Source organism: Xyrauchen texanus, chromosome 1 (genome assembly GCF_025860055.1).
Source record: "Xyrauchen texanus isolate HMW12.3.18 chromosome 1, RBS_HiC_50CHRs, whole genome shotgun sequence".
NCBI lineage: Eukaryota > Metazoa > Chordata > Actinopteri > Cypriniformes > Catostomidae > Xyrauchen > Xyrauchen texanus.
Genome location: NC_068276.1, coordinates 12,916,468 through 12,988,556, shown reverse-complemented (window position 1 = coordinate 12,988,556; position 72,089 = coordinate 12,916,468). Strand labels below are relative to the sequence as shown.

At 38.7% G+C, this 72,089-nt stretch overlaps 3 protein-coding genes across 4 annotated transcripts in view; 1 reads left to right on the top strand and 2 right to left on the bottom strand.

Annotated features, from left to right (window-relative positions):
• The first annotated feature begins 9,949 nt into the window (after window positions 1-9,949).
• LOC127651467 (retinaldehyde-binding protein 1-like) lies at window positions 9,950-26,677 on the top strand. The gene is made up of 8 exons (XM_052137313.1): window positions 9,950-9,982; window positions 10,742-10,764; window positions 11,017-11,145; window positions 11,429-11,633; window positions 12,188-12,366; window positions 21,248-21,406; window positions 26,157-26,267; window positions 26,428-26,677. Exons 2-8 carry the CDS (start codon window positions 10,756-10,758, stop codon window positions 26,572-26,574), a joined length of 939 nt encoding a protein of 312 aa, XP_051993273.1. The 5' UTR covers window positions 9,950-9,982; window positions 10,742-10,755; the 3' UTR covers window positions 26,575-26,677.
• Window positions 26,678-31,084: 4,407 nt separating this feature from the next.
• LOC127650472 (monoacylglycerol lipase ABHD2-like) lies at window positions 31,085-57,163 on the bottom strand. 2 transcript variants are annotated; one of them, XM_052135923.1, is made up of 11 exons: window positions 57,009-57,163; window positions 53,652-53,732; window positions 51,610-51,825; window positions 44,088-44,263; window positions 43,307-43,474; window positions 42,594-42,777; window positions 38,262-38,354; window positions 37,875-37,976; window positions 36,048-36,117; window positions 35,848-35,932; window positions 31,085-34,038 (listed from the first exon to the last, which is right to left on the bottom strand). In XM_052135923.1, the coding sequence occupies exons 3-11, from the start codon at window positions 51,816-51,818 to the stop codon at window positions 33,824-33,826; spliced, it is 1,302 nt and encodes a 433-aa protein (XP_051991883.1). In that variant the 5' UTR covers window positions 51,819-51,825; window positions 53,652-53,732; window positions 57,009-57,163; the 3' UTR covers window positions 31,085-33,823. The 2 variants fall into 2 exon arrangements, with proteins under 2 accessions (XP_051991883.1, XP_051991887.1); XM_052135927.1 differs by lacking the exon at window positions 53,652-53,732.
• A 7,045-nt stretch (window positions 57,164-64,208) lies between these two features.
• The window catches only part of LOC127649486 (ras-like protein family member 12), a 9,368-nt gene continuing 1,487 nt past the window's right edge, over window positions 64,209-72,089 (bottom strand). The window contains exons 3-5 of the mRNA XM_052134637.1: window positions 71,515-71,588; window positions 71,127-71,317; window positions 64,209-69,039 (exon numbers count right to left, since the gene is read on the bottom strand). Coding sequence (XP_051990597.1) covers window positions 68,712-69,039; window positions 71,127-71,317; window positions 71,515-71,588 — 593 coding nt within the window. The 3' untranslated portion in view covers window positions 64,209-68,711. The remainder of the gene's footprint in view (window positions 69,040-71,126; window positions 71,318-71,514; window positions 71,589-72,089) is intronic.

The following is a 72,089-nucleotide window of genomic DNA, read 5'->3' as shown; positions in this document are numbered from 1 at the left end:
CAAAACCGTTATTGTACACCATGTGTTTTTAAAGTTCTTCAGATTACCTGTTTGTCACTGCTAGCTCGCATGCGGTAGGTTCACAGAGCTTTAATACTCAAAAACGTGAAATATTAATTCGTATTAAGCATTCCTCTCTGTAGATCAGTGAATCAGGCCACTACATAATGATTATGTCATCATCAATAAATAGCCAACACCTGATCACATTTTCTATCGGATTTTCATGCCATAACGAATGTGTTTTATAATCAGCCAGAGAAAATCTTTTGTAAATCTCACTGTTATTTTTTACTTTTTTTTTTTTTTTTTTTACAGTGTAGTAATAGCCCAAGCCCTAGCTGTGCTAATCCTGCTGCCACCGACCAAAGCACTGTAGGCTTGCTACGGGCCGTAGATTAGCTTTACCTGCCTATCCACCATTCAGTCTGTACATTTTTTTGGTGGGGGCATACATACCTTCGCCTTGGGCCCCCAATTTGCTAAATCCGCCACTGACACCACCTAGAGGATATCGATGACGATTCATCCATGTCATCGTCTCCCTCTCCAACTAAAAGGTCTCAGGGGAAGAGCAGAGGAAACTTTGTCCATCATTTCCCCCCAAGTGCACAAGCTTTGAGAACTCTTCATAAGCTCTTCTTCTGGGTGAACGGAGAGGCATAGATCCTGCTTCCCACTGCTGCCACTCGCAGTCTTTCTCTGTTTTTGAAAGAGAATAAAGCACAGTGAGAGCAACAGTTAAGGTTTGATATCGCAGCCTGAGCATGTTTATCACCCAGACATGTGAATTCTTTGCAGAAATCCACACAAAGTAAACATATGGGCAAGGAGGTTGGCCTCCTCCCCCAGGCAGTGGCGGCTCCAGGAATATATTTTGAGGGTGCTAAAGGGGGACTTAATGGTTCAGAGGGGATGTTAACAAAACAATAAAATTGTGCAGGTAATTGTGGTGGAGGGGGCGTGGTCGAGTTTTCATCCTGAGACAGAGAAAGTGGTAAGGGTGCACACACCTGAGCGCTATAATGTCTAAAACCTGTTTCTGATTGCAGTAAGCACTGGGGAGAGCAATAAAAAGGGACCACGACAGAAGAGAGGAGAGAGAGAGAGAGAGCTACCTGAGAGAAAAGACAGTATTAAGAGTGTGACCTGATCTGATGACTGAATTGCTGAAAAGTCCCTTTGAGTTTGTTTAATTAAAGTTCTACCTTTGAGTTGCAATCTCAAGTTTACCATTTCCTTCTTTTCCACCCTATGAACCTCTTACACTAGTGCCTAAACCCAGGAAAATTGGAGGAAATATGCTGGCATGGAGTCCTCACTTTTCCCTCGCCAGTATGCACCATGCACAATATCAGGCCCATCTTGAGCTACGCCAGGACCAGGATCGCCGATTCCAGGACGTGTTCCTAGCTCAAGCAGAGGACCGGCAAGCAATCCGGAGCCTACTGCACCATGAGAAATCCCGGCCGCGACCCTGGACCCAGCAGGCCCCATGCCTCTGGCTGCCCTCATGAATATGAGGGCTGAAGATGATCCCGAGGTTGATTTCAGGATTTTCTGAAAGGGATTTCCCTCTAGAGCAGTCTAGAGATGGAACCCTTAGGCATCCCCTTGACCAAGTGAAAGTTATCGATGGTCAACAACTCCAACCAAACATTGCACTTTCATATACAGATTTCGATATTATAAAATAGTGGTTGTATCGAGTGACGCAGGATGCTCATGTGGCGAAGCGAGCGGATCAAGGGAGTAAAGAAACAAATAAACCCAGAGAGAGTTCTCAGATGATACCTCTCTCAGGAGGTTTATTTGTACAGCAAGTAGCGACTACGCCACCCTGGTCTAATTACCCAGGGAAATACCCAATAAGGGCACACAGGTTTGATTTCTCTCACATAGACAATGAGATGTGGATATATTTATTACGAAAAATATATTTATTCGATCACAATAAAATTATTAAAAACACAGAAGAAAAGGGCATTCAATATGATATAACAACAATAAAGTGCCAATATAAAAGGCAAGCAGCACAAAGCTGCTGTAATAGAACGTCACAATACAAATTTACAACAATAACTCTGGAGCTGGGGCTTACCAGTAGCAAGGCAGGCTAGATACAGAGCTTTAATAATGCCCTCAATAATAAATACCCACACGTGCACCAGATCTCACACACACTCCAATGAGATTCACTGCAAAAATATGCACACAGCACTCAGTGAAAAGAGAAACACCACCAAATGGGGACGACTAGCCTGCCCACTCCAGACACCCAGCTCCTGGAAACACAAATTAAGCTCGAAAGCCAGCAGAAACAAAAAACCAAAACAAAACACTGAAACCCAAAACAGAAAAACAAAGCACTGAAACAAAAACAAAGCAAAGCAGTTAAACAAAACAAAGCAAAATTAAAGCACAACAATTAATCAAAGCAAAGCAAAACAATTAATCAAAGCAAAGCAATTAATCAAATCAAAGCAAAGCTAAGCAAAGCAATTAAACAAAACCCCCTAAAACAAAAGAGCAGCGTTGAAGCTGATTTATTCACCAAAATGCGAAGCCCATACAATCTATCCAGCAGCAGATACTTCAATGTTCACGAGCAGGAGAGCAACAGTCACCGAACAACACACAGCATAAGAGCATTCATCATTGCGGAACGATCCGACTCCAATGAGCAGCTATCAGCTGCACTATACGGCACAGCGAGCACACCCAAGCAGACACCAGCTTTCCCAGCTCTGAAACGGAGCAGCCGAAGCAGTGATCAGCCGCACTATGCGGCACAGAAAACACTCCCGAGCGGACACCAGCTCTAATGCAGAGCAGCAGAAACAGCGATCAGCCACACCATGCGGCACAGCAAACGCACCTGAGCAAACACCAGCTCTAACACAGAGCAGCAGAAATCCGGAAACAGCGATCAGCTGAACAAATGACGCACCCTCCAGCGGAATTGTGACGCCTTTATTTATACCCCCCCCTAAATGCGGCTCAATAATAGATAAATGCCAAAGGGGTGTGGGCAACAAACAGCCTTAAAGATAGATGCAAATAACTACATTTCACCACACTCAGACCTAAGAGGATACAACCAAATAGTTAATACAGTGGAGCCGTCAGAAAATGTTATTCCAGGCACCTCATTATAATCCAATGGCAGGTCACTTAGGGCAGGAAAAGACACTAACTCGACTAATGGCCCGTTTCTATTGGCCAGGCATTCACGGGGATGTTCGTATGTGGTGTGCGGCATGCCATTAATGTCAGTTGGTGAATCCGCTAGCTACCCCAAGAGCGCCATTGCGCCACCCTCCCGCTGATCGAGGTCCCCTTCGAAAGAATTGGCATGGACCTCGTCGGGCCATTAGAGCGGACCGCACACGGACTTCACTTTGTATTGGTTCTGGTGGACTATGCAATGCAATATCCGAAAGCAGTGCCTCTGCGCAACATCTCAGCATGTAGTGTTGTGGAGCTGCTCTTCAGAATAATCTCCCGAGTGGGAATTTCTAAGAAATCCTCACTGATAAAGGCACTACATTTATGTCATGAACACTATGCGAACTTAACTAATGATTGGGTATTAAATAGATTTGCACTAGTGTTTAACGTCCACAAACAATGATTGTGGAATGATTTAATAAAACCCTGAAAGATATTATTATTATTATTATTATGATAGATATGATTATTTGCAGTTCAAGAGGTCCCATAAGCCTCCACAGGGTTTTCCCCATTCGAGCTGCTGTATGGGTGGCGGCCGTGCGCCATGCTCGACATCATACAGGAAACCTTCAAACACTAAAAAAAATGTATTAATTACTTCTTGATCTTTGAGCAAAACTAACTAACACAAGAGAATTTGCTCCAAGCTCACGAACGTCAAAGCCAACTGTATAACAGGGATACTCGGCTACAGGAATTTGCACCAGGAGATAAAGTGGAGAAAATAGTTCAGGAAGAATTAGATGAAATGGTCGATATGGAAGTAAAAGAGGAATCCCACAGAGATTGGTCCAGCCCGGTTGTTCTAGTTCCTAAGAATGATGGGTCTGTACGTTTCTGTGTGGATTATAGGAAAGTAAATGTGGTGTTTAAATTTGACGCATACCCAATGCCTCGTATTGATGAGTTGCTCGATTGGTTGGGCACAGCTCGCTTTTACTCGACAATGTAATTGGCAGATCTCCTTTACACCAATGTCCCGTGAAAAAACAGCCTTCTCCACACCGTTTGGCTTACACCAAATTGTGACATATCCATTCGGTTTGTTTGAGGCCCTGGCTACATTTCAGCGCCTTATGGACAGAGTCCTCAGACTATATTCTTCTTATGCCTCTTCCTATCTGGATTACATCATTATTTACAGTAATGATTGGCAGCGGCACATGCAGAATTTGAGGGATGTTCTGAGGTCGCTGTGACTGGCGGGACTCATGGCAAACCCTAAGAAGTGCGCAGGTGGAGGTGTGATATCTGGGGTTCCACTTGGGCCACGGGCAGGTGCGTCCCCAAATAGATAAAACTGAGGTGATTGCGACCTGCCTGAGACCCAAGACCAAAAAGGAGGTGAGACAGTTTCTGGGTCTGGCTGGCTATTATAGAATGTTTGTGCCTAATTATTCAGACGTCACCAGCCCGCTGACTGATCTCACTAGAAAGGGTGACTCCCTTTCATTTTACAGACATACAGTATGCTTCAGACAGGGGGCTGGGGACAGTGCTCTCACAGGTGATGGAGGGGGAGGAATACCCTGTGCTGTACATTAGTCGCAAACTATAACTGAGGGAGACTAAGTATAGCACCATTGAAAAAGAGTATCTTACCATCAAGTGGGTTGTCCTCACTCTCTGGTATTGCCTGTTGGAGTGGGTCTTCACCTTCTGTTCACATCCCACTCCAATGGCTCCACTGCAAGAAAGATGTGGCCTGAGTCGGCGGTGGGGATATGTGTCAGCGGGGGCATGGTTGAGCGTTCGTCCGGAGAGAGAGAAAGCGGTAAGGGTGCACACACCTGAGCGCAATGTCTAACACCTGTTTCTGATTGCAGTAAGCACTGGGGAGAGCAATAAAAAGAGGCCATGGCAGAGACGAGGAGAGAGAGAGAGAGATATCTGAGAGAAAATACTGTGTACTGCTGTGTGTACACACTGTGACCTGATCTGATGAGTGTACTGCTGAAAAGCACCTTTGAGCTTGTTTAATTAAAGTACTACCCTTGAATTGCAATCCCAAGCTTCCCGTTTCCCCCATCCCACCCTACAAACCTCTTACAGTAATGAATGCATAAACTGCAGTTATAAACTTGTATCTATACAACATGCAGTTTCAGCAATCTACTGTTGACACAATGGATTACAGCTCCTAAAAAAAGACATGCTGAGCATTAATTTTTCTCAGTGGTATTCCAATTTGCCCAACTCAGGCCACAGCCTCAAATTGTTTACTGATGTTAGTAATATAGCTCATCATCTGCCAACAATGACACTCCAAAATTACATTTTTAAAAACACACATACAGGCATACATTTTCTGTCAACATTTTAACCATAAAGTGTATCCTTAAAACAATTACATATAGACAATTTTAAGATCATAAATAAAAACAAATTAGAATGCTACAGCATATGTCTGGTCCTGAAGCATGTCCTGTAGCGGCATTATTATAACTGTCAAAGCAAAAGTAACTAGTGCAAGTCTAGTTAAATAGAACAAATAAGATATATGCAAAAGCTGAAAATAAACAATGAGATGCTGGATGTTTTAAGTAAGACTCTTAAGTCAACACATTTTCTCAAAGAACTTAAAGGTTTAACCATAGTGTGTACCACACATTATCCTGAAGTGTACCATTATAGCAGCCATATCACTCTGCAGCTCTTGACTGGTTGCCCACTATAGCTATGCAGGGTTGAGCCTGGTCAGTACCTAGATGGGAGACCTTGTGGGGAAAAACTAAGGTTGCTGCTGGAAGAGGTATTAGGGAGGTCAGCAGGGGGTGCTCAATCTGTGGTTTGTGTGGGTCCTAATGCCCCAGTATAGTGATGGTATCACTATACTGTAAAAAGGCACTGACTTTTGGATGACACTTTAAACCAAGATCCTGACTGTCTATGGACATAAAAAAAAATCCCAGGACACTTCTTATAGAGAGTAAGGGTGTAACCCTGATGTCCTGGCCAAATTTCGCCTGTAGGCCATTCTCAATCATGGCTTCCTAATAATTCCCATCCATTGACTGGCTGTTTCACTCTACTCTCTCCTCTCCACCAATAGCTGGTGTGTGGTGAGTGTACTGGTGCACTATGGCTGCCGTAGCATCATCCAGGTGGATGCTGCACACTGGTGGTGGTTGAGGAGAGTCCCCCTATACTATGTAAAAGCACTATATAAATATAAGGAATTATTATTACCATTATCTTGTTGAAACTGAGTGTCAACATGAAAGAGGAGATGAAAGCGTATTGTAATTTAAATGCTTATAAATGTACCCCAGCACTAAGGGTCTGGAATACTTGATTGCTCCATATATAATCAATGAAGATGTTAACACTGCAAGAGTGTGACTTGCACTGCTTAATTCCTTATAATGGGAGTGATCTATAAGGTCACTTTTAGAGACTGTAAAGAAATACTCTGATATAACTAGCCACCTAGACTCTTCATATCAAACTAACAATTAGCTGGCAAAAATTCCATCCACCTAGCAGAGATGGAATGTGTGCTACATATCCTACAGTTGTTTGTACTCCACATATCCAGCTGTCTCACTTCACTGCTTCACTGCACGGGCTATTGTTGGACTACTCTCTTGAAATGGAATACATAGACTATCAATTGCCAACAAAAGCGCCTTCATCAGCCAATTAACAAGGACAATTGCATCTATGTGAACTTCTGCAGTTAATTCAGGATGGACTTCAAAGACATTGGTCATTAATCTTACAGTTCTTACAGTCAGTTTAAACACTGACCCTTAACACTTACTTAGTTTAATCATTTTAAACCATGACTTGCACTATACATAAGTAATATTGGCATTATATTCATGATGTTAGCCAGAGGGGAACTGGTCCCCAGAGTGAGTCTGGTTTCTCCCAATGTTATTTTTCTCCATTAACCAACATCTTATGGAGTTTTGTGTTCCTTGCCACAGTCGTCTTTGGCTTGCTCACTGGGGTTATTAATACAATTATTATTTAATTACTTTTTATACACGATTAACAATCTTATTTTATCTAATTACACAATGATGACTCATCGACATTATAGACATTGCAGTTTTATCTTCTGTTAATGCCTGATCTTCTGTAAAGCTGCTTTGAAATTATGTGTGTTGTGAAAGACAAAAAAAAAAAAACATCCAGTGAGTGGCAGTTCTGTGACCTTGATGAGAGAGGTCAAGAGAGAATTGCCAGACTAGTTCGAACTGACAAAATCTACGGTAACTCAGATAACCACTCTGTACAATTGTGGTGAGAAGAATATAATCTCAGAATGCTATTCTTAGATGCAGGTTGGTGCTGTTTTGGCAGCAGGAGGGAGACCTACACAATATTAGGCAGGTAGTTTTAATGTTGTGGCTGATCGGTGTAGTTACTATGAAGACCTGAATATATGTCATGCAACACAGGAGTACACAGCTGGTGGGCAGCAACAGAAAAATGTATTAGATGGGATGTTTAATCTCTCCCATCCTGTTCACAGATGCATTCGAGATCATCTTAATTAGTGCCAGATAGATGGCACGAGGAATACAAGCACAATCTAGGGTGAGATTTCCAGCACTGCATAATCAATTCAAGTCATTTTTATTTATATAGCACTTCTCACAACACACGTCATTTCAAAGCTGCTTTACAGAAAATCATGCTTTAACAGAAAATGAAACTGTAATATATAGAGATACTTGAATAAATCATTATTTATCTAAATAGCATCCATAAGTCACAAGCATCCTCCAGAGTGCTGCATGTACAAACAGACCTTTCTATTCATAAGGGAATTAGAAGCGACCAGGGGCCAGTTTAATAAAACACTTTTTGTTTAGTCTTATTATTTGGGTTAAAATCATTAAATTTGTTCATTAGAATCAATTTTGAAGCACTGTAGTCTGAAATGAAAACTGTATTGAACATCCACTCTCTGCCATTTTTTCCCACAATGCAATACAAACTAGACCGTCTTACTAAAGACAACAATGAGCTTGTTTTATGCAACAGGCTTTCTATGACATCTTTAGCTAGTCAAACTAATTGTTAGATGCCGTCTTAAGGTAATGGCTATGTTTATGCAACCGGCCCCAGATATTGTTTAAGGTGGATGGTGAAAGAATCCCGGTGCTGGCAGAGCACCCCATTCAATGTTTAGGGAGAGAATACACAGCAGATCTGTCAAATAAACACATGGCAGGGTTGGTTCTGAAACAGCTGAAAGTGGTCTTGGATAAGATAGACAATTGTCATATTCCACTCAAACACAAGGTCTGGTGTTACAAATTAACATTGTATCATTGACTGATGTGGCCACTAAAAATGTGTGAGGTTACTGCAGTGGCAAGTATGGACACCAAGGCCATCAGGAACTGGCTGGGCTTGCTGCGTTGTCTTTCAGACGTAGCATTATTTGGAAGAAATGCCTTACAACTGGCACTAAAGTCCATCAACCTGGGTTACAAACAAGAGAAGTCCAGGCTGTTATTAGAAAACAAGGGAATCAACAGACCAGTCTCTGAGGTCTTGTCAAGCCATGGTCAAAACATGCCACACATGGAAGGCAGAGGAGGTTGTAAACAGGGCGGTTTCATGACAGTAGCAACAAGAGATTGTTGAAAGAACCTAATCAGGAAGAGCAGGCCTTGTATGGGAGACGGTTCCCAAACTGTGGTCAACAGCATCTAAAAACCCTAGTAGTGACAGATGTATCTAGGATGGAAAAGGAAGGGTATATCATTCAAGCCAGAAGCAGCAAGGTCACTGGACAGTATTTTTAAGATGGGCTGACCTGTAGAAGATACTCCAGGCCAGGCTAAGTTTTGTAATAAGATCCACCTATGACACTCTTCCAAGCAGAAATTTAATTGTGTGGTATGTTAAAGAGGACAGTTGTGCCCTCTGCGAGACCCCAAGAGCAAATCAGCAGCACATGTTGGATGGGTACAAGACCACCTTGGCACAAGGATTGTACAGGTGGCGGCATGATCAGGTTCTGTGAAAGCTGGATGTAGAATAAAAGTAAACAAAAGGCATCATGCTCTTCAAAGGAAGTGCATTGAGTGTTTTTAAAATCGAGGAGCTGCACAAGGCACAGCACAGAGGGAGTCTAGGTCAATCTTGGCATATAAGTAATTGGTCAATGGTGGTCGACCGTGGCTAGCAGCTAAAATTTCCTTCTGAGATCGCCATTACCTCCTTGAAGCCGGACACAGTGTTATGGTCTGCATCAACTAGGAAAGTCATAATGATTGAACTTACTGTCCCATGGTAAGAGGGACGGGGGACGGGACGGGGGGGATGGTGGGGATGGTGGGGATGTTGCATGGAATATCTCAACTTATTATTACAGTAATTATAATGTCACCAAAATTTGCATAATATATTATTGATAACATGTTGTGAACTCAACATTATCATTAATGGAATATATATAAAACAAAGAAGATAATTACACTGAGACTGAGTTCTTAGGTGTTATTTAGACATGTCTTTCTCTTTCTCACACATACAAATACAAATTATTTCCAAACTGATGATGTTGTTGTTGATCCTCCTCAGCCCTGCCCCTCATGAATGTTTATTTTGTAGAGTAGATGAATCTGTTGTGAGTTATACAGTTTGACATGTTAATCTGACGTAAGCAGCACCTCACCTCATTCTGCCCGCCTGCACCCCCACATCGCGCCTCTTCTCTCCTCCAGAGAGATTTTGAGCTCTGTCTCTCCAGCACAGCACTTCTGAATCTCCCTCAGCTGAGGTAAGTCACAGTCTGAGTATTATTAAAGTAACACACTTGTTCTGTTTGGAAGATTACAACCTATGAGGATGCTGGGGTTGGATTTATGAATTGACTGGTACTTGCAATCAGCTTTATGTGCTTTAAGTTAGCAAATGTAGATTTTAAGTTTTTTTTATTGGTAGAAGATTCAGTTGTTGTCAACTGCAGTTATTTAGAAAGAAACCCACTGTTGCTCTTTAATAAAGCACAAGGCTTAACGGTATTTAAGCGATGTTCAGAAAAAAAAATCGAATTAAGTTTTATGTATTATGCAATATGCAATATATCATTATTGTGCTTTCTCAAAAATACATACATCCAATTTTTGCCTACATTTTTCATAGTAAGTGAATGTCACTCCAGGAACTACTCAATTAAAGTGTCTTTGATCATGCAAATTATTGTTCTCACATTTTGTTTGCCATTTTAATATTAAAAGCTAGTTTTTTATGCCTATATATATATATATATATATATATATATTAATTTTCCATCTATCTATCAATGCAATGAGCTCAGCAAAGATCTTCCTGGTCATGAGGAATCAGGATTTTTTCAAGCTTTTCCCATGACCCCTCTCACATTAATAGCTTGCTTTATTTTGACAAGAATGAAACTGCATGTAAAAGGGAGACAATTTTACAAATTATTATCATATTTTCGTCTAATTCAGTGAATATTATGATTACACTAAACACATACAATGAAACATATTTTCTCTTTTGTGTCCGCCAATAGAGGATCTGGGCATCATGGCTGCTGTAAGTATATTTATCATCTTCTAAAAACAGCAACTATTTCCATTGTAGGCAGTTAAAAGACTGCATTAACCTCTATTGTTAAATGCACTCAGTAGGATGACCTAATCTGTTGTTTCTCAAGGTGTTCTGGTGGGTCATGTGATAGGGATTATTAAATAATCAGTGGTTTACTGAGAGCTGGGGGTCTGTCTCCACAGTTGGACCATATAGACACAGGATTAGCCCAATATAATGCTTTGTTCCATCCATTAGACCGGAACATTCCGCATGGTGTCTGAGGAGGAGCAGGCATTACGTGCCAAGCTTGAGCATCTGACCGCTAAGGATCATGGGCCAGTCTACGGGCCTTGTAAGAAACTTCAGGACCACACAAAACAGAAGGTATCGCAAATCAATGTAGTTACTATTGGCTTCAATACAGCATAATAAACTGACAATGGCTCACCGCTGTTGGTAAAATTATTTTACTCCTCTGTAACACTTTTAATCATATTATTGTAATGTTACTCAGTTGATAGAAAATTAGCAATGCTAAGCTCATAAATGTCATTCCCCGGCCAATGAATACACTTTCAGATAAAATATAGGCCTATACCTTGAATGTGCTGGATAAAAGCGTTTGCCCGATATAAAAATGTCAATATTTCATCATCCTCCATCACAGGCTAAAGATAAATTGAATGAGACTGAGGAAAAGAAGGTGTCTTCTGTAAAAGAACTGAGGGTCATGATGAAAGACAAGGCAAGTGAAGGGGATGATCTCACCAGCGCTGTGCTGGAAAAATTTGGGGACAAACCAGACTCCCTCCTGCTGAGGCTCATACGTGCTCGCAAGTTTGACGTGACAAGAGCACATGAGCTCATGAAAGGTTAAGAGATTTAGCCACTATACCCTTTTAGTTATTTTGTATTTGTTATTATTTAAAAATGACACCTGCAAAGTTGTAGGATTTTTCCTATGAAAAATTGTCACCCCATCACTTCCCTGCAACCATGTAACAGATTGTGGCCATGCTTTGTATTCTTTTATGCATCCTCTGGTCCCTCTCATTGCTGGGAATGAGAAAAATGATCTTCTTTAATTGGGGCTTTCTATAAACTTTCAAAGAGACCCTTTGTGCACAAATAGGGCAGGTTATTTTTTCACAGGGCTGAGTGATTGCTGAGAACTGGGAGACTGTGCTTTTATGTTCTGCATATTTCACACAAATCGTAGACCTTGAAATTTCTTCTGGAAATGCACAGCCCACAGAAACATGCCAGCCACACTTGCACAACTTGACTGAACCTTTCAATGACATGAGAGCCAGGACCAAATCTGCAAAAGAGCAATTAATTGGCCAGGTGTTGTTAAAAAAAAGTTACAATTGTTGGGATAAGTGTTCTAAATGGTGAATAATATGTTTTTATTCATATCTGACAGGTTATGTGCGTTTTAGGCGAGACTACCCTGAGTTGTTCGAGAATTTAACCCCAGAGGCAGTACGCCGTACCATTGAAGCTGGTTACCCACGAATCCTCTCCACCAGGGACAAGTACGGCCGTGTGGTACTGCTCTTCAACATTGAGAACTGGGATCTAGAGGAGGTTACTTTTGATGAAGTATGCATTGTATTTGTTCATAACCTAATTTCCGAACATTGTCCAAAAGAACAAACAACTTTTTAAGAACCTGCCCAAAATAATAGCTCAGATATTTTAACTGATTGATGGTTAAAGGGTGGATAATAGTTCACTCGAAAATGGATAATTATGTCATCATTTACATGCACTCATGTGGTTCAAGACCCATTTGACTTTCTTTATTCCTCTTGTCATTCCAAACCCATATGATTTTCTTTCTTCCTAAATATAAGCAGATATTTAAACAGAATGTCAAAGCTGTTTCACTTTTACATGCAGTGAAAATTAATGGTGAACACAGCCGCCCCTTGTCCCTATCCACTTTCACTGTGTGGAAATTAGCATTTTGGACATCCTGCAAAATATCTCCTTTTTTATGTTCGGATTAAAAGATGAGTAAAGGATGAATAATCATATTTCAATTAACTATTCCTTTAAGCTTTAATTTTTAAGTTAAGCCTTTTTCAAAACATTTGGGCCACTAATGTTTTAAGAATACTGGCGGTAGTTCATTACTGAATTTCATTTAATCTTACATACTGGTAAATTACCCACTTGTCTGACTGTCATCATGACTGTTTAGCTTAGCTAGGCTAAAATGCTAACAGAGCTAATACAAAAGATCTGGGTCCATATTCACCAAAAATGAATAAGGCTAAAAGTAGCTTTTAGGAGCAACTCTTAAAAATTAGGGGTGTGTCACTCATAATTTTAAGACTTGAAAAATCCCAATTTCGAAAAAGTTGGGACAGTATGAAAAATTATAATAAAAAAAAAAAGTGTGATTTGTAAATTATATTCACCATTTTGCTATATTGAAATAATAACTAAACATTATATGATGTTTTAACCTGTGGATTTCATTGTTATTATGTTAAATCAGATGATTGCAAAATGACTCAGTCGAGTGTTTTCCACTTTGAAACATCACCATTTCTTCTAATAACGTCTCGGGTTACTTAAGTGTAACCATTGTTCCCTGAAAAAAGCAGAACGAGATGCTGTGCTGAAAAGCTTTTGGGAACAGCTTTAGGTGTGACCAGCTGTGAATATGTGTGCAAAACTTCAATGAACATTGACCGGAATTTATAGTCTCTGCCGGTGTAATCATTGGATGCACCTGCGGCAGGGCTATAAATAGATGTGTCACAGGCAGGAATTTTGTCTGAACAGCAGTCCTGGGGCATCCCAGTGTGGCAATGAAGCGCGGCCCCCATGGCAAAAAATTGTTGCCACTAGCTAGTGCGGTGGACATAAGTCTGAAGGGCACAGACTGGACAAAGTCTGTGAAGTCTTTCCTGCTCAGGCGTTGTAAACGGCGGGGAGCAGCAGGCTTCGAAAGTGAGCAGGTTTAAGGTCGAGAAAGGCACCTCAGACGGGTAGTCAGGATGAGGGTGCAAAATTGCTTTGGTCATTCCTGGGGCAAACTCTAAACAGGCTGGCAAAACAGACAGAGCCTGTATGTCCCCAATTCTCTTGAGAGGTAATCACCATTTGAAACCATCTTGAGAGTCAGAAGTCTGCCAGACGCTGACTTTAGAGGTTCGAAGGGGGTCTCAACCAGACCCTCAAGGACTATTGCTAAGTCCCAAGAAGAGGTCCTGTTCCTAGCAGGAGGCAACAGTCGCATGGCTACACAAATGAATGGGTGACTCAGAGAGAAGTAGAGGGGACATTGTCTGTTAGGAAGCGAAGAGGTCCACTTTTGCACTTGTAAAATCCCAACCAGATTTGTTCCACTACCTCAGGGTGGAGTTTCCACTTCCCCATCTGTATTTTCTGTCTGGACAGTAAATCTGCTCCCATTCAGGCATCCAGGGATACAAGCTGCTCTGATTAACAGGAGCTTGCCCTGGGCCCAAAGGAGAATCTGCCATGCCAGTCTGTTCAGCTGGCGTGAACGTAGACCTCCTTGATGGTTTATGTAAGAGACTACCGCTGTGTTGTCCACCCACACCAAGACATGACAGCCCCTGGAGGAAGTATTTCAGGGCCAGAAATACAGCCATCAACTCGAGACAGTTAATGTGACAATTGAGCTGATGACCCTCCTTTCCCCTTGAGCTGGACGACCACTTAAGACCGCTACCCAGCCCGTCAGGGAGGCGTCTGTCATTAGCAACCTGCAATGACAAGAGGCACCTAGAGTGGGACCCAAAGTAAGAAACCAGGGTCTGAACCACATAGAAAGGTAACGAAGCGCGCTGCGCGTAACACTTATTTGCCTTAGGGGACTGGCCCTTGGATGAAATAACCTGGCTTTTAGCCACAACTGAAATGGTCTCATGTGCAGAAGGCCCAAAGGGATCACCGTGGACGCAGACGCCATGAGACCTAGCATTCGTTGATACTGACGAACAGTGCAACCTTGACATAGCCTGACTTTGCTCAGGGTGTTCTGAATGGACATGATTCGAACGGGAAACAATTGTGCCCGCATCGTGATCGAATTCCATATAACCCCCAGATAGGTGATTTCCTGAGTGGGAGAGAGAATGCTCTTTTTGACATTGAGTCTCAGACCCAGAGAGACCAGATGAGCTAAGACAATATCCCTGTGCTGAACTGCCAGTTCTTGAGACTGTGCTAGTACCAGCCAGTCATCTATGTAATTCAGAATGCGGATGGCCCAGAGTCACAAAGGAGCCAGTGCTGCATCCATGCATTTCGTGAATGTGCGGGGTGATAGGACTAGGCCGAATGGAAGGACACGATACTGGAAGGCTTCTCCCCCAAAAGCGAACACGTTCTATGGCCCCTTTGACCAAGAGATTTTGCAGTTCTTTCCACAGTAGACATGCCTGCGAGCGAATTGAATTCTGTATCCTTTTTCTACTGTTCTTAGGACCCACATAGAAATACCTGGCAGAAGTTTCCACGCTGCCAGGTTCTCTGAGATGGTTATTCATTTTGACACTTCCTGTTGAGGGGATGTTGGGTGTTCCGTGTCCTGGACCAAGGCAGGAAGCAACGATACACACAACTTTTCGTTGGAAGCCTCTAACTCCCGAAACACCAGAGGCGGCAGGAATGGAGAGGTTTCGCGGAGGTACCGAGAGCAAAAAGCAAATTTTCCCCTGCACAATTCATCGCCCAATCTGGAAACACAGCATGGAAACACATGCTCTCCTGTATTTGGAGGCCCTCACAGATGTAAACAAACACAGTAATGGCTGCTGCTGTTGCTGCTCCTCTAAGTTCAGTGTCAATAAAAAAATGGGTTGAGCTTTCTTGAGTGTGAAGACATGGCCTCTGGAGACAAAAACAGTAGTTGTTATCAATCCACATTAAAAACCATGTTTTAGAATATTATTATGACATAAACCTTTTAAAAACATATTGCCTGGATCACAGTTGAGTGGATGTATTTTTTATAATATAACAAGTATAATATTATAAACATTATAATATTGACATTGATCTCTCTGGCCACAGGCAATGTCTGTCTGTCTGTCTGTCTATTTATAACCTTTTTTTATATCTATTTTCCACTTTCTTATCTTACCTTACTATCTTATATTATATTTTTTATATTCTGTTATCTGTCTATGAGGAATTTGCTGAGAAATAGCGCTTCCTTGTCTATCAATCACTTTGGGTGATTTAAAAGAGCACACAAATGTGACATCATCTATAGCAACAAGGTTAACTCCACCTTCCTCTTAAATTAAGATTTCCTTAGTAAAACTTACTCCAAGCAATTTTGTGAATAGCTTTTTAGCCAAAAATGTTAGCTAGGAACTCTTTGGAGAACTCCTAGTGGTAAGATAAAAATCTTTGTGAATACGGGCCCTGGACTAGTTGCTGTTTTGTCAAGTCGATTTATGAAAGCACTAGATCTCTTGAGATCACTTAAGCTTAAAAAAAATATATTAAACACATAGGGACCTATTTTAAGAGTCCTAGTGCTGGTGCTAAGCGCAGCACTATGCCATAAGTAATTTGCCCAAAGTCAATGGGCATGGCAATAAAGTTTTGGTATTTTCGTGCAAGCATGCTACGTTTAGATGCAAGTAGGTTTGTCGAAATTGCATCCAACGCACTAATGGTCTCGGTCAAGGGCAATTTAATTCTGAGGTTCTCCTCAGGTTATTGCAGCATCTGTGTTGTTTTATATAGTCCATATACTGTCAAGCATCAGTGGTATAAACAAAAATAGCACATTCATAAGAAGTTAGTTGTGTAAATGGGCTGTATGCAATTCATTTGAAGAAGATCAAATTGCATTCTGTTGTGCATTAACTGCATCTTTGATAATAATAATAATAATGCATTTTATTTAATGGCGCCTTTCGTAACACCCAAGGTCACCTCACAAGCAATATACAGGTCACTGCATAGGACAATACACACAACAAACAAGCCACATACAGATAAAGTGCATTAAAAACTCAATACAAAATGTTATAAGAAAGCTTGTATAAAAAGATATGTCTTCAGACGCGTTTTAAAAGTCAACAAGCAGTCGCTATTGCGAATATCAAGGGGAAGAGAGTTCCATAGGCGGGGGGCAGCATAACTAAAGGATCTGGCACCCATGGTAGTTAGTCGAATCCTTGGTAACACAAGAGAAATTGAAGATGAAGATCTGAGAGCACGTGAAGGAGTGTAAACATGGAGAAGTTGTGTAAGGTATTGGGGTGCAAGATTATGAAGTGCCTTATAAGTAAGTAGCAGGATCTTGAATTCAACTCTATACTTTACTGGAAGCCAGTGTAATTGCTGAAGAACTGGAGAAGTGTGCTTAGTAGAAGGTGTTCTAGATAGAACACGAGCTGCAGAATTCTGAACCAACTGAAGCTTATGTAGCAATTTAGAGGAAACACCTGTGAAAAGAGCATTACAGTAGTCTATACGTGAAGTGACCAGTGTGTGAATAAGAACAGCAGTATTATTATTTGAAAGAAAGGGACGGAGACGGTTAATATTACGCAAGTGGAAGTATGCAATCCGTGTGATATTATTAATTTGAGCTTCAAAGGATAGTGTGCTATCCATGATGACACCCAAACTTTTAACCTTTGAAGAAGGACAGATTGCAGTATTGTCAATGTACAAAGAAAGACAGTTCGATTTAGACAAAACAGATCTACTGCCAACAAGCAAAGCCTCAGTTTGGTTGCCATTTACCTTCAAGAAGTTAGCTGAAAGCCAATCTTTAATTTCAGCTAAACAGCTGGACAAGAATGGTGGTGGAAATGAACCAGTGGGTTTGGCAGACAGGTAAAGTTGGGTGTCATCCGCATAACAGTGGAAATTAATCCCGTATTTCCTCAAAATATAACCAAGAGGGAGCATATAAATAATGAAAAGAAGCGGGCCCAAGACAGAACCCTGGGGAACACCAGTGGTGACTGTAGATGTTCTTGATCGAAAACCTTTTAATTGAATACGCTGACTGCATCCAAGACAGTGCAGTGCCAGTAATACCAATAGAAGTTAATCTGTCAAGAAGTATCTTATGTGAGACAGTATCAAAGGCAGCGCTCAAGTCTAGAAGGACAAGTATGGATAAAAGCCCAGAGTCAGCTGCCAACAATAAATCACTGGTTATTCTGACAAGAGCAGTCTCAGAGCTATGGTGGGGACGAAATCCAGATTGAAATGGTTCATACAAGTTGTTATTAGAAAGATGTTCATGAATTTGAACTGCAATACACTTTTCCACTACCTTAGAGATAAATGGTAAATTTGATATTGGACGAAAATGATCAAAATTAAATGGGTCACCCCCAGGTTTCTTAAGTGTGGGAGTAATAATATCTTAATAATTTAAGATGTGGAGATACAGAACCAGAAACAAGTGAAGCATGAACAATTTTAGTAATCAATGGCGACAGGGCTGGTAAACAAGCTTTCACTAAAGGAGTAGGTAGAGGGTCTAACTGACAAGTCGAAGATTTAGATTTACCTATCAGACCCACTATCTCTGAAGTAGTTGGTAGTGTAAAGTTAGAGAAAACAGAGTGTGGAGGTGTGTGAGTGATAGATTGACAGGAGTCATTGTGAAGAGTACCAGTAAGTAGGCCTTTTGCTGATTTACATTTGCAACCTTAGATGCAAAAAAAGTCAAAAGACGATCACATAAGTCAGTGGAATACACATCAGATGGCAAAGAATCAGGTGGTTGCAGAATATTGTTTACCACCAAGAAAGGGGACCTGGAATTCCCATTGTTATCTCCAATTATGTTTGAGTAGTAATCAGATTTAGCCTTGGACAGTGCATTTTTATAATTCTGAATATGTTCAGCATACATTTCTTTATGAACAGTAAGGCCAGACCTGGCGTACAACCGCTCTAACCTACGGCCTTTAGTTTTAAGTTCACGCAGTTCAGGTGTAAACCAAGGAGCTGAATGTACAAATGAAACAGTTCGAGTTTTCACAGGTGCAAATTCATCTAAAATCATGTTCAGTCCATCATTGTAGTATGTAACTAGTTCATCAACAGTAGAAAAATCCAATTTACTGGAGAAAATGGCAAGTTTATCAGCAAGAGTAGGCACATCAATGTTCTTAATATTCCGAAATGTGATCGGACGACACAGGTTTACCTTAAAAACTGCCAATTTGGCACAAAAGGACACCAGCAGGTGATCCGATATGGACAAATCAGAAACAGAACAATTGTAAGGTGTTATACCAGAACAGCAAACAAGATCAAGAGTATGCCCCTTAGTAAGAGTGGGCAGTGAGTTAAATTGTTGCATACCAAAGCAATCCAAACATGATAAAAATTCACATGTAAATGCATTACTGACATTGTCTATATGAATGTTAAAATCACCCAGAATGATTACATTTGGAGACATGGAAGATAGATAAGTCAAAAGTTCAGATAGTTCAGTTAAAAAGGCATTATTGCTCTTGGGAGGGTGGTAAATAGTTGTGAGGATGGTAGGAATTGCACCATTGATTTTTAAGGCAATTGTTTCAAAAGAAGAATATATAGACAAAGTTAACTGAGATACTTTTAATTTCTCTTTATAAAGTATTGCTAGCCCCCCTCCCCGTCCCGTATCACGGGATTTACAAACATAACTATATCCTGGGGGAACAGACTGGTTTAGATGAAAAAAGTAGGCCTAATCTGGTTTCTGCCATGTCTCAGTTAGACAGATAAAGTTAAACTCACGGTCAGACAAGTAGATCGTACACCAGAGGTCCTTTATTGGAGAGAGATCGTATATTAAATAATCCAAAGGAAAAATTGTTTTTACCAGAATCGTTGCCAACCGATCTGGCCAGGTTGGTTAATGCACTGTGATCAACAGTCCGTGTGAGCCTCCTCGGTGAGCGTGGTTTAGATGAGCAAATGGACCGTATTTGACATGAGCCATCAATGTTGTAACTCCGCCGAGACCCACGATGTATATATTTCCGACGTGGTATACACAATATCCAAGGGAAGATGTGGTGCAGACGGAAGATTAAGGACACAAACGGAGCTGAATAAGTTCCGCCGCCGAATACTGGAGCATCGTCCATACCACAGAATGGTATATAGCAGAAAGGACGACCCAGATGTAGTTCATCCGCAGCAGTAGCTCGGTGATCTTCATAGTTGATCCAAGTGCCAGAGGTACCACGAAGAACAGTCAGTAACCGGCAGGCAAACCGGCTACCGCAGAAAGCATCAAGTAGATCAATCCAGCGTACAAACCCGCCGAATCAGCGTGGATACACAGGTCAGAGTGACTCCTTAAAATTGTTAAAAAACAGTTCATAGATGCATCCATGCAATTATAAGTGCAGGAAGCTTTAAAAGTACTAAAAGTTTTAAAATTCCCTCCCTGAGCAGCGGCAGCTAATAGCGCCAGCGTTCACCCGGAAGTTCCAAGATCCAATTGTTAAAATGATAATCTGATAAATTGATGAATGTCAGGCATATTTCTATGACAATGACACATTCCTTTTATATGCATGAAAATGTGATTCTCATCAGAATTTCGATGTACGCGCCATAATAATATGTAGGCCTAAGTATTATTGATAATTTGTATGTACCGACACACAAATCATGGCTAGTATTGACAGTGATTGTATAGGCATGCACTTCACAATTTATTGAAACACAAAAAAAAAAAAAAAATACACCAAACATATTTCAAATTACACTTCAAACGAAACGAAAATATAATCAGAATAACGAAGTGTTCAAAAACTCATAACAAATCCAAACATTTTATCCTCTCCAACTTCTTTCACCAGCAGCTTTTGCAGTAACTTAAAAATCACTCTTAAGACAACAGGTAGAAAACCAATACAAATTGGATCATAAATACAATTGCAAATATGATAATAATAATAATCATAATAATAATAATAATAAACCATGACCTATAGATAGTTATATAGATAGAACATAAATCTCATAAATATTTGTTTAATAAGACAGCTACAACAATGATCATCAGGGACATAATTTAATGTTCCACTATATTATATAAAGTTTGGACATGAACTGTATTACCACCTGCTGGTGGAATCTCCAAACTGTAAATGCAGGAACTGAATTTAGACTTTGCTCCGGAAACAGACATGCTTTTGAAGCGTCTTATCGCAATTATCTATTTCTCAGGAAAATAGCAAATTGAGCTTTGCGCCACTACATTAACGTACAATGCACTCACAGTTTACACACATACACCTGCAGCGCAAACACTCTCACCCACTGCTTGTGTTGGCAAGATAAGTGCACTTAGAGTTAGCATGCTCACGTAAATTGGATAAGATGTAGCGCACGGTCATTGCGCATAGCGAGCCCACAGCCTGTGCAAATGTGTTTTCATATGGTGGTTTCCTCTGCTAAGCTGGTGTATCACATCAAACTATTATTATAATTATTTTTTTAACAGACTCTTCGTGCATACTGCGTAATCCTTGAGAAGCTTTTGGAAAATGAAGAGACCCAAATCAACGGTTTTGTCCTCATTGAGAATTTCAAGGGCTTTACCATGCAGCATGCGTCTGGCATCAAACACACAGAGCTGAAGAAAATGGTAGACATGTTACAGGTAAGTGTTGTCCTAGCATGTTTGTTAAAAATTATAAAGCTTAATAAATAATGTAGGTTGTTTACCGGGAAGCAGGTGGTGTGCAAAGTATTACGATTATTTACGGTCAAATATTTTAGTGAATATGAAGGATTCCATTTTTTTTTAAATGAGATTCTATAATAGGAGTTATAATATTATAATCGGCTATAATAGAGTGCGACAGTGACTGCACACTTTTTCAACGACTTTGGTTCTGAAAGTATTTTTTCCAATTAATTTCATTAATAAAAAAAAAATCAATAAATAGTTCTAAGCCATGAAACACACCAACCAACTTTGAGATGAATCACAACAGTACAGCATTTGAACAAAAAACTATGCTCTTTGGGCATAAATTCTGTTTCCATGGTAACAGCAGCTTCTCTGATTGGTGGATCTCTCTTCATGATTATGGGTAGTGTAGTTCTTCACTGGGAATTTGGCTTTTCTAGACATTTAAAAAAAAAAAGTTTAAACTTCTACAAAAGCATATAAAGTACCATCGCTTAATCTATGAGCTAACAGTAGGTTTATCTTAAAAGGTTTATGCATTCGTTAAAAATCTCTTCTCTATGGAAAAAAAATAAGGGGATGTGTATTCCCCATACCCTACAGTTGCACTCTATTGTTGCAGATTCCTAATACTACGTCTTTAAAAAAGAATAATTTCTTATAAATCTATGATGTCTCCAAACAGTTGTCAAACACAAAGCTAAATACTTACATTTACATTTATTCATTTGGCAGACGCTTTTATCCAAAGCGACTTACAAAAGAGTGGTTAAGGCTCTGGGTTACTGACCGAAAGGTTGGGGGTTCAAGCCCCAGCACTGCCAAGATGCCACTGTTGGGCCCTTGACTCTATCTGCTCCAGGGGCGCTGTTTCATGGCTGACCCTGCACTCTGACCCCAACTTAGTTGGGATATGCGAAAACAACTGCATTTCATTGACTCTGTACCTGTACTATGCACAATTACAATAAAGTTGAATCTTAAGGGGACAGTGGTATGTAGTATGAAAAGTGCCATACTACAAAGTTTCACTAGCATCAGAATAGTATCCAAAACAGATTAAATTGCAACAAGAGTTCTTGTTTTTTTTAGTGACTGGTTAAGTGCTCATGAATAAGATGTGTTTTAAGTCGTTTTTTGAAGAAGGTCATTCCACCAACATGGTATGATGAAACTGAAAGTCCGGGAAAGTGTTTTGGTGCCTCTTTGTGTTGGTACGATAAGGCGACATTCCTTATCCGACCGCAGGCTTCTGGTGGGCGTGTTGTTCTGCAGAAATTATTTTAGGTATGCTTGTGCTCTCTTTGGTTCATTAAAGACCAGACGTGCTGCTGCATTCTGGATAATTTGCAAAGGTCTAATTGCAGTTGCAGGGATGCCTGCAATGAGAGAGTTACAGTAGTCCAGTCTAGTTATGAAAAGTGACTGAACAAGCAGTTGTGTGGCATATTCAGAGAGGAAGGGTCTTATCTTCCTGATATTGTAGAGTGTAAATCTACATGATCATGCAGTCTTTGAGATGTGGTCTGTGAAATTTAGCTTGTTATCGATGGTTACCCCTAGAGTTGTGACTGTTTTGGAAGGCAATACTGTAATTGTACCCAGCTGCACAGTGATGTTGTGTTCAACAGCAGGGTTGGCTGGAAAGACAAGGAGTTCGGTCTTGGCTGGGTTGAGTTGCAGGTGGTGTTCCTTCATCCAGTCCGAGATGTCTGCCAGGCAGGCAGCGATTTGAGTGGTCACTGTGGTGTCGTTGGGCTGGAAAGACAATTAGATTTGCATGTCATCAGCGTAGCAGTGGTTCTGATTCCTGAGGTCCCCCAGTAAGTAACTGATGAGGCTTGGATACCTCACCTCTCCAGGCTACCTTAAAGGACCTACCTGAGAGATAGGAGTTAGACCAGTTCCTGTGATGCACAGAGTAGAGGGTGGAGAGTAGGACCTGATGGCTGACTGTGTCAAAGGCTGCAGAAAGGTCCAGCAGAATCAGAATGGATGATCTGGATTCAGCTTTCGCCTGTCTCAGCGACTTAGAGAGCAGGCCAGTCTTGTTGGAGTGTCCACTTTTGATGCCTGAGTGATTGTCATCCAGCAGCTTGTTCTGTGAGAGACAGGCAGAGATTTGATTGAAAACTGCCCTTTCAAGTGTTTTTGTCATGAATGGGATCAGCGAGACTGGTCTGTAATATTCTATCTGTGTGGGGTTAAGGTTTTTTCAGCAGCTGGGTTACTCGAGCCTGCTTAAATTGAAGTTCCTAATCGTAATTTCGGGAGGAGCGAGTCCATCTAATCATTCAATTAACAGACAGAGTATATAAGCAGCCATTTACCTCTCTTCTGTCTCAGATGTTTCCAGCATTTGGCCCCACCCACCCTCGAAAGATCCACGCAATGTCTTAACCCACTGCTTGAAACATTCGTCCTCCTTATCTGATAAGCTATTTTATCCAAATCATTATGTTATTCAACCAAAGCTGCTGTAGCAGCTCACTATTTTGCATACATCGTGATAATGGCGGCCGCCAATTTAACTGTGGTTTTCTACCCTGCCTTACTTCATTTTTAATAATTACTTGCCGAAGCAGATCCTATTGCATTGAGGCTGCCTCCGAAACCAGCCACTGCTTCGACATATGCCAGTGCTATCGCTTCATATGGCCGTGCACAGGGCCTTTCAAATGATCTGTCTACATTTTATTCCCACATGCTTGATTGTTTAAATCCTGTTCTAGTGCACAGGTGTTTCCTCTTAGTGGCTCTTCAGCGGCCTCTCGCTTTCTCTCTCGATCTCTGATTTTATGAGGGTAGAACGGAGTATCTCCTTACAAAACTACTGCAATGCAGTCACATCAAGACATATATTGTATAGCAGGTGGTGGTCATATAGTACTCCTTAGGAGCGAATGGCCACAAGTGAATAATGATTGCAAGTCCATTTGCAGTGCAGATCTAAAGCTATTATTTCTTTCAGATAATTGTATGCTGTTGTTTTTAAAGCTGTATTTCCCAGGAAGCCCTCTTTGCAGTCCTCCTTTATTGTTAGATAATTGTATGCTGTTGGTCACATTATTGTTTCTAAATGTCACTAATATAAATTTTTTCTTCTCTAGAGTTATGTCCCCGAAACATTGCCTACATGCTTTCCCATCAAATAAGCATTAGCATAAGTTTTCCCTCTACCGGCGCAAGTGCAGCCCACTCTTCAGTGGCCATGGATCTAACTTTTCACAGATTATTTCTTATTCAGAGTGGTGTGAAATGACTCCCTAGTATAGGTTATGGCAAAAGGAAACCAAAGGTGGAGGCTGTTTTAATGTAGATGGGAGAGTTATGTTGAATTGAACAAAGTAGTGATCAGAGACATGTAAATGTGTAACAAGAATATTTGAGGTGTTACAGTTACGTGTAAAAATTAGGTCCAGCTGGTTGCCCGATCTGTGAGTTGCTGTGGTGTGTAGTCTTTCTAAGTCAAATGAGGCCAGAAGAGTATTCAGTTCAGTGGCCTGGGTCTTGTCTTGGTATATGTTGAAATCGCCAAGAACCACAAGTGCCCTACCATCCTCTGGCAAGGAGGACAGCAGGACATCCAACTTCTCAAGAAAGTTTGTCAGCTAACCTGGAGGGCGATAGATGTCAACGACATGTATTTGTGGGATGCATTGCAGTAATGGCATGGAATTAAAAAGATGTATTGTTACATAGTGAAGCCTGTGGTTAAAAAGTCCAGTTGTCGAGGGGTGTGAGAGAAGGAAAAGTTGTTGGAGAGTGCAGCAGGTGTTGCTGTATCCTCTGGACTTATCCATGTCTCCATCAGTGCCAGGATGCTGAGGGTGGACTGTGTGGCAAAGGGTGGAATGAAGTCAGCTTTGTTCACAGCAAACTGGCAGTTCCACAGTCCCACTGAGAATGAGAGCAGAGCAGGTGCTGAAGTGCAAAGTGGCCATAGGTTGTGTGGGTTGCGTTTGGTCTTGCATTTATATTGTGTAAACGGTTATAACAGATAACAGGGATGTGCTTGAAGGCATGTGTTATTCATGAATTAGACATGTTAGTATGTAGAGGGAAAATAAGTAAAGATATCAAATTAAAAGATACTTAAGTACTATGGTGAGTGGCACCTTGTCGTTGTCCTTGCTCAGTGGACTCGCAAAGGAAGATTCGCTGGTCTTTACACAAAAAGGTCTTACCACAATGAGGGCTTTATATGAGGGCTACCACTTCCGCTGCCGCTTCCACGTCTGCATTCAGTCAACTATGTACACAATTTTAATGAGCCGTTCAGTGGAAAAAAAGCAGGCCTTAATACTACTTAGCACAACAAAGCTAGTCACGTGGTCAACCGAAACTAAGGGTTGTGCGAGGTGCCAAGCGCAGGAACAAACGCGACTTCCGCAAATAAATGATGCAGCACTTTAGCAATAAATAATACTCTAAAACAAATGAAGCACTGTTTTCAGACACTAAAACAATTATAGTTTTACACACACTGGTTAACCAGCTCTAAAACTAGAAGCAAATACTATGGGACAAGTCAAAACAATATAGCACACACACCACAACACACGTTTAAGCAACACAAGTTCAATAAAGTAAACAAACAGCACCGATCTAGCAATGAATACCACTCTGTAACAACATTAAAACAATGTGTGGATAAATTAGACAATTATTCATAATGCTGGCTTATATGAACAGTGTGCTTTCTTTGTGAATACAGGACTCTTTCCCAGCACGGTTCAAGGCAGTGTATGTGATCCACCAGCCCTGGTACTTCACAACCACCTATAATGTAGTGAAGCCCTTCATGAAGAGTAAACTGCTGGAGAGGGTGAGTGGAGGGTAATAAGAAGAATTCAAGTGACTTTAAATGGGGTGATTCACTATTCTGAAAAGCCTCCAAAACAATTGGGAGATTAAAATATGTTTTGGATTTTGGCTTAAATCTGTTTTTAGCTTAGAAAAGCTAAGCTGTTTTTATTTCGTCTTAGGTTTTTGTATATGCCGATGAGCTGAATGGCTACTTAAGGGATTTTGGTGCTGAAATCCTTCCACCGGACTTTGATGGGACGGGTCCCATGTGTGATGGCAAAGAGACGGCAATCAAGCTGTTTGGTTCTGAAGACACGGCCCTTTAATTGCCCGAAACCAATAGTAGAAGACTCTGATTTTCACCAAACTTTTTGTTGATTTTGAATATAAAATTATTAGAATGTTTTATAGAAACTATGGAGAAAAGTAAAATACTACTGTTTTGATACAGTGGTTGCATGAAAGGTAATCTTAAGAGAGATGGAAATGTTACAGAACATACATACATACCTCTGTACATAAACGCAAAGTGACATTTGTTTCAAAGATTGGTTGTGAATGCCTTGAAAAACTGTGGCCTGAGGTGTATCATAAGAAAGTTTTCTACACATCGTAATGTGTAGAAAATAAATGTAGTAATTAGCATGTCAAATAAATAATTCCATTCCTTGACCAAGAAATAATCAGTCTCTTACTCTATTTTATTTTAGATGGCATTGCTTGTGAATGGCTTATTGAGCCAAGTAGATGTAATCGTTTTTAACTCATGTTGGTTGTGCAAAGTCTAAGACTTTGTTTCCAATAAAACTTGCAAATTGTATATTAATTGATTTTGTAAATCTGACACAACAGGAGGCAACATTCTCTTCCAATTAACGAGTTTGTCTATTTCAGGTGCATGCACACTGTTCTGGTGCATAAAATCATGCACACAGCATTCTCTTTTCAAATTATTATTATTATTATTTAAAACATTCCTTTTCTGTTCCAGCATGATAATGCCCCCATACAAAAATCAGGAACTGTTTACATCATGGAGCAAACTCCACCCAGAGAAATAACACATAGCCAGAAGTTCTTTTCAACTAGAACAGTAGTCCCACCATTAAATGAATAATACAATGAAATTCACACATCAAATAATTGCAGGTATGGAGGGAATAATGTTAGCACTTTAACAAAAATATAAGATGCAAATTTTAACATGATAACAGACATGCTGTTTCCGAGAGTTCCAGTAATCTAGGATCAGCCATACTATGCCGAGTCACTGACAAGCCCCATCTCCTATCACACATTTTTTGCATTGGCTACAGCATGTTTACCTACAGTTATGGTGTGATCGGAAGCACGTTTTCTCTTCAGCGTGGGAGACCTGGATTTGAATCCTGCGTTGAAACCACGGTGTTCTCTTTCTAGCATTTGTTCGGTATCTCACTATGGGAATTTGCCTCAGGTGTATTCAGCACTGAGGCAAACACCAATTACACCACATCTGTCAGCTGAAATCACAGCAGTAATAAGGGAGCCCCACCTCCCCCACCAGTGAAGATTATTGGAAGCTATCCTTAGGAGGACTTGCAAGGAGTGGTTGCTAAACAGTTCGTTAGATGAGCCAATCTGGTACGTAGCAGAGTGCAGCTTTTTTCTTTTGCAAATATATTTATTGTTGAAGTGAATATACTTTTCTGTTGTGTAGATATTGTTTCTCTGGCCATTAACCAGCGTCAAGACAGGTTTACATATTTTTTTTCGATAGAGTTAAAAGCGGTTATATGTGGTGGTAGTGTGGCAGATCGGCTAGTCACATTAAGGTGAGATCCGTAGATTAAAACAGTCGATGGAGTGGCACATTGTGGTGAACTGGCTCTGTGTTCTTGAGCTTAAGTTTTCTGTAATGGTGACTGTGAGCTCACATACGTGCGCGTGTGGATCTATGATCTCGCCCAAGGACTCCCACCCACTCTGTATTGTCTCGGGGTCAGACATACGAAGGCTGCACTCACTAATCCTGAGTGTTGCCTGCACTGTTCCCAGTTCATACATGAGTTTTGGAAAGGACGGTGGTGGTCATGGCGTCAAATAATGGGGATCCTTTTCTTTCTCCACCACCAGTGGAGAAAGACCCCCACACCAGCCACAGGAATAGCACAGCTGGGGCGATTTAATGAATGAAGTTTCCACCGATCTGCCACCCCTCTTTGAATCTGCCCCTTTGGCAGGGGACAGGGAAAAAGAGGAAGAGGATTATGACGATCTTTTGGAGGATGATGGCAAGGATGATGCTATTCTCCCCGCTCATTCTCGACTGGGCATTGCAATGGATGCATCCCCCTCTCCAGTCCAGGGAGAGCTGGACCTAGTTGAAATGTGTAGATGGGCGGAAGCCAAACTCTCCATCAACAGGCCATCAAAGCAGGCGGGCCAGGGTGCAGACAGTAAACGGCTGTATGATGGTAAATGGTTGCCATCTCTTTCTGCCATGGTAAAACAATTGATTCCTGCCGTCTCAGCGATGCAACGTTTTTGGGACAAGCCATTTACTCACAGAGTGCCTGTTTAAGGTTTTTTAGGCTAGATGTGCACAGGATGGATGCTTTAGGGATGTCCAGCCCCCCTCCAGCTAAGGCATCGGTGGCAAATCACCTCAACCCTTGATCGTCGGGTGGCCTTTTCGCCCACTCCCCCTTCATTGCTGGCCACCATTTATCATTCAATTGACATTGTCGGCCACCATTTATCAGAAGATCTACCGATCTTCAACCTTAGCCGTAAGGGCTCTTAATGCCACCTCGCTCCTCACAGTGTATCATGTCAAGCTGATGGAGGAGATGGGGCGACAAATTGACGCCGGGCCGCTGGATGAGGCGTTGTGGGAAGAGATCCATGTCATTGCGGATATCAACCTGCGCACGTCAAGAGGAGCCATACAGAGCTGCAGCAAAAGCATGAGTCTAGCTGTCGTGGGCGAACAGGCTCTATGGATGGGTTTGTTGGGTTGGTCTGAGAGAGAGAAGATGGACTTCCTGAATGCCCCTGTGGAACCAAAAGCCCTTTTCCAGGCTACGGTTTGTACGATACGGCAGCAGTGCGATTCAAGTATGAAAGATGGGGAGTCGTTTGAAACTTGCCTTCCCGAAAAATGAACAACTCTTTTATGGCCAGACTTGGCCCATTCGCAGGGACTTGCTGTCGTAAGCACGGGTGGGAAATATTTCACCAAGTAGCTCTTTTGGCTTGGCCTGTGAGAAGCTAAATTTGAGTGTCACGGTTTGACCCCCGAGGATGATTGAAATTATTCAGAGCGTGTGGGCTGTCACAACACACTCCTGTACAATCGGAAATGGAGTGTGTTTGAACAGTGGTGTGCACACAGACACATTGTTCCATGTTTATGTTCGGTGGCAGATGTTTTGTGTTTTCTTCAGGAACTTTTGGATAAAGGGCCTTTTCTACCATCAAGGTTTATCTCACTGCCATATAGGCTGATTATGTGGGAATTGACAATAGGTCAACACCCACTTGTTTGCAGGTTTATGAGGGGCGCTCTGCATTTGAACAGGGTGTCAAAACTGCTAGTTCCATCATGGGTTCTGTCCGTGGTTTTGAACGCACTTTCTCAGCTTCCCAATGAGCAAAATAAAAGTATGGAATTGAAGCTCCTTTCGCTAAAGGCAGCTTTTTTACTGGCTCTGACGGCCGCGAAGCGAGTTGGTGAACTCCATGCTTTGTCGCATGTATGTGCTTTGAGTTGGATTTGTCAAGAGTGTCTCTTAAAACTAATCCAGCCTTTTTTACCTAAGGTGAGCAACTCTGTGCTCAGCTGTAAGCCATTGGACTTGCTGTCTTTTTACCCACCACTGTTTTTCTCATCAGTGGACAAACGGCTTAATTGTCTGTGTCCATTTCGTACTCTGTGTTTGTACGTGGAGAGAACCAAGGCATTGTGGATGAGTAATCAGCTTTTTGTTTCTTGGGCTGATTCTTGTAAAGGCAGACCCATATCACTACATGTCTCATTTGGTAGTTGAAGCTATTATATTAAGTTATAATAGTCTGGAATTATGACCTCCGGAAGGCTTGAGAGCTCATGCTACCAGAGACATGGCTACCGCTTAAGGGTATTTCAGTCTAGGACATGATGTGTGGCTGCAGATTGGAAGTCACCTCACTTTTCAAACCTGTCATTGGCTCATTAAGTCCTTTGTATGGGTAGTCAATCTGCCGATGTGCAGCTAAGCACATGAGTGTTAGTTTTCCCTCCCATCCATTCTTTGGGAGTTGGCTATTTCCCATAATGAGATACTGAACGAATGTTAGAAAGAGAACTCTGATAACAGGAGTTGAGGTTACAATTTATAAAATATGAATTTCTCGCTGCATCACTGCCTGCAGCCCTACACAGCTGAAAACAACTTGATTCACAACTCATTTGCTGCTCCTTGGTGGACATTTCACACAGAAAATGCAACAGTTAGCACTTTGGCCACTGGGGGCAGTCTTTTCATTTTGCTAAGCCAGACCAATTTTTGCTAAAAACAGTAAAACAGTTTACACTGTGCTTTTAAACTCTCCATACTATCTTGCCCCATAGACTTGCATTGTAAGTGTATTACTGTAAAGAATTTTTATTTATACAAACTGAGGGACACCAGTCAAAATAATTTTCTGTGGTAAAGGACAGCATGCCACAGATGCTATTATTAGAGCTTGTGTTGAACCAGGAAAACTAATTTAATAATCAATCTATATAAAATATCCAACTTATACTGTACACCTTCTAACAAAAAGCCTCTACACACTTTTTTTAAACAAGAAAATATTTTATTTTTTTGGAACACAATAACCATTCTTTTTTATAATAAGTTATGCAATCACACACCATTGGTTTTCCAAAAACACACCCGTGATTTAGATGTTATGCTGCATGGATTTTTGAGGTTGTGAAGATGACATATTAAAAAAAAAAAAAAAAAAAAAATCACCCATTAAAAACAAAGTGGGTCAGAATTGTAGGATCATATTTTGTGAATTAATCCCTTAAAAGTGAAATTAAAGTGGCATTGGCAGTGTGAATCTAATCTTAAAAGCCCGAATTCTGCAAATAGACAAAATACTTTTCATATGACCCTTCACTTTCCTTTTACAACATCTGCTTTTATTTTTCATACAGAGGTTACATATCACCTCCAACATTTGTCACATATGATACTATAGATTAGGGTACTTTTTTCTAAAAATTATTTCTAATTCCACTTGTGACTGCAGCATAAAAACATTTTCTCTATACTCCATTTGACACTATTTTCTTGTATGATCAAGTCATCTCAGTTTGGCTTGGAGAAAAGGAGAATTAAATTCAACGCATTATTGATGATCAACAAACAAATTAACATCTCGATCACATAAACCGTAAATATATTATAGTTTCTGCACATCATTTAAACACGTAATCTTTGCTCTTTACCAATACAAATGTGTGTTTTTAGTTTTCATAACTGGAAGCGGTGATATGATGCAAACACTCAGCGTACATTCAACATACAATCATACTTCTGTACATACGATTGAGAATAAAAATAACAATGAAATTAAAATACAAACCAAACAAATAAACAAGAACAAACAAAGTTTGGTTAACTTTTGTTGAGGATGTTTAAAGCCTGTTTTTTTCTGTGCAAAATTAAGTGAGAGACAATCTGAAAGGCAAACTGGATCGATTTACAGCAGAGATCGAATTTGTGCTTGTGTTAAAGGCCAAATGGATCCGATCCCCGGAAACAGCCAAGCACTGACACCCAGTCAGAAGCTTTTGCATTTATGCTTACAATAACACAACTTCACCATTCAAAAAAAAAATCAAGACAAGAACAAATTGACTCAATTCAGACAAAAGAAACTTTTGCTGAAGTAATAAATGGTGAAAGACACATTTAACTTACAGAGGGGAGGTAAACTATCTCTCTTAACCAATTAATACTGAATATCTGCATTGGACTTTAAAAGCTCTAATGAGCCTGATCTCACCATGTCTGGTTCCAGCAACAGTATGCATTGAGAGTTTGGTAAACATGAAAATACAATTACCTGTAGAGGGCATCTTTGGTTTTGAAACTTACAACACTGAAACTTCAGTTGACACTTTCTCTTTTATGAAGACCGTGAAGGCCATTACATATATTAAGAAATGCCTAAATGTTTCACAAAATATTACGTAGGGTTTCCAGTAACCTTTGAATCTTCCCTTCAAATTCAAATATTCATTTTATATTTCCTTCCCTCTGTATTTGAAGATTGCTTCCATTCAAACCACAACAGAAAAGAAAAATAGAAAAATCAAAGTTACTTGCACAAAACTGAAAATGACCAAGCAACAAACAATATAGTAGCCAATTTTCACAGACATGCACCTAGTAAATGCACCGTTGTCTCCCACATCAACACTTTATACAATCTAGTTCTATCAATTCCAATGTACTTCCTCAAAGTCAAATCTGCACCAACAATGTCTGGTGGTTTTCTTTTGACTGTTAGCAAATTACTTCCGTTAAAGTTTCGTTATCTAAAACTGGGTGGTAATGCTTGTGGAACGCACCACAAGCTACAAAATAAACATTTACTGATAAGGTGGGATCATTCAATCGAGCTCTCTTCTCTCCCTCTCGTTTTTCCAATTTCAATGGCCAGCGAGTCTATAAACAAAATGGAAAATGTTACATGAAAGTGCTATAACAAAATGCCTAGGAATGTTTTTGGATTAAACCTGCAATGAATTTTATCATGTCTTATGTGGTATACTTGAGAAAGTCTAGTTCTAAATGACTTTATAAGAGTATGAGTATATGAAAGCTAGCCTGTGCTAAATAGTTACCAGACCAAAAGCAGAAGTTCGATACCAAATATCACAGTATGAGCACAAACGGTGTGCCTGTCATGTACATAAGCACACAGTGCCTGCTTAACAGTCGCTTTCCATAGAATCGTGTGTTATGTACAGTGATGTAGACTATTACTAAACTGGCTGGGTGAAACTCTAAAACCTCAAATCAAAAGACGTACATGAGAAAATGTATTTTGTGTAGAGAAAATGAGGCCTATTCTTAAAACCATGGTTGCCTTTTTTGGTACTGTCTTTAATTTATGCTGATTTAAGTAACAATAAAAAAGTATTAAGAATGTCAGGAGAATCACCCCTGATAAGAATGAGAATTACAAGAAGAATTTGGAGGAATTGAGACATTAATTAACAACTATTGCAGTGGTAAAAATTAACCAGTTTTCAATGTTTCCTAATTAGAGTGCAAGAGATATCTACATTATATGTTACTACAAATTACAGTAAATCTAAAACAGCGTCCTCGCTACAAACAACATTTGATTGTTTTTGGTCATTGTTTTTGGTTCCGTTCTCTCACTCGGAAATGTTTAAGTAGTTGCGATTCAGGCTGTCGATGAACTGTTATAAATAGAAACCGACTTTTCCCCCACTGACAGTGAATGCTTGAAGATGGCGGCATGATCCATCATGTGCGTGGGGGCAAATGATCTGTGGTGGTGAACTGCTGAAGAGGGTGGTTATGTTTTACTCTCTTGGCATTTGGTTTCACTGGAATGAGCGCCTTGACTTTGGCATGGTGGTTTCTGTTTCTCCCACTGGCAGATGGTGTTGGCGTAACCCACAATGACCTTGTCCATCCACGTGAGGGGCTGAGGGAACAGTACAGCACCCTCGAAGAAACCCAGGTGCCCACCGTGCAGTGTTAGTGCAAAGACCACATTTGCTTTCTTTTCTGGAAAGGAGGGAAACATCAACACAGAAATAATAATTAAGAATTGCAACAACAGTGACTGAGTGCAAAATGTACAATTTTGGTGTAGTATCTAACATAGAAGCAGGTGGTATGGCCAAAATCTTATATTACAGTATGAGTAAATGAACGCAAAATTAACGCATGAAATTAATTTAAAACATTTAGCGCGTTAATGTTTCTTTATCGCGATTAACACATTTACCGATTTGACATTTCAGTCAGCTCTGTGTGAGTGCTGAACACTGGTTGGAATAGGGCAGAACCTTTGCGATGTACAATGGCACATTACACATTACAGTGATTCTGTAAGGATATTTTAACCAAAAAAGCTGCATTCACATGACTCGCTGGAGTGAAGCATTTCCTTCTTTATCGTTTGGATAAAGTATCATTTACGTGCGCAATGTCGGTGCTAAAAGCAAAAAAAGATGCTCTCTAAATGGGTCCGAAAGTTCTGCAAAGTTAAGGAAGGGTTAAGAGATTTAATGCCCCTTGTAATGAATACTCAATCTATGGGGACTAGTTTTAGTTAATTAGTCAACCTCCCACTCAGACTTAAGAAAACGTTTAATGTTACTTCAAATGGAGCTATTTTAGTGCATTTCTGTCTTTATATCGTGGAATACTTTGTAAAAAGTTACTAAAACAATGTTACATATTGTTTTGTTAATAAATGCATTTTGACAGGAAAAGTAGTACAGTATATATAGTCAAATTTAGTTAAACTTTTGAAATTTGCGAATAATCCCGATTAAGTGTGAAAAGTCATGCGATTAATCGCGATTAAATATTTTAATGAACTGAAAACACTAGTAATAACTATTTTACAATAGTTATAGGAAATTCAACGATACAATGGTTTACATATTAAATAGCCATGTGGTAAAACCTATATTTGGGTATTCAAATGAATTAAACACTTCATCTCATTTGATTATTTCCCTTCTTTACAAGGAATTTTATGGGACTCAAATCAAAAGATAGGATTCTTCAAAACAAATGTCAAGTCTAACATTATAGAACACCCGAGTAAGCAACAAAATACTCAAAACATTAAACCATTGTAAAATGGCGATTTCGGTCTCGCAATTCGGACTGGATTAGCCAGATTTTAATCTGCATTAAAATAGCCGATATACACACTAGAGGTTGACCGATAGTGGATTTTGCAGTGGTGGAAAAGGCAGAAAACCCATTAAATAGATGATAGTTTTTAAAACTGATGTTATGATCGATATTTTTTGGCCGATAACCATTTCAAAAAGCAACTATCGGCATCAATTATCGGTAAAACCGATACATCGGTCGAAGTCTAATACACATCCCGGTGATCGCTGATTATAATCAAGTTGCAGCATTGTTCGGCACCAATAATTAATGATACACTTTACCCTTAATAGCAAGTCCTTCCTTATCTTAACCCATATGGGACAACTCCCGCTCTACAGTATATATATATATAATGTGCAAATAACAAAGCTGTCCTGCCCACTAATAGCCATACAAATAGATCTACCACAGTGTAAACAGTATTCCTGTGACACACTGCCATAAAGTAAAGATTAACTTTAATATGCCTCCAATTGCACAATGATGAATATCAAAGACAATCCATCTGACTGTGATGCATAGTTTGTCACAGTTTGAGAACTCAAGGATGTCACATGCATGCTGGTAGTCAACTTTGTGGAGCTCTGCGAGCAGTAATTCTGGACATTTTTAGCATATGAGGTCATAATCTAATATTAGATCAGTATGCATAGTTTCAGTTAGTGTTCAGTGTTGTACCTGCAAGTGTACGAGGAATGGTGAGCAAAGTGTTGTGTACAAGAGGATCATCACCAGAGTTCACCAGCAGCAGAGGCACATTTATCTACAGAACACAGAGAGAACAAGTCAAACCATGAGAAGATCTGTGAAACATCTCATTTAGAACTAAACACTACTGTGTTCCTAATTAAATACAGGAGGTTTATTATTTTACTTGCATTATGAATGTAATGAACACAGCTCTCCTTCTCATAGTACTCTTTCAGAGAGTCGTGTCCATGGAATTTTCTAGATAACACAAAATAACATCAATTATACTTAGGAAGTTGAAACTGTGTGAACAAAGCCAAAAGATTAACTGTTTGAGCAAGGACAAGGCATCATGACGCACTGGCGTGGGAAGTCTGCTTTGCGTAATCTTCCTCAAAACGTTGTGATTAGCCCATTACTCTGTATTGATTAACATCTAATAACATCAAATTTGATGGATGGTGAAACTGAAATGGTTCTCCTTTTCCAAACGGCAATTTGACTGCAATTTAACGCGTTTAATGTGTAAAAGTGGCTATTGTTACCGCTGTAAAATCATCTCCTTCAAACAGTGAACAAACAATTACTGTAGTTTCTGCAGTAACTGTTATTGTTGCACCTGTAAAATCATAAAATTCTTCAAACAGTGTGAGAAGTTTTAAAGGGGTCATGACATGCTTTTTTTATTATTATTTTAATATGTTCCTTGAGGTTCACTTATACTATTAGTAGAGCTGACAATCGATTACAAATTTGAATCGAATTGATATCATGATATGGCAATTAATAAATCAAATTACAATTAATTGCATAAATAAATATATGCAGATTTTCAGATAATTAAAACGCATTACATTATAGTGGAAGACGTGTAATGCATTGATGCGATAAAAAGTGTCTTTAGAAGGCAACATGTTTATTTCCATATTATTGAACATAAGCCTATCACTGACCTACAGTCCACAGCAATTCATTTTGCAACCGAATTAGTCAATCTGCCAGAGATATTTTTATTATAAGGGCTTTTCTAAGGACATGTCAATGTAAAAATGTGTCAGACAGATGCTTTGAGTGCGTTGGTTGAGTTGCGTCATAAACGCAGTGCTTTTAGGTCGCTGTGTCAAGTTAAACGTAGTTTGTAACTTAAAAAAGCATGTCTCGAGATTCCTGCATTCAGAATTGCGCTCCATCCAGCTGTTTGAACACAAGAACGCATCCTCATCTTGTGTTGTCGCTAGTGTCAAGCCTGAGTGAGGTTTGTTGTCTGTACAGCTGAGTGTTGCCTATACAGCCGGAGTTTTGCTTACTGCCCCCTGCTGAAAACAGGTGGAACTTCAACCGCGAAATGCTCTGATGACAGGAAACTTCCTTATTACAATCCCGTGAAATTATTGTGGAGGTGGTCAGATGTAAATGTCTACCACAGTGTGACATCACAATGTGGAGGAAGTAGAGAATGAGTCGTTTTAGCAGCATGGTTTCAACAAATGCTCTTTTTACAGTGAGGAGGACATTTTGAGTTCTGAAATTTACAGTATGTTTTTAAAGTGCAATGACTTCTTATATGTAAAAGATCAAGGGAAATTGTATTTCTCATATCAAGACCCCTTTAAGAATTACACAGTACTAAATTAAACTGTAATAAACTTTGGTACTTTTAGCAGACACAATGGTTACTATTGGTAAAATAAAAAAAAGAGAGAATATTCCAGCCTGATCTCATTAATAACGTAGCATTTTGTACGTTACTATATGTAACATTTCAATTAAAATTATTGCATGTTTGGAAATAGGCTAAAACATACAATATCGATGTTCTGGAAGCATCTTAAATGTACATTTTTCTTAAAAAAAAAAAAGCTCCTCTGAGTTCCTATAAATGTTTAATATTTTTGTTCTTGTATTCTTTGGCTTCTTGAGTTTTACGAAGTACAATACAAATACTAAGTGCTTACTTGTTTCCATTTCACAAAACAGTGTTACAAAAACACATTTAGCAATTTCCCTCCACTCACCTCATGATGTTGTCATCGATCTGCATGAGAGACGTGGCAGTGTAGAGACGACTCAAATCTGCGTCCACCATCTTAGTTGAGCCCATGCCGAATAAAACGCTTCTGTTGAACCACAAAAAAAACCTTCTTGCTGACTCTGGTCAAATGACAGCTCATTGGTTAGATTTATGATCTCTTGCTACTCAGCAGGTTAATTTATTTTGTTTGTGTCATTATGTTATCAAGTTATTCTGATGTCTCCAAATAGCTCAATTGCTAATCAAAATGTGAGCTCATAACGGTTTCATAAGAAGCATCTCATGCGAAGATAGAGGGGTATGTAACAGCAAGCCACTTACCACCATTCACACTTAAGTCAGATTCAATAGCAGGCAAGATTAACAGTACCTGTGAGACAAAATTATCTTCTTCATGTTGTCGGCCATAAGGAAGTTATAGAAGCGACGGCACTGGTCCCACTGCAGAAACGTCTCCTGGGCCCTAATAAATCAGCACACAAGACAGGATGAGCAATCAATGCTATTTCTGCTTACTTTCAATAGTGCCTGATATTACACTATCATCAGTAAGAGTGACCAATAACAGTGTGTGCGTTTTTTAGATCAAGGAGTTTGATGTACTATGGAAATCATACTGTAACTTACAAAACTCAACAGTTTTTTGCAAAACCATGTGCTGTTCCTAGCTTTGTGTAGCACCTACACATCTGCACATCCCTCTGAAGGATCCCAACAGAAATGATTAAATACATGGATAATAAATAAATAGAAATGAGCCACTGAAGTTGACTTTTTAATAAGATCTCTGATCATTTCAGTCTGACTTTAACTGCTTGAGTGGCACATTTCAGCACGGATTGCTTTGTGAATGTTTCCCAATGTATTTCAGGCTTTGTAAAGGATGGGGCAGCTAAAAACTAGATTGAGCAAAACCGTTAACAGAATGGGATTCATTAAATCGCTGAAATTTTATGAGATTCAACTGGCAAAACGCATACGGATCTACACATAAGCTACACAAATGTATTTTCCAGGTGCTTATTGAGTCTAAATAGACACACAACATACATAACTTCAGTAGTACACCCAAATGACAATAGCCAATTAAAACTGTACATGTGTTACACTTTCTATAGTTTACTTCCACATTGCTGCTTCGTCAAAAAGCAACGTCAAATGTAAATCGGGTCAATCACTTAAACAGTAGCGCCACTTTGAGTAACAAATAACATGTTTAATATATATATGTGCAAATGCATATGATATACTGATAATTCACCACCATAGTGCAGAAAATCTACATGATCTAGTAGTAGTTTGTATGAATATGTCACTTGTATGTCTTAGAATATACAAAGAAATGGTTATCCTGTGAAAGTCATAAAAAAATGATTTATAGAAGAGGAAATATATATTGTCACACTATTACATATCTCAGGTCACTAAAGACACTTTATATCTTTGGTAATTAAACCATTAGATAAAAAGATGTTTTTGCAATTTTGCCATTTGACAATTCATAAGATGAGTAGATAATATTAAAGAAGTGGGGGTATAACTCAAATAATGGATGAGATGAAGGTGGAATGAGGTACCTGGTTACTAAAGACCCTAAGCATTAATTGAAGTGGACGTTTACAAAAAATAAACGCAAAAAAAATTACAGTATGACCCCTTTAATATCAATTCCATTAAAATTCAAAAGGTGCATTAAAAGAGTTCTTGAAAACAATAATCCGCCAGATAATCATGAAAAGCAGATTAGCGGAGGCTTTATAGATTCAGTAATCCTGTCTGTAGGGAGAGCTAGACTGTTTGGCAACATTCATATACAAGTGCCAAGTCTGCTGACACAGTCTAGAAAAACCCGGAGGAGCTGCTGGCAAACCGGACAGATAGCAGCATTGACAGCAAAGGTGTGGCTTTAGGATTCACTGAAATCCAAAACACACACACCACATTCCAGAGCTCCTTCCTCCATGAGGAAGCAGGCATCAGCTGCTTATTCTTTGACAGTGATGTGCAACAGCTTGTTCCATGTTTAGTTGTTAGACCCGTTGCTATGTTCCTCTTTATAGATCTCAACGTGTCAACACTGCTATCTTTATAGTCAGCGTGCAAATTCTACAATGACCTCAAGAGCACGGTTAACCAACCAAATTGTTTTTTAAACAAAGTTTTTGTTTTGTGATATGTAAAACCATAATAAACTGATACACTTAAGTTTCACCAATATACTGTCCTACAGTGTGTTCAAGCCACCTACTGTTACTTTGCATCTCGCTTATGCAATATTAGCTACAGCAAGCATTTCACGTGGTTGAAGAATGTGATTGCTCAGATAAAGAGAAAAAAAATGGAGACTGATGGAAAGTCTTAAAGGGCCAGCACTTGAAATAGTAAAGCATCCAGAGTCACTGATCCTGAGGCTACTGCTGAAAAATGCTTGGAAGCTCTTGAAAATTCTACTCAGGAGAGAACTTATATTTTGCATTCCGCCTGATGCATCAGCAACCGAGTTATCTGATTTTCTCAGGCACTTGGAACTGTCCCCGTTCAAAGTGGTCCAGCAAGTATGTGTCCCTGCCATCAACATGGACAGAGCATGCATTGAACAGTTCCTGAGAGGAGCTTTTGGTTCAGTCTTGATGCTAGTAAATCTTCAAAAGAAAAAAAGATTATAAGACAAATCCAGCCATTTTTCTTTTAAGGAAATTAGGACAGAAGAGGTCTAGAGGGTGATACATAAAATTGGAGGCACCTCTGGGATTTAACCCAGGATCACCTGTTTTCAAGACTGGTTACAGTGAACGTGACTTACAATTTGGTGCCACGTAAAATTATGCAGTCTGACTAACTTAAGTGTGACTAACGTTTGTTATCTGACATTTTTTAAAGCACTGTTGAAATGTTCCTTATGTAATGTGTACAATTAAAGGAATATTCCGTGTTCAATAAAAGTTAAGCCACAGAGTATTTAGCAGAGATGGGCCACTTCTATTAAAATGAATGGGAGAAATTGGAACACCCATCCAAGAAGCTCTAGCACCCAACGATCAACGGATGTAGAAAGGAAGTCCCACCTTACAGGTAAAAGAGCCAATCACCTTTTAGATACAGACATCGCCTGTCAATCAATGTCGCGTTCACTACGTCACGGGTGTTCAGCAGCAATAATTGAATGAATGAATGATTGATTCACTTTCCTGATTGAAGGACGGGCCAGTCAAGAGTTGAAACGTGGACCAGTAAAAACTCCCAAACCGGTGTGTTGAAATCCAGTAATGAATGAGTACGGGCTATAAGCAGGAGCGAGTACTAGTTTTGGCATGTTGTCTCGTCAGGAGAGATGCGCCACCGGTAAGCTGCTGTTTCTATCCATTGAGCTGCGGGTTTAAGTTTGTTTGCGCTACCGCTGTACTGCCGCTGTATGTGCGCGACTTGTATGCCTGATAACCGTTACTTTGGTCGCACTGATAAAACCTTGTTTGCGGCCTGAGGTTTAACGTTGTCGGCTTTATAGTATCCGTGGTTATATTTTAAGTGAATGTTTGGATTTGGAGCGTTTCACTGTCACACGAGTTACTTCCTGTTTGCGGTGCCGGATGGGTAATATAGTTAATCACTTCACATTGATAATGGATTACTATGCTCAGCGTTACTACTTAAAACTACACTCACTGGTTTCACTTTGGGCCAACACACTGAGAACACCTTTTGTGGTTTTGGGCGATTGGTTTAATGTATAACACTGACATTGTTGTGTATTTGGTGAGTGTTTAAACTTAATGACTAAACAAAGCATACACATTTTAAACACAGAAATGCAACAGTTTCACACAAAGTATATTATAATATTTATAGTATTGAATGTTGATTAAATTCCATAATATATTATATATTATTCCATAATGTTTATAATATTGGCTATATTGGAATTTATATTTATTTATGTATTATTCAGAATTTATGGTATATTATGTATGTGGTTATCAATGTTGTCATTTACACCATTGTCTTTATGTCTACAGGTTTATAACCTGTTATGTGTGGATTAATCAACTGTATGTGGAAAATTAATCAAAGTAAATAAAAAAGCCACAACGAGTTATAACAACGTGTCCTCTCCTGATGCCCCATTCGGTGGGGAGATTCAGAAAGAACCGAACAATCAACTTGAAAATGCGCATTCGCATTAGCTATACAAGCCTGGAAAATTGCGTTTTTAGTGTAATTAGATAATGAGGCACAATGTATGATACCAGTTTTAAAACTGATTTAACCGATTTATAATATGCTCTTTGATTGTAATCTTGAAAAAACATTTTTGAAATTTCTGTTCCCCCATTCAAGTAGATAGGAGCTGCAGTGGCATGACTGGAAATAGTCTCCCAAGAGCATTCCAAAGATGGCTGACAGTGAACTGACTTGCTAGAAAGACTTTGGTTAAGCTCAATCAACAGACATTGTGGCTTAATATTGATTAACACAAAAATTTATTTTGACTTGCCCCTTATTTTCTTCCCAAAATTTGCCCTATTAACTTTGATTTGTACTTTTGTTTTTAAAGAAAGGACGACAAGTCTAAATACATTTTTGTGATAATCAACATTATGCCACAAATGCTGTCGATTGATCTTGTACTGAACCCGGAATATTCCTGTATTATGACATCTGCATTATGTAACTATTCTCTGGGAACAGAACTAATAAGGCTCACCTTAGTGCACTGTAACCCTGGCACACGCTCACACAGCACAAAACCCGCTCCTGGTTGGTGCAGTTCTCTCCCAGGAACTTGCACACAATATTTCCCCCCAGACTGAAGCCCACAACAATAAGTTTTGTCTGAGGAAAAGCCTTCTTTATGAACCCCACCATTGCTGCAAACTCCCATGTACAGCCTATAGAAAGAAAAACAAAAGCATTTGGTTACTGTTTAGTATTGAAACCTCCATTAGACAATTATTAAACTGGTACTTTTTTTTAATTGTATTAAAAAAAATCTTGTTTTTTATTCTAGGAAAATGTATTCTTATTGGTAAACCTGTCTGGCACCTGATTTTAGGTGAATTAATTTAACTTAACTTGCTTAACAATGCTGTAGTTTTGCTGTAAAAGTGCATACTAAAATCTCATCAAGTTTTTATTACAGTTCTATTACATTAGCCAGTTTGGCTTGCTGACAAGCTATAAGACCTTAAACAGCAAAGCATTTGCTATTAAGTTTTTTGACCATTATGTTGCTTACCAACCTTAAACATTCATTGAACCTTCTGCACCTTCTGTAGTAAAATCAATGTAATGCATGGCTACTTTTGCTTATTACTTTATTTAAAAACATGAAATGTGTCTAACTGATTCACTGTAAAAGGTTGACATATCCTGGATAAACACATTATATCTTCATGAAGTCCAGCAGAAGTGTCGTACCGTAGGTGAACATGCGTGGCGAGGTGAGCTCAATGTTAGGCAAGGCCCCAAGGTGATTGAGCACAGCACAGCGGTAGCCCTGTTTCTGCGAATGATCCACAAACGTACGGATATAGTGCTTCTCACTGTGGTTCCCAATGCCAGGACAAATAACCATGGTGACATCCTCTGTGAAGCAAACACAGAAACATTGAGAATGCCTGGAAGGCATTTCTCATGCAGGCAAATAAATGCAAAGTTATGTAGCCAAATGTTCGAATTGTTCTACATTACTGGGAAAGAAGTTTAAACTATGATAATGTGCCACAATGTTAGCACAGAGCAAACAAATGCAAAATACAGTATTTGAATAACAACATAAACCTTGAATAAACGCCACTTTCTAATGCGTTGAATTTGACATCGACATACTGCAATTGCAAAGACGCATATATTTTTGTCCTTTACAATTATATATTATTATTCTTTTTTTGTGCTATGCAAGTACACATGAAATCAAAATTGACTAGCCTACATTGCATCCCAAGCATCCTGTTTCACTCTGAAATATGTCTGATAACAAAAGTAAAATAGATTGTGAATGGCGTTATATGTTTACATTCAAGTGTGCTGCATTAAATAACTCTGCTTCACTGAAGGGAGTATGCAAGCGGTTTATTCCATTTACATGACAACTTCCTCATTGAACTTGAATGAGAGACTCTTAATCATCAGTTTCCACAGTGCAGTGTAGTGTTACCATCCAGCCCAGGCTAAAAGTACCCAGCTCTGTGGCACTGACCTCCAGTTTGATGATCCGCCAGGGGTTCAAAGAGGTCAAAAGTTGCTGTGGCTCCGTCCTGCATGGGCAGATATTTGCGCAGGCCATACGGGTGTGGAGAACTAACACGACCCAACTTTCCATAGAGGGCCGTCTGAAGATGACCACTTTTACCCCATAGCAGAGGAGGAATGTACCTAGACAATGTAACAAAATCTCCATTTAGTGAAATAATACTTGATTTTGTGGCCAATCAAAAAAAGGAGCCTATACTCCGCTATACTCTGTATAAGGGAGAACAAATGCAATAGGATGCAAAGCTCATTTTAAAAACAAATTAAACTGCTCTTGATGCAATCATGAAAAATGTGACTTTCAAGTGTGCTGCGTTAATAACTCTGCTGTGAAGGGAGCATGCAAACCATTTACAAACCATTTATTTGATTAACAAATGCATGTTTCTTCAGAATATACAATAAAGTGTGCATCTTTTTCTAATTATAAACTGATAAGTAAACCATGAGGGCAGCAGCCTACATTTCCAAGTCCTTCAGGTTACTATAATAACAGCAGGCACTGAAATGTTTCACATAACAGCTGACAGCAGACAACAAACAGGTGCAATGTGCTGTTATATAACAGTCCCGCCCACCAATTAAGCTTGACCCAATAGCCAGCTTAGCCCTTCGCTAAGCTCCTAGCTTGCTAGGTCTGACACTTCTAGGTCTGAACTGAACATTTCTGTGAACAGTTCTGTTAAACGTTTCAGTAAAAGTGGTACAAATTGAATGGATTTGTGTGGAAGCGTGATATTGCAAAGCATTTTATCTGCTCTTTACCACAAACAACAGAAGATCTAGAAAGCTCATTTGAAAGTAATTACAATTGACAAGTGACTTGCTAACATTTCTGCAAAATGAACTTACTTAGGAGTATGTACTTTAGTAGATGGTTGTGAAGGTAGCTTACCTTTCTAGTTCGAAATGACAATAAACTGGGGTTGTCAGATAGCCACCATGTTTATTCTTTATTCATTTAAATTCCACATAAAAGGCATCTGGAAACTTGCACAATGTGGAATTAAATGTTACAAATAGAGGTAGGCCAATATATCGGTTTTACCGATTAATCTGAGCCAAGAGAACTATAGGTTTGCGGCAAAAATATATGCAAAAAAATATTTGGCGTGATTTTTATTTATTTATTTATTTTCTGCTCATTGTGTCTCCAACCTCATATCTTGAGAATAATCATGCAAAACCTTATCTGGTCAATTAAATAAATATAAATATATATACTGTATATACACGCATACACTCACACACACACAACAGTTAGTTCCGGTCCTCGAATCTGATTGGACGCGAGACGTTCCATCAGCACCGATGGTCTGACACCAGCAGCATTCGGACGCTTTACTGTGTGTATCACTCCGCTTGTGTTCGTCATACTAAACTAAAGTGTAAGATCAGCGCATATGTGTTAAGAGCTATTGTAGGCTATGTGTCTCTTTTTACATCTATTTTTTTTTTACATTATATATGTTAGCCAGCAGGTGTTGGCAAAAGCAAATTTTTGTTTGTAATATGAGGCAGTTGGTGACGTGAAGTGAATCTGTTAGTCATTGTTTACATAGAACAGCGCTCTGTGATCGCTAGTATTACTACTAAAGCTAGGAAATTGCTTTAAACAAACAACTTCAGCATTAAGGCTTATCAAAGCGGAGAGACACAACACACTGATTGATTACAGAACTCAAAGTGCTTACCTCTTACCGGAGTTTCCACATTCAATACATAATGTTTAAAATGGCAGAGGACATTGCGGTTTCTATAGGGAATGACTCTTGCACACCGGCTACCTAGAAATTGAGAGGAATACCCCCACTTGGACGGCTATTTTACCACTGAGAAAGCTGATCTTCAGAAAGCTGACAGCATCTCTGCTTGGGTGTGGCAACAGGTGATCACACACGCTACACGTGTCTCTCTCTCTCTCTCTCTCTCTCTCTCATCCCTCTCTCTCTCTCTCTCTAACTCTCATATCCCTCTCTCCCTCTCTCTCTCTCATCCATCCATCCATCCATCCATATCCAATAACTTGTTTGAAACAGCACAAGCCATTATGCCACTTATGAAGTGACATTTTTTTAATTACTAATGAAGGCTTGGACGCATCATTTGTTTTGAACCAGTAATGGCAGATTCTGATCAGTCACGAAAGAAAGTACTTCCATGCTCAAATGAGTTTTTAGGACAGTACTCAGTGTTTCCTAAATTAAATGTACTTGTTCACTGAACTGTTGTATATGAGCAATAACACACTCTCAATCATGCTATATGGCCCTACATCAGCACTGCTGTAATTACCTACAGCACTCGGTCAGCAGCCTCATGCCTGTGGCCAAATCACAGCAGTGCTGATGTAGTTTTGAGCAATAACATTCTAGAATATCACTGTTCTAAGCCATGACATTCCAGCATATCCCTGTTTTAAGCCATTACATTCTAGAATTGTACAGCTTTGAGCATTAATATTCAAGAATATCAGTTGTGAGCTGCACAATTCTAGAACATTACTGTTTTGAGCCATAATTTTCTAGATTATCATTGTTTTGGGCCATGACATAAAATAAAAAAAAAATAAAAAAACATAACTTCTAAAATACCACAGTTTTGAGACATAATTTTTCAGATTCTTGAATATTATTTTTACAAGACATAACATTGTCTCTCATTGGCTATGACCCGACCATCTTGACCATCCTTTATTCAGATAGCTTATCCAGGCCAATGGGATATGAGCCAGACTTACTTTCAATTACACAATATTCAGTTACACAAAGTCAGCCTAATAATTGCAGCAAGCAAAGTCCACGGTCACACCAGTGCACACCTTCCCCACCCCCGTTTCCTGTGTCACTGCAATCTATTACATAACACCTGAATATTACATAAGATACTTAATCATACAGTCTGAAACGTAACTATATAGTCAGCATCGATTCTGTATTTTTACCCTTGAACTATCGGTTAGAAGGAATCAAAGCCAGAGTGGTTTAATCTGGTCCCTATGACACGGTCATCTAAGTAGACAACAGGATTAGCAGAAAGAGATGCCGCTTTTATGTAAAACCAAGTCATTGGAGGGAAGTAAAGTTCAGAACTCCCAAGAATGGATACATTTAGCAACACAAATACCAACACAACGTAGACACCCTTTAAATAATCTTGGCGCTTCTCAGGAATGTTGAAAAACAAAGCTTGCGCATGACTATAACAATGAAACTGACTGAAAATCTAAGCTTTTTTGTTCGCTGTACTTAATCTTTAACAATTCCTCACTTTGTTGAGCAGTAGTCATCAGTAACCATAAAAGATTAAAAAAACAAAAACAAGGAAGCATGCAGCAATAGGGCTGCGTTGGCAGGAGACGCCTAATAATGTTCCAAAGTCCAGACCCACAACACAATATCTCTGACCTGCATGTCTATTATCAAAGCTTGACAAAATAAACTTTTGATCTCCAAATTCTGAACATAAATACAGTTTTCTTAAAGGGTGTTTTGCTGGACAACGCTTTGCCGGAGGATATATGGGAAAAGCTAATTGTGCTACCGATGAGATAAGGAGAAGTATGGACAATGTGCTGCGTTTTGTCGATCGATCCCCAGTATAGTATCTGGACTGGAAAATAATGATTACATAACCAGCCAGGAGTCACTTTGGATTACAAAAGTAACACCCACTTGCACGGGCACAAAGGACATATGTAATGCATATTGCAACTTCTGAGGTCAATGTATGGAACAGCCTCCAAGAGATATTTTTCTCATTTTAATAGCAGATTCTGCCCAAGTACAATGAAATGAATGATAGTCATCTCTTGGAATTTAATCAAAAATAGCCAAGACTAGCAGTGGTTTGATAAATCACCAGTCAAGCTGGTATCTACAAAGTTGATTACATAATGTACAACTGCAGCACAGGTATATAAACATTTCTACTGCTGTTATTGGAAAGGCACCCTTAGTCTTGGCTTCAAACATAAACAGCGTAATAACCAGAAGTCGTCACAGCCAACAAAGAATTTTTCAAGTAGTACCTCACTGTTTTTTTAATAAACTAAGGCAAAAGAATTTGTAACTTGACTAAATTGCGTAAAGTTTTTATACCAAACAGCATCAAAGAATGCCTCCGAAATTACCGAAAAACCCATAAAATACAAAAAATTTTAATATGGCAGCGGCTGTTAGTCAACTATGCTTTATTTTACATTTGTAATACACTGAGATTATATGACAATCAGACTTTACGGTTATTTTCAGCTGTAAAATCTGAATATTTTGTTGAACAACATCTGTTCTCTAAAGGTGGAATCATTCTTTTTGTTTGATGAATAATAAAATGTCATCTTTTCCCTGTTTCATTCAAAATTTAGTTGGTTATATGTTGTGCAAGGACTGGTGATCCTTACAAAAAATATTGTGGTGTACCATGGTACAGTAATGGAATCAGTTGGCAATGCCATGGAATTTTGACATATTTCATAATACTACTGACTGATATATTCATAAACCATTATATCCATGTGGTAGTATGGTACTTCAAAGAATAACATATTATAACCATGATACAACAACATGGAATTACTATGGTATCATGCCCAAAAACATAGTTATACCATGGGACTTTTTATGCTAGTAGTGTTTTGCAAATCTTTATTTTCTTCAATTTTTTGTTACATCCTTGCTGACCTGTAATGTTGAAGCATACAGGTTATGGTGAAGCAGTCTAGGCCCACCACCATTATACAAAGCCCTTATTTTGCAGCTAAAATGAAGAAATGTTTTGAAAGTAGAGCTGTCAAAATTAATGCGTTAACACATGCGATTAATCAAAAATGTTACGCTATTAACGCATGTACACTTAATACAGCATAAATCAGCATAAACACTGGTTGAAATAGGGAGGAACCTTGGCGATATGTTCGCCTGGAGTCATTACACTGACGCACAAACACCACACACAACAGCCATGGGAAAAGACCTCCTCCTAACGCTATTTGTATGTACAAAAAAAGCCTAGATGCGACTTGTGACAGAAAGCAAGAGTTAACTTAATTACCACAGCACAGAAGCATGTCAAGTCTAAACTATCACCAAAATGCAGAATGAGATGTTTTTGTCTGGAACGATTTTCATTTGGAGTTCAAAGCGGTGCTTGCCACTGGCGATGATGCCCTGATGCGAATAATGAATGCAGCTTCACTACTGCTGTAGCAAAGCGGATAGCCACAGTCTGCTGGTAAAATAATAATGTGAAGGACTAGAGTAAGAGATTTAATGCCCATAGCAATGAATATTCAACCTATAGGGGGACCAGTTCTTTTAATTAGTCAAACTCCCACTTAGACTTTGGGAAACGTTTAATGTAATTTGAATTGGTGTGAATTTAGTGCATTTCTAAATTTATACAGTGGAAGGCTTTGTTTGGGAATACTTTTTTTAATAAAGCATTATTAAAAAAAAAAAAAGCATATTAATTGTTACATATTCTATTGCTTTCTTTCCTAAAAAGGAAATAAATGCATTTTGACAAGACAAGAAGTATACATCTTCAAATTTCAGCACTTTCAAAATATGCGTATAATCACGATTAACTATGAAAAATGATGCGATTAATCACGATTCAAAATTGTAATCAACTGACAGCGCTAATTGCAAGTCTTTGCTTACTAGATAAATCGATCACTTTAAACTATGGCTGTCAATTGATTAAACATTTTAAATCGAATGAATTACATGCCAATTCATTAATCAAATATATAAATATTTGCAGTGAAAGTCCCCTAAAATAAAAATAATGCAATATGTCATGATTAAATAATCATATTTCAATAATTATAAATATAATATTTATCCATCCATCCATCCATCCATCCATCGTCAACCGCTTATCCTGTGTACAGGGTCGCGGGGGGCTGGAGCCTATCCCAGCTATAAATATAATATTTATAATAAATATAATTCAGATAATCAAAATAGTTTACATTATTTTGGTAGATGGGTGAAACATTGATAAGGCAATACAAAAAGTATCTTTAGAGTGCAATATTTTGTTTATTTCCATATTATTGAAAATAAGCCTATCATTGGCCTACAGTCCACAGCAATCCATTTTGCAATTTAATTCTTCAATCTTTCCGAAATGGATTAATAATAAGGGCTTTTCTAAGGGCACATCAATGAACAAATGCGTCAGACGGACGCATTGAGCATCTCACATTGGTTGCATTGTGTCATAAACAGCATTTCTTGGTTGCCGTGTCAAGTTAAACGTAGTTTAAAACTTAGAAAAACATGTTTCTAGATCCCTGCATTCTGAATTGTGCTCAGTCCAGCTGTGTTTGAACACAAGAACCCATCCTCATCTTGTGCTGTCGCTAGTGTCAAGCAACCCCGAGGTTGCGTACAAAATCAGCAAAATGCTGCCTCTGGAGTCTATATACAGAGACAGGAAGGGATCAAGGCACGTCCGAATCCAATGTTTGTGTCACATCCTGTCTAATGAGATACCTACATCTGATCGATTTTTGAAGGCAGCATAGATGTATCCTTCACTGCCTATGAACTCCCACAATCCTGTGTGTGCGGATCCACAGCGGTTGAGATGAAGAAAAGAAATTGCGGCTGAAGAGGCAGTTGTTAGCAAACTTGTGTATAATATACTTTTTTTTTTACCAGTTTTTCCAATGTTTAATTTCATTTCTAGTGAGAAATTAGTATTGTAGTTATGAAATATACGCTTGGTTATCGCCAAAACTCTCTTGAATTTGTTCTAGATTATTAGACAATTTTGGAAGGTTAGATGAATGAAGCAGACGCGTCACCTTTAGTGGACATCAGATTGTGTTAATCGGTTGCTGGTATCTTAGGAATGAGGTGACATTACAGAGCCTCAGTAGCCCGCCCAAAACCAGTTTCTGGAGGTGCCTTCATACGCAAACGCTATCCGTTGAGTCATTGACTGATAGGGCAGTGAGGCAACAAGAAAGCTACCTTTAGTTTCGGACACAGCCTGAATGTGGTTTGTTGTTTGTACAGCTGCGCATTGAGCGCTGGAGTTGCGCTTACTGCCCCTGCTGAAAATAGGTGGTACTTCTAAAGTGAATTGCTCTGATGGTCGTAATATTTCTTAATGCGGTCTGGGAACACGATTGATAATGTAATTTTTTTTTTAATTTTTATATAATTAAATCGCACTGAATAAATGCATTTAAACTTTAAATGAACAAACATCATTACTGATAAAAGCAGCCAACCTTTCTAGTAATGAAAGCTTAAATTTCTCCATAGTATTATATCCTACCAAAGCTGCTCTTGAGCCATATATTTATAAATGTGACTCTAAGAGGGCTGAACTTGTCTAGGCAACAGTGTGCTAAAAGCAGTAGACTTTAAAGCTATTCTGAGGTGCGGTTTGCTCAGTAAAGTCAGTAACTCAGCTGATTTGCTAATGATAATCAGATGTGTCATACTCACTCTTTGGTCAGGATAGGACATGACTTGAGCAGGAAGTGGTTGAGTGCTGTATCCTGGTATGTGAGATCTGGAGGAGCTGTGGGACTTTTCAAATTTAGGCACCGGACAATGATGTAGAGCACTGTGGCTACAGCTGCCAACTTCATGCCGTCAAACATGGCCGGCATCTCCGGTGTGACCGTGTACACCTCTGAATTGTGAGAGCTCATTTTTGCTCTGAAAATAAGCAGTTACAAAGGAATGAGATAACAAATTATGGATAACATATACAGTCACATATTTGCTTTTTTTGTAAACCTAAACTTAAAATTTTTGCAAACTGATTTTACGTGCCGCTTTCAACATTTCACAGCAGTTTCCAGGTGAAATTAACACTAGAGGTGCTACAACAACTGAGTGTATTATTCACTTTCAGACAAACCTTCATGAACAGTTCTTTATCACTCTATTCCTCATACATCACTATGTTATGAAATTGAAATGCTTTTACTATAACGCATCATTTGAAAAACACCACATTTTAACACTTGTATTACAGATACACCTTCATAAAGACAATTATTCCAACACTATTAGCTTGTGCAGTAGCTCTCCTGATAATTTGTTGGACTTTGGACTCGGCATATCGTAGTTCAAGCCCAGCCATAAACTCAAGCTGACACGTAAGATGCAAGTATCATAAAAGCGACACCAAATGGTCCGTCCACACTGAGGCCGTTGTGAAGAAGGCTCACCAGCGCCTCTTCTTCCTGAGACGGCTGAGGAAGTTTGGAATGAACCACCACATCCTCACACGGTTCTACACCAGCACTGTAGAGAGCATCCTGACTGGCTGCATCACCGCCTGGTACGGCAATAGCACCGCCCACAACTGCAAAGCCCTGCAAAGGGTGGTGCGAACTGCCAGAAACATCATCGGAGGTGAGCTTCCCTCCCTCCAGGACATATACACTAGGCGGTGTGTGAAAAGAGCTCGGAGGATCATCAGAGACTCCAGCCACCCCGAGTCATGGTCTGTTCTCACTGCTACCATCAGGCAGGCGGTATCGCAGCATCAGGACCCGCACCAGCCGACTACATGATAGCTTTTTCCCCCAAGAAATCAGACTGTTGAACACTTGATCTATCAGGATCAATAATTAGCTCTGCACTTTATTCAGCTATAATCTCACACTGGACTGTCAACATATTCTCCTCAATACTTATATATATTTCATATCCTCTTACTTATTGTATATTGTGTATTCTATATTGTGTGTATTGTTTACTGTACATTGTATATAATTATTGTGTTGTGTAAGTATGTGTACATCTGATATGTAAATTGTGTTGTGTAAGTATGTTGTTTATTGTAATTGGTATATGTCTCATCACTGTCATGACTGCTATGTTGCTCGGAACTGCACACAAGAATTTCACCTACTGTTGCACTTGTGTACATGGTAGTGTGACAATAAAGTGATTTGATTTGATTTGATTTGAAATGACGTAGTTGCTTCAGAAAATGTTCTTTTCTGTCTGATTTGCCTTTTTCCACAATATCAGTTAGGTTTAGGTGTTGGTTTAAGGTAAGGATGTCGGTTTTGTTCAACTCTCATTTCATTTTAGGTTAGGAAGTAACGTTTTACTCAGTAAAACCTCCATCTAATATTGACCTTCAAATCCTCATCTGATTACATCATTCACTCGCTAATGGTGATCCTCGCTGGACATTTCACTGGGAAACTGAAGTGAAAGTATGAACCGTGTCATGTTGTTTTGCAAAAATTTTCCCATGGTCACATAATGTGCATGGGATCAGGCTGTTTTTTGTAAAGCAGAATAATGTAGAAATGTTGCAGAATCGTAATTCTTTTTTTTTAACGTCAAAATCCTAAAAACTTTGAATCTCAGATTTTCAATGTGGGCTTTTGAACTCCACTGAGTGAAGACCTATTACATCATTTGACAGGAAGACTTGGTTTATACTATTTTAATGTGTTGACCAACAAAAAGTACTAAATAATGGCTAGCTAATAATAAAAACTGATGGGATCAATTACTTTGTAGGTTAGTAGTTTGGTTCCTTGTATGTGAACTATTATTCTCTGTTGAAGACTTAAGTCACAGTGATCTGGTCAATTCTATGAAGAAGGGAAAGAATAGAGGCACGTATTAGAAAAGATAAGAGGTAGATTATGTGCTTTAAATGTTAACAGACACAGGTACCAAGCCTGTGTTAATAACTGAACTGGCGTCTGTCCATGACATAGGCTGTTCCACTGAACGATACCCTCAAATGCTCCCCCATAAAGTTCTCTTCAGGTCACAACATCAACATGTTTGATAAGGATTTGCCAAACTATTTAGACCTCTGACTGTGAAAATATAACTTACATAACAGTACATTTTAGAGGAGTCTATGAAAATAATTTCAGAGGGCTAAATTACAAAAACATTTCCTGGTTCGTATTTTAAACATATAACAAACTGGAAGCTTCAATTTTTAATCATCAGGAAATACAACCATCAACTTGATTCCCTGATATTCGTGTCTTAATGTGCATGTAGTTCACAGCAAATGGACTACACTCAAATTTCTCATTCTGATTTTTCCCATAATAAATGACCAAGAAAGTTTTGTTTTGTATCAATCTGTGATGTTGTGAACTAAATCTGTACAAATCAAATGAAAAAAGAATTAATTTAATTATAAATATGAAGTAATTACAGCCAGTACAGCGATCCTGGATCAAAGAAATTCCAAGACAAGCCAGATTCAGTATAGTATGCAACACACTTGTTTCTGAGCAAGAATAAGCCCAAAGAGAAGAAGATAAATATTAATATAATCAAATAGAAATCATTTACTTAAATATCTTCATAACATTACACAACGAAATAGTGAAAGGTCAAGAAACTTTCATTAATACATTTTCACATAAAAGCTATTCATTATGTAATTCTATATCAGTGTTTCCCACAGGACTTTGAGAGACTACGGTGGGTGGACCTTGGACCCTCTAGGGGGGTCCGGGTGCATGTTCCCACGTAAGGAAATTCTCTACATTCTAAAAGGTAAATGCATCAATCTGGTGCACTTTGAGAGTAGGGCTGCAACTAACAACTATTTTGATAATCGATGTAATTACTAGGCGATCATTGCACCGATTAATCATTAGCTCTTAACTGATTATTCAGCTTGTGCCCTGACTTAAAAGGTTGTATTAAACATGCTTACTAACAATAAAGAGGACAAAATCATCTTTTAAAAATACCTCTAAATGACATTCACTGAATTAAAGGGAAAAATACTTTTTATTAAGTTTACTTCTGTAAAGAAATTCACTGCAAAAAAAAAAACTATTGTTATCAAGTGTTTTGTCTTGTTTTCCATTTAAAATGGTCTAAAAATTCTTAAAACAAGATAAATTTACTTAAGATATTTAGACTTTAAGAGGATGTATCTTAACTATTTCTCACTTGGTTATACTTCTGCGTGTGCAGTAAAGACAAAATATACTTCTATTCAAGATCTATTCTCTAAAAGCAAGTCTGAATATCTCATATGCTGCTTCTCAAGTGAATGCATCTTTTTTTTAAAGATTTTTATATTCAACATTCTCAGATAACAATTTTTCCTTATGCAGAATAGCTGCTAAAGAAATGAACATTGTTTTAAATGAGTTAAATGTATCTTGTAAGGATTTTGAGATCATTTCAATGGAAAACAAGACCAAAACTCTTGATTACAATAACATTTTCTTGCAGTAAATATTTTTACGGAATTAAAAAAAAAAATTCCTTGTAATTCAATGAATGTCATTTAAAGGTATTTTTCAAATTCTTTATTGTTAGTAAGCATGTTTAATACAACCTTTTAAGTCAGGCACAAGCTGAATAATCGGTTAAGAGCTAATGATTAATCATTGCAATAATCGACAGAATAGTCAAATAATCGTTCTAATAATAATTTGATTAGTTGATTATCAAAATAGGTTAGTTGCAGCCCTACTAAACACACATGTTTATATCTACTATATATGCATATATACTGTATGTACACACACACACACACACACATACACACATACATACATACATACATACATACATACACACATACATACATATATAAAAACAGCTAAACAAATAGATTATACATACATATAATACATGCATAAATATTACACATACATACACCTATCAGCCACAACATTAAAATCACCTGGCTAATATTGTGTAGGTCCCCCTCGTGCTGCCAAAACAGCACCAACCCGCATCCCAGAATAACATTCTGAGATTATATTCTTCTCACCACATTTGTACAGAACGGTTATCTGAGTTACTGTAGACTTTGTCAGTTCTAACCTGTCTGTCCATTCTCTGTTGAACGCTCTCATCAACAATGCATTTCCATCCGCAGAACTGCCACTCACTGGATCTTTTTTGTTTTGGGCACCATTCTGAGTAAATTCTAGAGACTGTTGTGTGTGAAAATCCCAGAAGATCAGCAGTTACAGAAATACACAAACCAGCCCATCTGGCACCAACAAGCATGCATACGATTATCTATTCAGCCAATCGGGTGGCAGCAGTGAATAAAATCATCCAGATACAGGTCAGGAGCTTCAGTTAATATTCACATCAACCATCAGAATAGGGACAAGATTTGATCTCAGTGATTTGGAGCATGGATGATCGTTGGTGCCAGATGGGCTGGTCTGAGTATTTCGTTAACTGCTGATGTTCTGGGATTTTCAAAAAACATCCAGTGAGTGGCAGTTCTGCAGACGGAAACACCTTGTTGATGAGAGAGGTCAACAGAGAATGGCCAGACTGGTTCAAACTGACAAAGTCTATGGTAACTCAGATAACCACTCTGTTGAATCAGAATGCTATACTGAGATGCATGTTGGTGCAATTTTGGCAGCGCAATGGGGAACTACACAATATTAGGCAGGTGGTTTTAATGTTGTGGCTAAACACACATTTTATTGTTGATGGTGGTCGTGACAGTGCGCTGGTGTGAGTCCAGTCCTGCAGAAGGCCCTGCATCTGCCTTTACTTCAAAAACACCCTTAAATCTCCAATGGCTTTTATATTTATATAGAGTGTGGATATGCATGGGTATGCAAAACTACAGTCTTAGAGATGTAAACATAATCTAAGCCACACTGACGATGATGATAATGACAGTATGATGGGCAACTTCAGATATAATGACAGATATTAAAAAAAACATATATTCGAGACATCTACTTCAGACAAAATGATATATACAAAATGATACAAAAATAATACGATTATTTCAGAAAATAAAAGTAAACAGGAAAAACAGAGACGACACCCCTCCAGAGTAAAAAAACAAAAACAAAAAACAAACGCATCCAATTTCAATACAGATACACGCATCATACCTCTTTCATCAAAGCGATAATAAGCAGCTCCCTTTTCCCGTATCGGTAAAAATTAGATGTGTGTTCTCCCGTTAGGACAAAGGGTGTTTATTTCCCGATGCCATTATCCGCTAACCCTTTCTAACATTTTCTGCCCGCTTCGTCTCGGTTATGGACTGTGGCGCGCCGCACTTCCTGCTTTAAACCAGCTAATTTACATATAGCGGTTGCTATTGGGTACAAAAGCAGCGAAGTTGCGTCAAGGCTCCGCCCCCTTTTTATAACAGCAGTTCAAGAAAAGATACAAGCCCAATAGCACATGTAGTGACTGCGAAGAAGTGAAAACGTTGGCATTCCTCTTCAGCTCCAAGTTTAATAGTGAAGACAACAATAACATGGGGAATTTCAAAGCCTTTTGATGAAAGAAAACATATTGCTAAGAGCACAAGGTGACAGTCTTATATGTGTCTCCATAAACTCTAACAGTAGAGAAAATTAGAAAAATGTTCATGATCATAAAAAAACATTTAAAAAATAAAAATAAATAATTAGAAGAGGCAACGAGAGTAAGAGAGTAATGATACAAAATTACTGATGAGCATTTATTAAACAATAAGCTTCTTGCATTATTGAACTACTTAGCCTATAAGTCATACAATAACTATGAACAATTTTATCTTCATATATAATATTGTAGATTTTATCTAGCAATGCATCTAGACCTGACAACAAACAGATCAGACATATTTACTTTATACTATAAAATGATGTAAATAGGACACATAGTCTGTTGAATTTTCACAGCCTGTGGTGTCATATTGGTCATTGGTTTAGATCAGTAAATAACTGCAGAGATCTGCAATACAACAGTTGTGATGTGAAATGAAATGTTCTTCTTTTTGTCATGCAGGAAGCAATATTAGCAAAAATAATGTTTGTTTCAGGTTAAATTATTGCCCAGCATCAGCAGTGATGTTGTCACTGTTTGTAATTTCCCCACCTGTATAGAAACATCAGTCTCCCCTTCTCTATTATGCAAATGTATTCATTAATGTTCTTAGCATGTTTTTCAGTCTTATTATCAAGATCTATAATCATCTGGCTAATGACAATTCAGTTGAAATTACAGCTCAGTTTTCAGGGAAATTGCATGTTTTCTCATGCTGTTGGTATTGGTTGTAAACTAGCTCCACCTTGTGAAATTATACAAAACATTCTGTGAAGGCTTACATGGACCTAGTTATGAAGTATTAAAGTACCTATTCAGGGAAATGTTATCAATATAACTCACTTAATTAAATCAAGATAATATCAGAGCAAAATGTTAATTAATCCATAACTAATCTTCCAAAAAAGCTAATTTTATTAAATAAATCAAATTAATAAAAAAATCTTACAATTAGTAAGAGAGGACTGCTGGTTTGTGCTTGTTCATAAAACCCATTAGAACTGTTGCCATTGTGAAAATTCATTTAAAAGGACTTCTTGTTTACAGCGAGTCAAGCATAAATTCAGTTTTAACAGTCAATCATGTCAATTAATGCAAAAAATATAGATTTTTGTATTATTATTATTTAAAAAGATTGAGACTGTTTTTATTATTATACTATTATTATTATTATTATTATTTATTCTCTAAAGCAGTGATTCACCAAAAAAAATATATAGGCTACATTTTTAGTGTTTGCAACCACAAAGATGTGTTGTGCAACTAGAACCTTCCCCAGAGGTTCTTCTTGGCCTGGGAAAACATGTAAATGTAAATATTCCTTTTATTTGTGTTTCTAAAAGTCCAAAACACACTTCAACACATCCATATAACATTCAAATCAAACAAATCATCTTTCATCTCCTGCATTCTGTCTGTTGGCAGATAAACAGAAATGCAGAAATTTTTTAAAACAAAAATGAGAAGCAAAAATGTAAGAAATAAATAAATAATGTGATTTGGTGATGGTATTAAAGTGTCTCTCTCATATTAAAACAAACTTTTCATACCAAGCAAAATGCAAAAACACCTTAGTCTTCAGCTGCATTTTATTTATTTTATTTACATTTTTTTATTTTTTGTAAATTGTACTGGGATGCTGATATTGATTGAAGCCACATACATGAACTACTGCATTCCTGTGTTCCCTGTGACCATTGGGCCCCTGAATAGGGCACTTAACATCAGCCATATCACCCTGTAGCTCAAGACTGGTTGCCTACTGAAACTAAGCATGGCTAAGTCTGGCCAGTACCTGGATGGGAGACCTCCTGGAAAACTAATATTGCTGTTGGAAGAGGTATTAGGGAGTCCAGCACAGGGTGCTCACCCTGTGGATTGTGTAGGCCCTAATACCTCAGTATGTTGATGGGGATACTATACTGTTAAAAGGCACTGTCCTTTGGATGAGATGTTAAACTTAGGTCCTGACTCTCTGTGGTCATTAAAAATCCCAGGACACTTCTTGAAAAAAAAGTTGGGGTGTTACCCTGGTGTCCTGGCCAAATTCCCCCATTGGCCCTTATAAATCATGGCTTTCTAATAATCCCCATCCATCAATTGGCTCTATCACTCCACTCTCTCCTCTCCACCCCACCAATAGCTAGTTTGTGGTGATCAAGTGGATGCTGCATGCTGGTGGTGGTGGTTGAGGAGAGTCTTCTGTACACTGTATAAAACTAAAGAGTATAGTGTCAGAAAAGTGCTATATACATGTATGTTAATTCACCAGTTTACTCCAGGGGACTGTCACTGAAGTAAATTAACTATTGGATACAAAGAAATACTGTTATTATTACATTAAAAGCGTTGGAGCCATAGCCTTGTGGACAGTATATTGTCACGGGTTACCTGAGTTTGAGTCCCAGCCTGAGGTTCTTTCCCAATTCTGCTTCTCCCTCGTTGTTTCCAGTCTCCCATGCCACTTTTACACCAAATTTTTTTATAAAAGATTAAAAGAAATTAAGATTTACACATTTCAATTTCATAACAAAATTCCATCAAATTGAATTGCATAAACTTTCAATATTTTAAATTTTATTATTACATTTATTTTAAATGTATTAATTTAATTTTGTTGAATATTACGAGATTCAATTTGATGGAGTTATGATATTGAAATTCAAATATTATTTTGGGTATATAAAGATGAAAAAAAAATATATATATATAACAAAATGAACAAAAACACATAAAAGTCCAAGTCATACTCTAGTCAAAAAAAATCCAAAGGATCATAATTAAAGTGAAATTCCCATTTTCCAGTTTATTTTTTCATAATTTGAGTTTATATGAGATGTCAGTGTCAGGGTTACACTATGACCACTTGGGGTCGTAGTGTATGTTTATTGTTCACTTCTTATCTTTCATTTTCTTATGGGTTTTGCACTTCTTTTCTTTGTCTTTGTTCAGTGGTTCTTGTGTTTATTAGTTCCAGCTGGTTCTTGTTTTCTCATTAGTTCCTTGTGTATTTTAGTTTTTGCCTTGTCTGTGCCTTGCTTTGTTTTGTATTTTCTTTAATAAACTGTTTTTGGATCCACACCCTCACTCTCTGAGACTCCACTACGTTACAGAAGAACTGACCTCATATGGATCCAGCAGTAAAGCTCCTTTGGCTCCGTCAAGAAGCTCACCTCATAGATGAATATGCGGCTGACTTTTTTGAGCTCTCCAATCTTCAGAACTGGGATGAGGTTGTGCTGAAGGACATTTTTAGGCATGGTCTGGAAGAGCCCCCCTGGTCCAATATGCCAGGTGGCAGAGTGGGATGCTGGCACAATTTATTGATGTGGCCATGTATTTAGAAGGATCAGATCTGGACCCTGCTAACATATCTTGTTGCCTGGAACCTGCCAGCCTCTTATGGCCATACGCTGGGTTCCCAGAGGTCACCTGCTCCCTCGCCTGGTCCTCCCTGGACTTCTGGCCGTCCGCCTGGTCCACCCTGGACTCCTGGCTATAAGCCTAGTCCACCCTGGACTCCTTGCCATCTGCCTGGTCCACCCTGGTCTCCTAGCCATCAGCCTGGTCAACCCTCACCGCCGGGCCATCCTCCTAATTCCCAGTGGTCTCCAGCGTCTGCTCCTAATTCCCAGTGGTCTCCAGCATCTGCTCTTGATCCCCCGTGGTCTCCAGCATCCACTCCTGATCCCCAGTATTCTCCTGTTGCCACGTCTGTTCCGCCCTGCTCTCCTGGCCACCCGCCAGATCTCCAGTGATCTCCTTCTCTGCCCGAGCCACAGTGGTCTCCTGTTCCACACAAATCTCCATGGTCTCCATCTGGATCCCCTGCTCTGTCCAAACCCCCTTGGTGTCCTGCTCCCTCATGATCTTCAGCTCCACTTGTTCTCCTCCTGTGGTCTCATGGTCTGCCTCCTCACCCATGGTCTCCTTTTCCTTTTATGAACAATTATTTTGTGTGTATGTGAGTAGGAGCATCAAAAGCCACTCCTTAAAGGGGGGCTATGCAAGGGTTACCCTGGCAACCACTAGGGTTTGCCATGTATGTTTATTGTTCACTTCTTGTCTTTTGTTTTCTTATTGGTGTTGCAGTTATGTTCCTTGTATTTGTTCATTGGTTCTTGTGCTTATCATTTCCAGGTGTTTCTTGTTTTCTCATTAGTTCCTTGTTTATTTAATCCCTGGGTTCTTTGTCAGTTCTTGTCCTTTGCTGGATGGATATAGTGTAAGTTTCAGTTTTATCCTTGTCTGAACCTTGGTTTGTTTATTTTGCCTTTTATTATCCACTACATTACAGTTAGCAGATCTTCAAATATGATCCATTTAGGATTGGTTCCAAAATATTCTCAGATTGAGATACACCAAAAAAAGGCTGTTAACCTCTTACCACTGCAACAATGAAATTGACACCTTGTTCATTTACCTAGAGCGGCTCCAAGCACTTGCTGTAAAGAAATTAATTCCAACTCTGTGCTTGCATGTGCAAACATCTACACATGTGCCAGGTACTTGACCGATGAGTCATAGACTGTTTTTCTCTCATCTGTATTCTGCTAGAATAACATGTCATGGTTGGAGCAAGGCTATAAAAATACTGGCTTTGGAGACTTCCAGGTTTAGCATGGCGTGAATAGGTGTAGGTGGGTGCGGCTCCCGAGCACTTTTAATTATTTGATCGCTTACTATTGATATACGCTCACTCAAATACATTATTTAGCGTTCTGAACAACAAGGGAACATAGGTGAACAACATAATGACGACAAGAAAGCAACCTTGGAATAAATCCGGAGACAAAGATGGCAAGGCCTCTGGTGAGAGCGATGACATGGCACCTCGCCTCAAGGTTTTGCAGGCTTTACCCTAAAGACCTCAAGAGACTCCGATCAGCGCTTCTTTCTGACATGACGCAAGTAGTTCATTCTCTTTTAAAAACTGAACTGGTTGGTGCCCTGCCAAGTTAAATCGTACTACGCAGCACATTACGAATGCCTTCCCGAGGTTGAATATGGCCTAAATGATTATAGCGACAGGCTGGTGAATGTTGGAGTATCCACTGATGCGCTACAGAAAGAAAATGTGTCTTTGAAGGAGAAGCTGGATGAACTCGAGAATCGCTCACGGAGGTCTAATATGAGAATGGTGGGTATTCCCGAAAAGCTGGAGGGATCAGATCCCATTAAGTTCATGACTGACTTCTTCATGGAAGTAATGGGGAAGAACTGTTTCACAAGCCCACTCATTCTTTTGCGTGCCCACTGAGTAGGACCTATGCCAACCAACGACTCAAAGGCCAAACAGTCCAGACCTAGAGTATTCTTGGTTCTCTTGCATTTCTTCCAAGATAAGCATCACATCTTCAGATTCAGCAGGCAATAGCAGGAGTTTTACTACTGCAGCCACAAGGTGATTTTCCATGAAGATTTCAGCACTGAGCTGGGGAAAAGGCAAGAGACGTTCAAGGACATGAAAGCAGGGCTGTACGGGAAGGGAAGGTCTGCAGATTATATTTCCAGTTGTTACACATTGTTTAGACCTGATTTCTTTTGGATTTTCTCACAGCTCATGGCTACAGATTGTTTCAAACTATAAGCCCTGCACTCCTTAGTTAATTTCTTTAGTTAATATAGGTGATGAGGATAGAAGCCATCCTGTGAGATTGCTGTCATGGAATGTTAGGGGGCTTAATGGCCCTGTTAAAAGAACAAAAACAAATTCCCATCTTAAGCATTATAAACCAGATATATTGTTCTTACAAGAAACTCATTGAAGACCAGAGGACCATAATAGAATTCAATAGCAGATCAAGAGGTGTGGCAATATTGATAAATAATAGAATGAAGTTTACACCATCTGATGTACTCAGTGTCCCGAATGGTTGTTTTGTTATAGTTTCTGGATCTCTCTTTCAAGTGCCAGTTGTCTTAGTAAATACTTATGCTCCTAATTGGGACGATGTTCAATTTGTAAATAGTTTCTTGTCATTAATTCCCAAGCTTAATACACACCATTTGATACTCTCTGGAGACCTGAATTGAGTTACTGACCCACTGCTTGATAGGTCTAACTCTAGTAGTATCGCTTCTGACATGGCAAAGGTTTTCTCTACTTTTATGCAACAAAATGGGTGTGTGGACCCTTGGAGATTGGCCAATGGCCAAGCAGTACTCTTTGTACTCTCATGTTCATCATTCCCTTTCCAGGCTAGACTATTCATTATAGATAATCTGTTTACATCAATGGTTCAGATAATTGAGTACTCAGCTATAGTTATATCAGACCATGCAAATGTGGTTCTAGACCTGCATTCCCACTTGAACGGCCGCAGTGGAAACGTAATCCTCTCCTGCAATGGTTTGTCGGCCAATTTAGACACCTTCTTGGAGAGCAATAAATTGGACTCAGTATCTTACTCATTACTCTGGGAGACTCTAAAGGCTTATATGAGGTGCCATATAATATCCTATACATCATATGCCATTAAAGAGTGTAGAAAGGAATTGCAGGCATTTTTGCAATCTATACTAGATTTAGACTGACAATATTCTGAAACACCTAAATTCAATCTTTTATCTACAACTCAAGCGGAACAATTCATATTGGCCTTTATTATTGATTCATATCACACATGGCCTTTATTTTTTAAATGGAGACAAATCAAGCCGTCTTCTGGCTCACCAGCCGAAACGGCAAGTTGCTTTATGTCTAATTCCTCAGATAAAGGATTCTAACCAAATTTTTACAAATAACCCAAAGGAAATTAAACAATGTTCACATCCTTTTATTTCTCATTATATACTTCAGAATTCCCTTCAGATACAACAGATATGAACAATTTCTTAAATCATTTAGACATTCTGACTTTGCAGTTAGTTGAGGTAGAAGATTTAGATCAAGGTCTTGAGTTGGAAGAAATCCTATTGAGCTTTATAATAAATTTAAGGAGAAACTTGCACCAAATATTCTCAAAGTGTTTGAAGAATCTTTGGAATTTGGTTTTCTGCCACCAACTTATTCACAAGCTTCCATCACACTCCTCTTTAAAGAAAATAAGGACCCCACTCAGTGTGTGTTTTATCATCCTATTTCCCTTTTAAATGCTGACATTAAAATCCTAGTAAAGTTCCTATCATACCCCTTGGAACATGTCCTTCCCACAATCATTTCAGACGATCAAAAGGGATTTATAAGGAATCGTCATTCTTTCTCTAAAATCTGAAGATTAGCTAGCATGATGTGTTTGCCCTTTCCTTCCCTGGATCCAGATGTTATCATCTCTTTGGATGTGGAGAAGGCTTTTGATTGAATGGCCATATTTGTTTGCGTTATTAGAAAAATTTGGTTTTTTTATATATATATATATATATATATATATATATATACACAGTATATCTTGGGTTAAATTACTATACCATTCACCGCTGGCATCTATTCGGACCAATTATTCTCTATCTGATTATTTCCCATTACTAATCCAGTAGCACTTTCTACTCTTAAGATTTTTAATCAGTTCTGTTATCACCATAAGTCAATTTAGGGCCTTATTTATAAAAATAATTCATCCACCCCCTTCTGTGACTTGTAGTGTGTGTTGACGCAGAATTTCTGAGAATATCTTTGCTTGTGCAACACAGAGGGCTGAGGCTTACCAGAAACAGGTAGGCTAGCTGAGTGCAGTGATACCCCTATAAAAAGACACTCCTCACACAGGTGTACACTCACTCACACAAACCGCACAGGTGAATCAGTTGTGAATACACAGCACACATCATGTGACAGGGGCACCACCACCATTTAGTGAGGAATGGCTAGCCCCCTTCACTGGGGCCCTCAGCTCCTGAGAAAAGACAAGCAAAAATTAACCAAATTAAAGGATCATAATAAAATAACAAAACCGAGAAAAAACTCTGGACGCAGAGCTACCAAACTCAAACAAGTGTTTTAACCCACACAAAACAAAAAGTATGAAGAGCAGGGGAGAGAGAGTCTGATAACAAATCACCCTGCTATGATCAACTTCACACAAATAACATAAATTAAAATGGTTTCAATCAGAAGAAAATTACAGTTTCCAAACTCATGATGATCTCATTGGTTCAAGACACTTGTCTCTGTGAGTCCCAAAACAGTACTTTCAGAGCCAGTGACTGAGTTTTATATGGAAACATGCCAAAACAGAACAAAAAGCAAAACAAAAAGCAAAACTTAAACTTAACTAAACTAAACAAACAGCAACGTCGGAAGTTCAGCCCTGCACTTTAGTGCAGACAGATGCATTCTGGTGAGCAGCTTATTTCACTGTAAATGTTGGAGCGACAGCCATAAACATGGCACACCGAAGGCAAAAAGAGTATGGAGGAAGGCAGAAGTTGGCCAGTGAAGCTCAGTACAAGCCTTGCATAAACAACCGCTTTGGAGCAGAAGAGTCTGATACCAGAAAGTGTGCAGTCACTAGATTGTGACACATGTCAAGTTGGCTGATAGACTATCAAAACCCACCTAATGCTGAGGGGTGTGATACAATAAAGCAGACATATGTGTTGTTCTTATATACACTGCATAATGCAGGTCGCATTAAAGTTTAAATATATTATGCATAAAAGGTAAAGTCACCATTTTACACAACATAACTGAAATGACCAAACCAGGGGAGTTATAAAAGACAGCAGTCTATACCACTACACTACGCTAACCAATCAGAAACCCCTTTTTCCTCATCAAATTAAATACAACCCACCCACACAATGTAGCGGCATAACTGCAGTAGCATGGTGACACGCAGCGTTTCTCAAGATTCCCACTGTGGCGAGGCAGATGAGGAATGAGGTTCTAAATGCAGCTTTTAATGAAACAAAAGATAAACAAGGTAACTCAGAATAAAAGGAAACAAAACACAGGGAACAAGGCACAGAACATGACAACATATGTGAAGAATGACAAAGAAACCAGGGGAAATAAGGGCTTAAATACACAAGGGCAAACAAGGGAATGAGGAACACCTGGGGAAACCAATCATGAAAGGAAACTAAGGACTACAAATCTCCGTGGTCGTCCACACTGGCAGAGAATGTGGAATGACCTCCATGGTCGTGAGCACTGGCAGCGACTGGGGAACAACCTCTGTGGTCGTGAGCCCTGGCAGCGACTGGGGAGAAGGTGTCCTTTTCCTTCTCCTCCTTTTCCAGACAGGAAAAGACAGCATAGTCAAGGGAGCGGACGAGACCACAGGCATATGTGCTGGCTCGTTGGCCTTGGCAGGCATGGGGGCTGGCTCGTTGGTCGTGGCAGGCGTGGGTGAAATTTTCATGCTAAGTATTTTGCTGATGTACCAGCCACTGTGGAAGGCGACCTGAAAGACTTGTTGTAGAGCTGTATAACAAGAAATTAGACAAAAAGACGCGCCTTTGATGAAACGTGATTATATTTTGAAGAACAGACGAAAGAAAAGCCGCCGATGCTCGTCTGATTTGATTTATGTGCGCAGTGAGCTCTGAGTGCAATGAAAGCGCTTCTCCAACACACAAACATTCATAGAGTTCTGGGACTCGTTTCCCAATAAGTATTATTCCAAGAGCGATTTTATGGCTTATTTATTATGATGATTATTATAATAATCTTTACATTTATAATTGTCTTTACTTTTTAATTTGCATCTGTTGAAACATTCTGATACTTGTGTGATGGCAAATAGAGCCGTTGGAGACAGTAAATGTTTGGATTTAGGGAGGTGGTTATATATAAGATTTTTTTATCACTTTGTTATTTTATTTGCTTTTTGCTTACATGTTGCAATATGGAATTGAGTACACGTGTTTGTGCGGGTTTTTGGAGACCCGCACAAACACGTGTACTCAATTCCATATTGCAACATGTTACCTATTAATATTTGCATATTTGTTTGTTTTTGAATAGTCTACGGGCAATATAAACATTGTATTTTATTGAAAAACTGTTTTTGAAAATAGTAAATTATTCGTTTGTGGTATGGCTCTTTCGAAAAACTGCATCAACCAAAAATAAAAAAATGGGCTCCTGACCCCTGGTATACAGTATGCCTTTCAATTCCATCCTGACTCACAATCAGTATCTACATTTATAGTTCAAACACAACTTTGCAACGTGTTATAAAGCAATGTGTATTATTTGGGTAACACTTTACAATACGAACTAAAAAAAAACATTGTTTAAACCTGTTTATTAAGATTTACTCAATTCAGTTTCATAACACAATTAAATTGAAATGTGTAATTTTTAACTAAATAATAAAAAAATAAAACCATTGTTTTATTTTATTTTGTTAAAGATTTGTAAATTGAATTTGATGGAAGTCTGTAGGAAATTGAGTGTGGTTATATTTGTTAACATTAGTTAATGCATTATCATGAACTTACAATGAACAATGTTTTTACAGCATATATTGATCTTGGTTAATGTTAATTGCTCACTGTTTATGTTAGTTCATAATGTATTCCCTAATGTTTACATATACTTCTAATTGTAAAAATGTATTAGTGTTTTAGAAATTAACATAAACCAAGATTAATAAATTATGTAAAAAGTATTGTTAATGTTAACTATTGCATTAACTATTGTTTACAAATGCAAATGTATTATTCTATATCATTATTTTATACTAAATAAAATAAGCTTTTTACTTGAAAGTGCTGCATCTAAATAGAGCAAAATAAAAATTACAATGATTTAGTATTTTAAAAAATATAATATGTAACACAATTCTAACATTTTTCTTTTCTGCTGTCCACGTAACAGTCCATTGTAAGTTATTCTCCTCCTTAACACATTTCTGTATCTCTCCATGTGATATTATTTTATAAACGTGGTAATTAAAATGTTTTTAATCAATATTAAACTTTCTTTTTCCTCCTAGCATGAAAAAGATCATAGATTAAAATCTTTATTTTGTCTTGAAGATTCCTTTGGTTTTGAGTTTTGCCATATAAACAAAGATGTCCAAATGGAGTCTTTAAAATGAATATATTATAGCCTATGAAGGGAAAATTGGCACAATGACATTAAAATGAAAGTAAAATTGTGGTATGAAAAAAGGTAATCGTTTGAATAGTCAGAATAGCTAACAAAGATAATTACTAGCACTCTAATATACAGAATTTGAGGACAGTGTATTTTTATACACTTTTTTTTGCAATCGTTCAAGTCCTGTTAGCTTCATGAATGCCAAAATGAGCAGACAAATGTCTGAAAGACAAGCATTCCCTCATGTAGATCCTCTTCAGCGTCAGAAGAGGGCAACAGTAAGTCAGAAGATCTTGAACCCCTTGAGGAGTGTAAGCGTGGGGGCCCTGCGTTTGCTCTGAGCCCTTGAGGACTTAACCGTAACCAGCTTTGCTGTGGCTGGAGTGGGCAGCTCTTTATAGCAGGCAGTGAGGGGAGGAGCAGAGGTCAGGCTGATCGCAGGTTTGTCTTCACTGATGAAGAGCGGACTCCTCTCCATCTTTAGCCTCACTTCCCGAACGGCTTTGTGAAAGATGTGTTGAACGGATAGAAAGTCCAAGCAGGCGGAAACTTCAAAGAACAGACACCCGAACCGTGAGGCCAGAGCAGCACCATCTGACATACTCACCTGTCTGAGAGAAAGAGAGATTTAAATGGGTTTGATATACAGTATGTTAAGTTCTATCGACAGCATTTGTAGCAGTTACAACAGGAAATCATTTCAACTTGTCTTTCGGTTTTTTAGAAAGCAAAACAAAAAAAAACATGGTTTCTAAAAGGCACTTAGTAAAACTGTAGCCACAAGACTTAAACATTAAGCATGTTAACATGAAACTAATTTTATAGAATTTCTTACATCGTCTTTGTGAACTTATATCTAGTGATATACAAACACAGTATATCAACTAGGCTGATAAATTGTGCGATATTTCGACCATTTACAGATTATTGACATTGGCGACAATTGTGCCAGTTTGGGAGATTAACAGAAGCGTTAGCTCTTTTTTGTGTCCCAAATATACCAACAGCCTTGTCTATGTATAATGCACTCCTTGTTTTCAATTTGTTTTTCATTTTTGGTGAACTTGGAGTTCATTTTTGTACAGTATAGTGGAAAAAACTTTGGTTTAAATTCAGCGTATAAATGTAATCTCAATTTCAATAATGGAGATTGATAGAAAACTATGTACTTAAATATTGATGTGTTTCTCACCAACACTTAAAATATCACTTCTGAAAATATCAATTTCATCACCGGAGTCTTATGGATTACTTTAATGCTGCCTTTATGTGCGTTTGGGGCTTTAAAATGTTGGTACCCTTCCACTTGCATTCAGGGCAATTTCTAGGCATCTGCTGGAGTGGTGGCGCCAAAGAGAAGGCCGATGCCATGCACCCAAAATGCTCACCCTCCAAAACACTGGCTCTGGTTCTATGGAAATCATGACGTAATCTCGTTCACATAAACAATGGTGATAAAACGATTTGTAGCTTGCATTTTTGTTCTCAAATTACATTTTTACTCAACTGACGGTTAGGTTCAGGGTTGAGGTTAGGGGGTACAGTTAAAAGCATTCCTGTTGACTTTATTACATCATTTACAACTAAAAATACGAATCAATTTTAGTGCCACTCTGTGGTCATTTCACGGAGTTAAAACTGGAGTTGCAAGTGTCCTTGCATTCAATAACACTTCCAGCTTTGGCCACTGGGGGCAGTCGTTTAAAAATTCGGTAAGCACATACTGATTTTAGGAGAACAATTTTTGACTAACTGTTGCAGATCAGTCTCACTGTGGTCAAAAAGTATTTTTTGAGAGATATAATAAAAAACTGTTATAATTAATCTAATTTAAATCACCGTTTTAATTAATCTAATTTAAACTGATTAATTCATTGTGCATAAACAATAATAGAAATACATCTGTGGTCTGTGTGCTTCTATTGTAAGTGTGTTACTGTAAACGTAATTATTGTTTGTTTGTTTTTTTTTTTTTGTTAGATTTTTTTCAACTAAGGAACATAATTATTTTCTTGGTGATCGACTTTATGCCACAAATGCTGTCAATAGAGCAATCCGGAACATTCATTTGCATAGAACACAAACTCAAAAGCTTAATTTCAACACACCTTTAATTAAAATCTTTAAAAACGTTTTGAAACAAGAATGTCACATCAGACAAAAAAGCAGTGGACCAGCAGGCAACACCTATTGTTAAAAGCCTTCCTGGCAAAGAAGAATGCATAAATCTGTGGTTACATAAATGAATAGATTTGATTGAGCCCAGCTGCTATATGGTCATTTTGAGTGTGATACTGCATGTGCTGTGTAACATGTTTACGATACCAAAGGAAAATATTCAAGTAATAAATAGTACTTTCCTGGACCTACTTCATATCCTAGTTTAAATATTTAAGAATTGTGAAAGGTCGACGTCTAAATAACTAAATGGTGGTACTGGGCCTAATTGTTGTAATTTAGCTAGTCACAGGTCATATGTTTTTCCAGTTGAACTAATAAAGTACATTCCTGTAACTGTACAAATGCACCGTTTCCTGCTTACTAAGTTACTGTTTTGATATTTTTCACTAACACTCACTCCAACACAGGACATTTGGCTGCTTAAGGTTTTACATTTTGCACTTAAGACACATTACAGATAATTTTATGGTATAATAACCAAACATATGAAACCTAATAGGAAGGATGTTTCATTTACCTGTATCGCTCCATGTCCACTTTGTTTCCTAGAAGAATGACAGGGGCTTCAGGCTGCAGGCCTTTTGTATAATGTGTGACTGTCTCCATGTACTGTTGGCAGGCCTCAAAGCTATTTCGATTGTCAATGCTGTAGACAATGATGAAGGCATTGGCCCAGCTTAAATAGCGCTCACAGTTGACTGGTCCATCCTGAAATAAATGAAGACAGAGCAGTTCAGAACACTTACCACAAGGTTTGCCAAATGCTAATGGTCTATTATCTATCAAACTTTATATGGGAAATTCAAGCATCCACCATTATCATGGAACAAATGTGGATGCAAAAACAGGCTGTCAAATCAGCAAGAAGGAAAATATTTGCAAAAGAGGCATATGGAAATCATTACTTGATCAGCGGTGTCCATCACTTTGACTAGAACTGGCTGTTGGTCAACAACTTCTTCAGAAGAGTAAGTATCCTCTAAAAATAAAGAATATACAAGAATGGTAGTATCTAATAGTATCAAAGTAACTAGCCAAAAGAAATTGGACATCTTTATTGCATTGCAACATAAACAAAAATAAAATTACAGTTCATATTACATCCCAGTCACATTTTGTTTGGTCTCTCTGTCCATCCAGTTCTTCAAAGTGAATATAAATATTTTTATAAATTACTTTAATTAAATTATTTAAAAATTGCATTTGAACAAGCTGAAAATGTGATACAACAAAGGACAGTTTTGAAAGAAATGTTATGTTGTTGTCTTGGAAAATGACTAAAGACTTTAATATTTAAAGTGGTTTGGCAATTCCTTTACATTTTAAGCCTTAAATGGGTCATAACATTTTCCTGGATCATTGACCTGTAAGCGTTCATTGTACTATAAAAACATATTGTATGTTTCAGAACTCAAAACTTCCTCCTCAATAGAAAAATAGCATTTCTTTAAACCAAGCGTTTGAATTTTCCCTACTTTGT

Bases quoted from the DNA above. Each gene is read 5' to 3' on its own strand.
- LOC127651467 (XM_052137313.1), top strand. The intron at 11,146-11,428 runs GTATCGCAAATC...CCTCCATCACAG, and splicing joins AGGACCACACAAAACAGAAG to GCTAAAGATAAATTGAATGA. The intron at 12,367-21,247 runs GTATGCATTGTA...TTTTTTTAACAG, and splicing joins AGGAGGTTACTTTTGATGAA to ACTCTTCGTGCATACTGCGT.
- LOC127650472 (XM_052135923.1), bottom strand. From the start codon at position 51,818: ATGAGCTCTCACAATTCAGAGGTGTACACGGTCACACCGGAGATGCCG. The intron at 43,475-44,087 runs GTCAGTGCCACA...TTTGCTTCACAG, and splicing joins GGCGGATCATCAAACTGGAG to AGGATGTCACCATGGTTATT. The intron at 35,933-36,047 runs GCAAGTAAAATA...TGTGTTCTGTAG, and splicing joins GTGTTCATTACATTCATAAT to ATAAATGTGCCTCTGCTGCT.